Below are 72,089 nucleotides of genomic sequence, written 5' to 3'. Positions count from 1 at the left end.
ATAAATAAACAAAATACAAGTAGTGACGAAATCAAGGGGAAGGAGCAGGAAATTAATATTACCTCTGTGGTCCTAAGGGACAAGGAGAGACGCGATGATGAAAGAAAGGACCAGGCACAGGTTAGAGCACCTCTCGATAAAGAGAGAGATGGAAAGAAGTGGAAAGGAAGTGAAGATAGAACTGATGAGATAGCATTTGTAAAAGATGAATGGATGGGAGGACATATATTATTGAAACTAGATGGAAAAGGAAGTGATGATGTGAGACCGAAAGAGAAGTCTGATGAGATGCAAAGAAGGGAGAAAGAAAACAAGAAGGAAATAAGGGATGAAAGGATCAAAAGGGAAGATCTGCTGAGGCAAGAACAGCTATATCACAAAGAGCAAGAAAAACAGGTTGTTCGCAAGCAGAAGGCAGCCTATGACCAGTACAGACAGAATCAGCAAAGTTTGGAAGAAGAGCAAAGGGTACGTGAAAAGAGGATAAAGAGGCGAAAGGATGAGGAAGTTAGAAGGGTAAATGAACATAGGAACGAAAGAAAAAAGGAAGAAGAAAGAACTAGAGAAGACGCGAGGAGGCGCAAGGAAGTCAATGATGATATAGAACACAAACGTAGACAGAGGGCACGGGATCTTGAATATTTGGAGCGGGAAGTTAAAAAACCCAATCCTGTTGTAGATTGGGAAGACATTGAAGAATTCTTTCCTGCATATGACTCAGTACCAGGCACGAGTGGGGTGAATATTGATGATGACTTCGACACCGGAAGCATCTGGGAAACGATTGATAAAATATACAATGAAATGGGGCTGGAACAAACATCCCTAGGGGGAAGGGAAGACGAGCGCTTGGAAAGCACTCAACTATATGACACTGAGGACGTCACCCGAGGTAGTGGGAGCCGGGGACTGTCCCTGGACAGGTTAGAGATCAGTAAGAATGAAGAAGATGCAAGGAGTTGCGTGAATTGGGAACAATCAGCGTCCGACTCCGGTGGGGAGACGGAGGACGAGGCATACAAAGAAGGGAGACGGCGCAAAAAGCGGCTCCCAAGGGACCAAGGCGTACAATGGTCAGAAGCTAGCGAGTCCACACCTAGGGGATCGGAGTCCGCCGCGCAGCCTGGCTGACATGAGGGAACACCCCACGGTCAGAGGGGGGTGTCAGCACCTGCTTATGTAGACCGATTGAGGACATTGGCAGGTAGACAGCGATGCGGGAATGCTACCCCAGAAATAGACAGGAGAGCTATGGGAAAAGAGAAGGAAGACTGCGCATTCCAATTCCCGCTGCTAGAAAAGGGGGGAGCAAGACCACAATATATTCCATGGCCACACATGGATCGAGAGAACCTGAAAAACAAGCTTCCAATGCTGACATCGGGAGCCGGGAAGTGGATACATGAGTTAGAAAAAATGACAGGGGGTGTCACCTTAGCTATAGGGGACATTAAGGGCCTCCTGATCACCATACTTGGTGAAAGGGCAGACGATGTATGGAAATGAGCTGGGTACCCTGGGGTAACCATAATTGACACTACCCATGACGGAGCACCATTTAATAATTGTAGAGCAGCAGTGTGGAAAGTGCTGCGAGTACTGTACCCAGACACTTCCGATATGAGAGCTATAATGGCTCGAAAAATGAAAGAGTCAGAGGATCTGTTGATTTATATCCAGAATTTTCAAGACACATGGGTACTCGAAACACATGAACCTTGGAAGAAATCTATCCCTGTATTCTACCATATATTGTGCCAAGGGTTGGCAGAACCGGTGCAAAAACAGCTCAAGAAATTGGTAGGAGTAGAAGCTAAACCATTGGCCGAAAAATACAGTTGACAATTGCACATTACTGTAGATTGTTGCAAGAAAAGAATCGAAAAAAGTATGCTCTTGAAGGAGCAATGTTGACAAGCCCGGCTGAACCGAGTGCTCAACAAGCGTCTAACCCATCGCAGAATAACCAGGGTAACGCAGGATTTTACCAGAAGGGAAGGGGATTTAGAGGAAGAGGATGGCAGAGTAATCAGTGAGGGTTTTAAAGTAATCAGGGAGGTTTTCAGAATAACCAAGGTGGCTTTCAAAACGTGCAGATGGGCAGTCCAGATATGCCAAATGGACTGATGGCCCGACCACCGCCGGTGTGTTTTGGGTGTGTGGAATGACAGGACATGTGGCGCGCGCTTGCAGAAGCCAAGGCATGTGGCAAAATGGCCAAGGAATGGGAACAGGCATGCTGAATCCGCCTGCCATCCCGCAACAGGGCGGTGCACAGAATCACACAGTGCAACTGCAAGCACCGGGCTTGCAGCAAGGTGCGCAGCAAGGGGTTCAACCCTCGAACCTGGGGAACACGCCAAACGGGCAAACCCAACAGGCACCACCGCAAATGCCTCAGGGAACAAGCTCCGGAGGGGGAGTCAACCCTGGAAATGGTGGAAATCCACAAGTATACAGTGGACCGAACTTATACATGAAATAGGACAGCTCACTGGGAACCCTGATGTGTTCTATCCTATCAGTGACACCAGACCCTAACAGGGAATCTAGGGTAAATGTCATCAGAGGGGGGAAAGAATATTCCTTCTTAGTTGACATGGGTGCAACACGCTCGTGCATACGAGAAAGCAAGTTTTCCTTGTCGGCCAGGCCATAGATAACCATAGTTTTACAGGAGCTCAAAGCAGAGATCCCTTTACGGAAAACCTCCCAGTCTCTGTAGGAGATTGCGAGATGAATGTACCTTTACTATATTCACGTCAGACCCCAGTAAACATTTAGGGTTGAGACTTAATGACAAAGTTGACTATGACTATCTCATTCACAGAGGAGGGCATAGTATGCTCCACTCCATGTATGCATTATTCAAACATGTGCGAAATGATCAGAGCATACTCCGGACGCATAGCCATGAGAGCTATACCATTAGAGCCAGAAGTCTTAGCATATGGCATGCCTCTGCTTATGGCAGGATTGCCAGGCCTCGCAGATAAAACTATGAGAACCCCTGATGAGTTCCTATTCAGACCAAGAATACCTATGTATGAAGAAGAGGGACAAGTATTTCCCTTAATGATACATACTGCAGCAGTGCGAGGGAAAGTAGCGCTGGTCGAAATACGATGATTAAGGCAGACAATGGTGCACGATCATCGCCATTGAAGAAGGGTATCGAGTGACTGACGTCACTGATGACGATCTGTTCAAAGAACACCCTGACTTAGAAGAGACGAGGGTGGAAGTAAGTCTCATATTCTGGGTCAAAATGATCAAACGAGAGGTGCCACAGAGAATGATGTTGGCGCTGGTACGTTCAGAATACTTTGAAGATGACATGGCACAAGTGCCTGTCTCCGTGTGGACTGCAGGACCTTATGACGTAGGCCTCCTGAAGGGGGCAGGAGAAGTAAAAACCAAACTGAAACCAGGAGCAATTTTGCCAAGAGCGCGACATTATCCCATGTCCAGAGAGGCAGATGAAGGGATCGCGAAGACAATTTCCGCCATGATGGATCAGGGCATCCTAGTGACGTCAGAATCACCCTGTAATAATGTGATTTACCCCGTCAAGAAACCAAAGGGAGGGTCTTGGCATTTAATCCAAGATTCAAGAGCATTAAACGATATTGTTGAAGCCGAGTCCCTAATCCATCTACAATCCTATGCAACATACCCACTGAGGCAAGATATTTCACGGTGATTGACTTGAACATTGCTTTTTTCTCAATCCTGTTGCACCGTGACTCACAAGATCTGACATCATTTACCTTCAGACAAATGCGTCTGAAGAGCACGAGATTGCCACAGGAGTATTGTGAATCCGCGTCCATTTTCAACAGAGTCCTGTAAATGGACCTAAGCAACATTGCAGCAGACAGTGTTGTTTTGTAGTATGTGGATGACATTCTGATCTGCAGCACCACTGAAGAGCAATGCAGGCGCGACTCTGTCCAGCTACTGACTATATTCGCTGAGAAAGGATATAAAGTTGACAAGGAAAAGTTACAATACTGTCAACAAGACGTGCTATACATAGGCCAGCTAATCTCACATGAGGGGAGAAAGGTCACCCCAGAAAGGGCTGAAGCTATCATGAACACGGCTAAGCCACTCACGATAAAACAAATGCAGAGCTTCCTAGGCCTGTGCAATTATGTCAGAGCATGAGTCTTTGATTACAGCTCTTATTCCAAGCCTTTGCTCCAGGCCCTAAAGAAGGCCCAAGCGACAAAGGAGAAAATTGAATGGACTGAGACAATGGAGAAGGGGTTTGCAGAACTCAAGCGGGCGATTTGTAAGGCCCCAGTTCTTGGGATTCCTAATTATGCGGAGGAATTCTACCTGTTCTCGCATACAGATGGCAGCGTTATGATGGCCGTACTTGCTCAGAGAACCTCTCTGGTGTATAAGCCCCTGGCGTACTACAGTGGGAGTCTGGATCCGGTTATGAGAGGCCACTTCCCATGCAAACAAAGTTTAACTGCCGCAGCGTTCGCCATAGAGAAGGCGTCATCCATCGTAATGGGATGCTCCATGATGTTATACGTCGAGCACTCATTATTTGCCATTCTAGAGAAACCAAAGGACACACTGACATCTCAGAAAGCAACTGCCTATGAGGTGATTCTCTCGAACCCATCGATCAAAGTAGTTCGATATAAAACTGTAAACCCAGCTACGTTCATAGCTGAGCCAGTCACTGAGGGAGAACCTATACACGACTGTGCAAACTATGAGAAATTCTATGATGAAATTCCGAGGGTAAAGGAAAATTCCCTGGCAAGTGGTGAGATCGTGTTCATTGATAGTTCTTCAAGAATCGACCAAGAAGACGGACAGAGATGCAAAGGCATGGCTGTGGTAAAACACATAGTGAATGGAGAATTTCAAGTACTCATCAGTCATGAAGACAACAATGAACTGAATGACTACCTAGATAGCACAGCACATCTAGGAAACATTTGGTACCAGCACATGAAGGAAGTTGGAAGAAGACAATCAGAAGGAGAATGCTTTGTCTGTGCACTTCTATCATATAGTATGGGAAAATCCAAAATCTTCGTGGCAGTAGAAATTGATGTCCCTACAGCACACTGTATGTCACACGTAGCAATGTGCAATACCAGAGGACAGTTTATGCGGAGAGATGCCTCATTGATATGGGCAACTAAAAAGGATTACCCCAATGAAGACGGTTACGTCCAGGATATCAAGACAAGAAACAGAACGCATACCAAGAATCACGTGATCAGGTACAAGAAACCAGAAACCAAAGGATCAGGAACGAGATGGGAAATAAACCCGAGACTGAACCTCCAAGGAAAGACTGTAGAAGAGGCTCAAATTTGGAAGAACAGAGGCCAAATCCAGATCTGGGGAACAGTGGTTTCCCCAAATGGATGGGAAGAAGGAGTGGTAATCTGCCTGGATGGATGGTCCTTGGAGCCTGTCAGGAAGCGATAGAGAACTCACAGAGGTTATGCAAACCTCTATGGCCAAAGCTGGTAAAGCTGCTGACATGGGTCGAAGACAGAGGAGGACCCTTGCAAATAGTGCCACTGGAAAACCCAAAACTGTGCTTCAGAAGCAATGGCACAAGGAAGATGGGAGAGAATCAAAACTGCGGACGAATCTTTGAAGCTCCAGGAATGACTCAAGGAACCGCAGTAATCATGGACCATTACTGGACATGTGGGTCCAAGGCATATATAAGACTACCGAAAAATTGGGGAGGCATATGCACACTAGTGAACATCCACGTTCCTGCACTGATGATCCCAAAAAGTGACCTGAGTATTGAAAGTTTCCCGAAAGGATATGCTCATCTAAGGAAGAAGAGATCTGTGGAACTGGTATCCCAGATGAAGAGAGAGAATTTCTTTTCTGCCAAATCAGAAGAAGCATTCCATGCAATCCAATACGCACACAGGCTGTTTATCCTCACCTCAACAGTATTCACAACACTACTCTTGCCACACATCCAAGTCGGAGTGAATGCTAAATGGTTGCAGATAACCAGATGGGAGTTATTGCAGACCATTAATACCACCATAAAAGGATATGATCAAAGAAGAACTAAGAGCAATCCGATTGAGGACCCTCCAGAACAGATATGTACTTGACATGATCACAGCGATGGATGGAGGTGTTTGCGCAAAAATTGGAGAATCATGTTGCACATTTATTCCTTCGCATGACGAAGAAAATTGAACCTTAACAAAAGCCATAAGTATGTTGACAAACCTAACGAACCAGATGATCGATGAAGCTGACAAAGTGGATGACAACAGCTGGTTTGGAGCACTATTCTCATGGGTGCCGCAATGGATGGCAGATATATTCAAGTTACTGGAGCCTTACTAGTAATGATACTGCTAGGATTCTGTGTTATCAAGATAATCATCACATAGTGCCAGAAGACTGCTAAAAAAGCCATTGGGATGAAAATCATGGTCGATGTCGAATCAGGTTGGAAGCCCAGAGATCTGACTGATGAAGAAATAAAAGACTTTGTGAAAGCCAGCAAATTTGTGCCAGAAGGAACAAAGTTTATGTATCCCAGGAAACGAAGGAAGTATGAAGGAAAATGGATCTATTGTAGCCCAAATTGACAATGCCAGCTAATGACCTGGAACAAAGACGGACATGTAAAAACAGCAGGAAGCTTGAAAGGAGTGATAAAAATATTTACTCCAAAGATACACACGTTCACACCATCGTGTACAAGCCCTGAGGACGATGAACAGGACACAGAAGAACCAAGGAAGATGAATCCAAAGGAGGAAGCAGAAATGGTTGTTGATCTGACCAGCGGGGGGAGTGTAGAGGAGGTCCCAGACATGGCCTGCACCTCTGCCCCCCATTTCGAGATACCAGGAACGTACTCGCCAAGGTAGGTGACGTATGAGGAGCAGATGAACCAACAGAGAGCTGCACGTGGACTCTGCCCAGTGCACATCAGAAGAGCAATACCTGTTGAAGCACCCATAACCAGGCAACCATAGGCTGCACGGTACCCTCTTAGACAACCGTACCAGCAGCTGACATGAAATGAAGAGTACCTACAGAATGTCCACGAAGAGACCCAAAGAGTCCTAATGGAAGGTAAATGTTGAGGACATAAGAACCTAGACAGCTGTACAGATGCACTTAAACGACAAGCGAAAAGGATGACATGAACACAAACAACAATCGAAGGATTATGTGCAAGAAAGAAATGGAAAGAATAATAATATAATGGATTTATAAGAAGAAACAATGTTGATACATAAAGAGACGTAAGGAAACATGGCGGTGGAATAAAATGCTAGTACCCAACCAGTTAACGTGTGTTAATAGACTTGGCACGCAAGAAGCTAAGAAAACGATACTGCTTGCAATGCTTAGTAGGAGTATAGGGCGGCAAGCGCCAATTATATATCTATCTCAATGAAACACATTATACAAGTGCGACTCCATTTTGTAAAAGCAGAATTAAGCCCATGCTGAAGGGGCCAACAAGGCCAAGATTCATATTCCAGCCAAAGCCAGGGGAACGAACGGAATCAAAACTCAGTATCAAGCAGCTCATGCCTGGGAATTCAAGGTCAACCTAAGGAAGGGAGGAGAGCAGCAACCTCGGAGAATCAAAACTCCAGAGCATACCAGCCAGCCAGTGAAGGTTGAGATAAAGAGGCCCCAGGCAAGTGGCGAGGCTATGGAAGAATAAAATGCAAGAATAACAGGAAAATGAAGCAGATTCACAGTGAACAGACACGTGACCAGCCAGACGCAAAGAGATACCAACGTCTGATGTCACCCAGAACCCAGGATGCCATAACTTTTCCAGATAAGAGGCTACAGTTTCGAGGCCATCCTCAGCCAACTAATTGACACATAGCCCTAAAATTACTGATTGATGGAAAGGAGGCTGGGTGAATCTTGGGGCAAAAGGCAACTGGGTGTCCATTCTGCATGCTGCTAATTAAAGTGGAGATTTATTTTCTAGGGGTGTAACCCGCCCAATCACAATGGACTAAGTAAGCTAGGGTCCTATAGCTTGTAGAACCAATAAGACGTCGTAGTTGTAGTGACGTCTATCACGAGTGATGTAGAAGGATGGGCGTAGACGCCCACCCAATAAGAGTTATCCAATCCTCACGCTCTGTACCATATACAGGTATAGTACCTATACTTAAGTTACCTTTTCCAACCAATAGAATTGCATGACAAAACTTTGAGTGTTACACGTCAGTAATGATGAATTTTGGGTATGGAGAATGGAGAAGTTGGGAGTTGAAGCGAGACAGACGATCGCGACACTGTTGATTACCATTTGTTTCCCCGTTTTTTGTACTTGTCATTAAACAGACTTCCCTTTGCCAAACTATTGAGTTGTCCCTATTGAATTGTGTCGGAGTAAGTGAATCCTGCACCCCAACCTCCTCAAGGTGCAGTTATCTTGTCTTACAGGTACTAGAGGGTGAGCTCTGACCTATGGGCCCGTCAGAGGACGCGCTGCCCTCCCGTACACCAGGCTACTATGCAAGTCTATGCAAAAAGGACGAGCATACTCGTCCTTGACACTTAAGGGGAGAGTGCAAGGAGAGAGGGAGGGCGTTCCAATGCTTTGGAGAAAGCAAAGTAAATTAGTGAAAGCGTGAGGAGTCGTGGGGGGGCGGGGAATGGTTAGAAGAATTAGAGATTGTGAAACATGGGGGGTGTTGGGGAAACAAAGATCAGAGAAGATAGATAAGAGTGAGCTAGACATGAAGAAGTTAAAGAGAAGACGAGATTCAAAAGTAAGCCTTTGTAGAGAGCGTAAAGCAGAAAAGATTGAATCACAAGGAGATAGCGAGCAGAAGACACAAACAAAAGAGTGGTAGACACAGTGAAGAGGAGCAAGAAGAGTTGAAGGAAGACCAAAAATTAGAGAAGAACAGTAGAAAGTCAAGAGAAAACAAGAGAAGAGATACGAAGGCTAGAAGCAGAAAAGGGATGGAACCGATGGGCCTTCCGGATGTTGTACAGTTGGTAGTGGCAGGAATGTGATATAATACAAAAATGAGGAGAGAAGGAAAGTGAGGAATCAAAGACAACATCCAAGTTATGTGAAGTGAAAGAGATGGGCAGAGTGAAAGGGGGAAGGAGATTGAGAGAGGGGAGAGAGGAGGTGGAATTGCAGTAGTGGGAATAATGAACCGATGGTTAACGAGCAAGGAAGGGTCAAGGGACGCTTTTTCTTAACTAAGCAGGGTAGAAGCATGTTTAAAAGAAGATGGGATGGCAGCAGATGAAAGAAAAGTATTGAAAAGGGCAGTGAAATAAGGAAGAAGTGAGAAGTAGACAGTCAGAGTTAGAGAAGAGGGAAGAGGATCATCTGACGAGGAAGTAGGTGTGCCTTAGCAAGAGCACAGGAGATATCCAGTTCAGTGAGTAAAGAAAAATAAGACATCACCAAAGTAGTCTCGGGAGGATAGCTCAGGGGCAACGTGCTCGCCTTTGAAGCAAGATGAAGTGGAGCAACATTGGTTCGATCGGTGCTGGCGTAGAAGACGGGTAAATAGATGAGCGAAGAAGGGATATTTTAGAAGAGAAATGGCAAAGTCAGAAGCCGAAAGTGAGGAAGAGGAAGGTTTGTAACACGGTGCCTGCTTACTTTCTGTTCCTTACATTCCTGGGGTGACCTCTGATCAGAAGATGCAAGCACAGTGCTAAGGTTAGAAAAGGGGAAGCTAAGGGCACTATATAGCACACCTGATGAACCCCACATGACATCACTGCCCACATTGATTTTAATCTTACAGTACTTGTCATCGACATTTGTAATTTTGGCCGCCATGCGATGCACCCTTTGCCGCAATAAGAAACCCTTTTTCTTGGCACGACGCTGGTCACAGATTATTTTTTCTCCCCCCATGGCCAATGGGCCTAAAGGTGGATGTAAGTGCACTGCTAGACACAAACTACACTGTCCAGAAACAAGGCAATAGCCACACCCACCATGTTACAGTAGTCACTTTCCTGAATAGCAGGCTCTGAATGCTGTTCCCAGGAGGGTTCCATCCTCCGGGCGTGTGTAGTACAGAGACACCTAAATTGGCAAAGAGAGTAGCCTGCACAAATTTAGCTAGTAATACCATCTGTCAACAAATGCTTATTGTTTAAATCCCATTGGCCCTAATGCTATTGTAATATTGACACAGGAGACCTGCTGATATGGAGTCATGTGTTAACCTCCTGCAGAGTGGCTGGTACTGCCCTTGGCCTCGTCTAAGCTGTAATCCTTTTTCAGATGGGTGATCCTTATTACTTGGGATCAAAAGGCCAATTTGCTCCGTTTTTCAAAGTATGTAACGATAGCTGTTCGCAACCCCGTTTCTATGAAAAAATGAAACTCCATACTTCTTTGTACATTGAAACCCACGGGCTACTTGACGTGGTGTCTTCTCCACTTTTTGGTACTGAACAATTACTAAATGCATTGCCCAAAAAATGAACACCTTGCTGAGGGAGCTTTTCACTGCTAGCTTTACCACCAGAGCAATTCCAAAACTCTATGAACTCCCATTATATGGTCTGTCATCTACTACCACACTGGTGAGAAGCACACCCAAGAAGGGTAAAATTAGGCACTAGTGGGTGCTGTGACATATTGCACAGTATACTGTAGGTGGTAGTGGTGCTATACTGTACTGTGTATGGGAAGGCCCATATTTTGCATGTTTTTTGCATGATTCTGAAAAAGAACATTGAAGTAGCATTCCCTTTCCTTTGCTCTACATGTAGGCACCTGTTTTGGGTCAATGACTAGCAGCCGAAAGAGGATGATTGAATGACAGTTTCTCGAATTAAATAGGTCCTCAATTCATAGTGTTCAAGTTCCAGAGTCATTTTGCATGCTTAGCAATCTCTTGGTTGCAAGTAGCAGATTGGGACATGTGTCAGCCTTTCTAGATCTAAGGTGGGATGGGGAAATAATGGTTTATGTCTTTTTCTGTACTGTGTTAATCTAACGTGTTGACCTGCAGTGCAGTAAGGTTGTCTATCTTGGGAAGGGATAAGGTCCTGATGCACTGACTCAGGTGGGGCTGTTACGGGGATGTAACATGAGGGGTAAAAAAGCAAGCCTACTTTTTGTGCAGTGATGGTTTGCCTTGTTTTTGTACAGTACAATAATGGCGTGCTTATGGTAGGTTCTACTCTGTCTCCTACGTTCCATGATTTGAACAAGGAGAATCAGGACTTTCATGCAAAGATGTGATTTATGACAGGAAATGACTTGGCAGGTTACCGCCGGACTCGTATTACCATTCCGCCTGCGTGATTCCTGGAATTATCGGGGCATTTACGACCCCGGTGACCCGGGAATTCCGGAGGCAGAATTCAGTAAATCCCCATTCCCATTGAGTACAATAGGACTCAATGGGAATGGGGAGTGGAAACACCGGCACCATCTCGTGATGGTGCCGGTGTTTCCACGTCCGCCTGCAGGCGGGTGGTGTTAAACCCGCCAGGTCAGTCCTGGCGTGAATGACACCTGCGCCTGCAGGACTCAAGATCACCCGGTATGGAAACAATGGTGGCGGCGGGTTTACCGCCACCGTTATTTCCATACTGGGTGACTCGTAATGGGGCCCATTGTGTTCATGGATGAAACTTCCATTGCACTTGACAGGTTCAACAGGATGATGTCTTGGGAGAAAGAGACCACCTTTCTAGTAAACCACTGCCAAAACAATTGTTGAAATTCCATGCCTGTTGGGGGTTTATCCAAGCATAGAGCAACCCCGGTAGTCATCTTTGACTGGATTATAGACACAGCGTTCCTCAAGGAGAACACATCAGGCGATGGTCCCACATGTGAAAAACTATTATGCCCAGGACGCTCAACAATTAAGAATCATTTTGGACAATGTTCCAAAACATTCCCTAGCTGTGGCATTCATAGGGTGACTCGACCTTCATTGGGCAAGGCTCCTCCTGGGTCTTAGTTAAAATGGTTTGACACAGCTCAAGGGCTTGAAGCCTATGCCTGAAAGAATCCCAAAGTTTTGGTCCTTTCATAAGTCATTTGCTTCATGGCAATTCACTATGCTTAAAAGTTCTCATCATTAATCATTGTACAAAATAGGAGAGTGACCAGTATGAGATGATGCATCTGAAAATGTCATTCTCACCCATGTTTGTCCTATTAAATGCTAAATAAAACTCTATGTTGAGTTGCGTTTACAGTCATTCATTGAACTGCCTCCACCTCCTATGGACAGAAAAAAAGGGAGATAACTGGGTGGGGGATAGATGGGCAGAATTCATCATCTGTGCTCACATCTAACCTCTCCCCTGCACCCAGTTCATTTTGGATGCACAAATATCTATTTTGGGGGGAGGTGGATAGTGCTGTGGGTGGGCTTTCAGCAAGGCAATGTTTTGCTTGATCGAAGGATGCGAGAGCTGTAATGGGTGGCTCTGCCAAGAGGACCGGTGTCATAGCAGTATCAACGGTTAATTAAGGTGGGCAGGGTGTCAAGAGGACAAGGGTGATAGGAGAAAGATTACAGTATAGCACCCAATAAAACATGGCATGAACTATAAACGAGAAATGATCATTATTATTTACTATGGTGAAAGTGGCATAGCCATACAAAGGAAAAAGGGAAGCGCCATTGATCATCTTGAAGGGGACCCTTTTGATATCTGGAAGGAAGTTCCAATTTTATATCCTGCAGAGTTGCAGGGGTTGAATGCACCAAGAAATACGTCTGTGTGGAAAAAACATCTGGCATAGAAAAAGGATAATAACAATTAGATACTATACATTTGAGTCTTTCATTCAGTCTTTAAATGGGCCCTGCCTGCACCCGGAGCAAGAGGCCGATGGTACCAGCCGGATCCAGTAAATCTGTCCAATTGCCCATGAGGCACAGCACCGTGCGAAGAGTGGGCATGCAGCAGAAGATATGGCTTGGGGGAGATGGACAGTAAGAGGACTGGGGGAGCATATACAGTGGCCACTCTATCCACAGAATTAATTGTGTGGGATGTCTTTGATACTTTACAACGGTGCTCGCTTTGGCAGCGCAAAGAGTTATTTTTGGGGGGATTTGGTGGAAGGGCAGGGTTATGGCTGTACCACATCTATTCAAGTGTAGACAGCCCCATTGTCATCATAAGGGAGCAAGTAGGGCTGGTCTCTTACAACATTCATGTTCCCCATTTCAACGTACATCAGGCCGGATTATGTTTAGTTGTGAACTTTTTAAGACCCCCTACACAGACAGACAGAGAAGACCCATACAGATCAACAGTTTGTTTTATGTTTGTGTACATATATTGACAAGAATTACATAAACAAATAAGTATATTTTTATCAGAGAGGTGCTTTGAAATGAGGGTGTGGAGGTGAAGGCAGTCTCAGGTGTGCTGGCATGTTTGAATGTGCTGGGTTTTAAGGTATGCAAGACAGTGAAAGCTGGGGTAGAGTGTTGTAACATGATGTCGGAATGCTGACTCGCGCTATGCGGTCAGCATTCCACATTCCTGGCAGTTGGAAGGGGCCTGAGTGGCGGCGCGGCCACGGGGTTTGTGCATTAATAAAGACTTACTTTTACCTCACCTCGCCGCCACCATTACTTCACTGGCAACAAGGGTTGCGGCGGGGAGGTGCAGACCCCGGTTCATCGACGTGTGTGAAGCGTTATCACACCGCTGGGCCATTTTTGCTGTTCTCCTGCCTCTTGGGTGACGGTGGCGGCAGGAATGTTAATGTTAATGTTAAAGGACAATTGTACTGCAAACTATCACCACCGGAGTGGTCCCCTGGCGCTCTGGCGGCTCTGAAAGAGGAGGGGAGGTTGAGTTAGTGGGAGGAGGCAGGAAAAGTGCAAGAGAGCAGTGATGTGCTGTTGGCGGCCTCAGCCCGGTGGGTCCGTTGGCTGGGCCTGGGGTGTTTGCGGCCGGTAGTCGTTGTGTAATGTTGTGCAAGAGTATGCGTGTTTTTGTTTTGTTGTTGCAATGTAGTGAAGTTTGTGGGGTTTGTTGTGCTGTAGATTTTGGTTGTGTTCGGTTTGGAGTTTGAGAGGTGTATGCAGAAAGGGAAATTGTTAGTAGGGTTGGTTAGTTTGCGTCTCTATGCTGAATTCAGGCGCTCGGCTTGCGCAGTCTCCCCTGGTGCAGCTCTGTCCTGATCTGGGTCCGACAGGCATACAAGGTTCCTTACTCCTCTGGCCCCCATCTCTAACATGCGCTCTCATAGCTCCCCTTATCCTCCCTTCATACTCCTGTGGCCAGTGCACCTGCCAATGTCAACCTCTCAGGTAGAGTGGTGATTTCCAATATCTCAACAATTCCACACCACTGTGGTACCTGGCGGTAACTAAGGGACGGGCAAAAGTGTTGGTGGGATTGTCTGAGGGAGTTGGCTCAGTCTTCGTGCGTGCCGCCTGTGTTCCAGTCTATCCGGTGTCACCCGTCCAGGTGCCGTGGGAGCTACCCTCTCGGGTCGGGGTTGTCCGTGTCCTTTCCGGATTAGTCATCTTTTTTCCAGTTTCGGTTTCCAGATTTAGTCTGTGGTGTTGAAGAGCCAGGTTTTTAGTGATTTCCTGAATTTTAGGTGATCTTAAGTGTGATCTTAAGTGTAAAAGGCTGATTAGGTGATTATAGCCTGAATGGTGTTGTCTTTTCCAAGACACAAGTAAATTGGGTGTTGCATGAATCGAGAGTCTATGGGTCACTTTGTAGGAAAGATGGGCATTTCAGGAAGCACTGCGGCCCACGGATGGCGGCCACCCAAAATCCAGGCAGCACCAAGCCCAAAGTGTCAGAGCTGAGGGACTCCGGTGCCGACGACACTGCGCTAGAGGAAATTACCTAGTGACATCGGCACACCCGGCGACCATCTTTAGTTGCCTAGCAACCACAAGGACAGTGTTGCTACAAGGTTTATACAGCAGCAAACAGCAAGGTGAAGCTGGCAGGGCATCAGAGGAACTCGGCAGAAGGAAATAAAGTATAAGGTGGGTGCTACCAGCATTCATAAGCAACCAGTGCTGGGTTTGCCAGCCCTAGCAAACAGCAAAAAACAGAAACTAAAGGTGGCAAATGAAGTTACTGGGCCAAGGTAATCCACAGTAAGGTGCTGTGTCACTCAAGGTGGATATGCCACCACATCATTCTTCTAGCCAGTAGGCTGTACTGCAAGGGGGCACAAGTAGTGAAGCGGTATAAAAGACAGCTATCCAGGAAGGCATGCAGTGCACTTCAAGTTGCACACGCATCGTGACCGGAGCAACCCCACCCAATCATGCAGCACAGCAATGCTAGGCCTCCTCCTGCATTTTTAATATCCCCGGGCGAACCCCCAGTTGTGTGGGACCTATGTGTAGACGCTTACAAAGTGTACATGAGGGCGGCTGAAGGAGCGAGGTACAGTGATGATGAAAAGGAGGCAGCATTATTTAATTGTCTTGGTACTGAAGGACTCAGTGTTCAGGCATCTTCCGGGTGAAGAAGTGTACATCCCAGGTGGCGGAGAAGGGGAGAAGTGCTTATGAAACAACTCTTAAGAAATTAGAAGGACGATTTGGGAGGAGACCCAATGTAGTACTTGAACTATACCATTTTTTCTCCAGGGCACAAGGAGTTGGGGAAGGTATCGATGCCTACATTATGGCTTTGCGTACTCTCATGGCCACATGCAAGTATACAGGTGTATAGGAGGAATACATCAGAGACCAGATCATGATGAAAATGAACAATTCTAAAGTCAGAGAAAGGTTATGGATAGACATAGACCCGCCTTTGGCTAAAGTAATAGAAATTGCGAGAGCCATTGAGGAGTCATGTGCCAGTGTTCAGGTCGTCACTGAGAGGTCGGACAGAAATGGTCAGGATAGTCAGTCCAGGCGGTGTTTCCAACCATCTGTCATGATGCCTACCCCCGGAGCACCAGGCCAGGCCCAGCACCCCCGGGAGCAGGCATCACGCCCCCGGGTAAAAGCCCAGCGGCCCTTTATAGGGGCTCTTTGGACTCTGTCCTGGCGCCGTTGGCGCCAGGCTCATGTTGGACATCAGTCCTGGCGCCATAGGCACCAGGCTCATAAGGGGAAGTGTTTGGTGCACTTACCTGAAGCAGACCATGCTGCACACTCACCTGATGCAGACCATGCTGCATGAAGAACCAAGCCAAATGAGGCTTAGGAGGGACTATTTTTCTGAAGGAACTATTTTGTTACTTGGGTGGGGCTGTGGAAGAATACTCACCTGGAACTTCTTCCAAGGCTATTTAAGCCACGCCTGGACAGCCACACGTGCTTTGCGTTGTTCTGCAACCCAGCAGCTGAACGCTTACCGTGTCTGCTCCTGCACCTGGACTCCAGCCACGCCCACCTCGAACCTGGAACACCTGTAAGGGAATAAGAGAAGAGAAAGGTGAAAACCAAGAACTTATTCAACCTTCTTACCTGCATCCGGAATCTTCACGCCAGCATTCCTGAAGGAAGCACCGCGTTGCTTGCTGCAGCACCGCGCTTCACTCACCTGTTCCCGAGACGCTGCCCGGCTCCATCGCGGATCTCAGCACCGGTCGCCACATCTCTGCACCTAGGGGAGAGAAGAAGAGACAAAAGGGGAGCAAGGGAACACAAGAGGAAAGCCGAATTTTCAGCCATATTACTTACCGGCTTTTCTTGGTGAACCCTTCCACATCTCGGGTCGGCGCCGCATCTTTGGCAGGTACCGCACCCCGGCCCCTATGGGGAAAGGACAAAAGACATTACTGGGGAATTATGAAGACATTTAGAGGGGTCGCCCTCATCACTAACTCACCTGATTTTACCACCGGCAATTTAATCCCTCAACGCATCGCCTTTGTTCTGCACCTGAAATAAAGGACAGAAAAGACAACATAAAAGGAGGCTCACACTTGAACTTTTGCATCTTTATACCTACGGCGTATCGCTCAGAAAATTCAAGTGGATTTGCCAGCGCCATTCTGAAAACCAGTGAAGTAACTGGACGAACGCGCGCCCCTGCACCAGAAGCAGGATGGAGAGTTCATCCTTCCAAACCATAAGAAGGATATTCCTACGGGCCAGACAAGCAAGATTTGGGGGTCCTGTTCAATCGGTGGTCTGAATTCTGTGCATCACGCTAGAAGAGGCCACAGCAACCCAGACCAGACCAGCGCCTCCGAGGGGGCCAGGTGAGCGTTACAGAACGCGAAGCCTTCCTACAAATTCCCACCCAGGCGCTATGGAAACTTCCGAGACTGACCAGTTGGCCCAACTACTGGGGGAATTACAGGCCGAAGTACACGCCGCTCGTCAAGAGACTAATGCTCTCAGAAGGGAAGTTATTGTAACAAAGGAAAGAGCTGATGACCTGGCTAGACAGCTTTTGCAAGGTCAAGCTGGACAAACTCCTTTACCCGGTTCCGGAGGGAACCCCGCTCCTGTGCTTTCCAGTAGCCCGGTGCAGATTAATCTACCTGGAAACATGCCGCTGGCCCCACCCGAACGCTTTGCTGGGGACCCCAAACGATTCGCCGTATTCATGAATCAGTGTTGTTTGCATTTCCTGTGCAGACCTGGGGCCTTCCCTAATGACCAGACCAAGGTAGCCTTTGTATTGTCATATCTCAGCGACAGTGCTGCTGATTGGTCAGTTCCACTGGTAACTCAAGATGACCTGATTCTTCGTGATTTTCAAGGATTTCAAGCAAGCATGGAAAGGTTATTTGCTCGTCACTCCCAGGGGCAGGCTCTAGATGACGAACTTCTATCTCTGCGACAGGGCAATCAAGACCTCCTTTCCTACATTGCAACCTTTAATAGACTAATTGTGGAAACTGGGTGGCCAGAGGATAAAAGAATCACATTATTCTATGGAGGTCTACGCGGAGAACTTAAAGATGTCCTGGCCCAAGTTGTAAATCCGCCCCAAGAATGCTCTGAATATATAGACTTGGTGGTCCAATTGGATCACAGACTGCAAAACAGAAAAGCAGATCAGTCCAAGTTTGAGACCCGGGTGTTAGTCAAGACCCACGCTAACCTCAAGGGGGCTGAAGCCTCTGAGCCAATGCAAATCGGAGGACTTAAAGGACCTTTAACGCAAAAGGAACGTGAAAGAAGACGGCAGATGCACTTATGTCTTTATTGTGGATCCTCTGGACACTTTCTACGAGATTGCCCGGCAAGGCCGCCCATGAAGGTGGTAGGAGCCGCTGATAAAATCCATGAAACCTCTGTATCGGGAAACGACCGTGCCCGACAAGCGTAGGGGTCCACTTGCCGAGCTTGAAAACGAACTCTCAGACCTTGCATTTCACTGTGCCAATGGTCCTCGTAGATCCGGAACAGCCTAAGTGGTTGCATGCAATAAAGGCATACATCGATAGTGGGGCTACAGGAAACTATGTGGATCGTGAATTGGTCTCCAGGATTAACCTACCCGTGCGTCCTAAAACCAGCAAAGATGTCATCACCACAGTTGATGGAACCGAAATTGCCTCGGGACCGGTAACACATTCCACAGCTGAGGTGACACTTGTAGGTCCGGACGGCCATCGGGAGGCAGTTGTGTTTGATGTAATCAAGGCTCCACAGTTTCAGGTTATTCTCGGAATCCCTTGGTTAGCGACACATAATCCTCGAATTGATTGGCGAGCGAAGAGAATAACCTTTCCGGAGTGTGCACGAACCTGCTACCCAGAAAATTTGAAGATCAGTCTAGCATCAGTAACCTCTGTCTCCATGCAACTACCTCCGGAATACCAAGACTTTCAGGACGTCTTCCAAAAGGAACAGGCCAACACGTTACCTCCTCACAGATCGTACGATTGCCAAATCGATCTGGTGCCTGGTGCACAACCCCTTTGTAGCAGGATTTATGCCCTTACTGAGCTGGAGAATCTGCATTTGAGACAATATTTAGATCAATACCTAGCCAATGGTTTCATTCGCCCGTCAAAGTCTCCGGCATCCTCGGCTTTGTTCTTCGTGCCAAAAAAAGAAGGCGACCTTAGAACTTGTATTGATTACCGCGCATTGAACCAGATAACTGTTAAAAATCGTTACCCTCTGCCTTTGATCCCTGAACTCCTTGACCAGGTGAAGGACGCTTGCATATACACCAAGTTAGATCTCCGGGGGGCTTATCATCTGGTACGAGTAAAAGAAGGCGACGAATGGAAAACGGCCTTCCGTACAAAATATGGACTATTCGAATACCAGGTGATGCCTTTCGGGTTGTGCAACGCGCCTGCTGCCTTCCAATTCTTCATGAACGATGTCCTTCGGGAACTCATCGATGTCTGTGTTGTCGTGTATATCGATGACATTCTGGTGTACTCCTCTTCGGAATCTGATCACAGAAAACATGTCAGGGCCGTCCTTGAGAAATTGCGCCAGCACAAACTGTTTGCAAAGCTGGAAAAATGCATTCTCCATACCACCGAGGTTGAGTTTCTTGGATTCATCCTGACACCTAAAGGGGTCCGAATGGACTCACGGAAAGTGGATGCCATCCTCAAATGGCCATCACCTAGTTTGGTGAAAGGTGTCCAAAGCATGCTTGGTTTTGCCAATTTTTATCGCAGGTTTATCCCGGAATTTTCACGGGTGGTGCAACCCATCACTGCACTCTTGCGGAAGAATAAACGTTTTGAATGGACCGAGGAAGCTGAACAGGCCTTTCAGGAATTAAAAGCTAAATTTACGTCCGCACCTATTTTGAAACACCCGCGTCCTGATCTCCCATATATAGTCAAAACCGACGCATCCAGCTTAGCCATGGGAGCTGTCCTATCTCAGAGAGACCCCGAAACCAACCAACTGCACCCCGTAGCATTTTGGTCCAGAAAGTTCTCGCCGCCGGAGATAAATTATGCAATCACTGATAAGGAATTATTAGCCATTAAGTCCGCCTTTAAGGCTTGGCGGCATTATCTTCTTGGCGCCAGGCATACCATCAACGTGATCACTGATCACCGAAATTTACAATATTTAAAAACTGCCAAGGCTCAGTCTTCACGACAGCTCCGATGGGCTTTATTCTTTGCTGAGTTCGATTTTGTAATCACCTACCGTCCCGGCTGTAAAAATGGCAAAGCGGACCCGCTATCTCGAATTGGAATGGGAGAAATGGACACAAACTCAGAACCTGTGCCGATAATTCCTGAACAAAGAATCTTGGGGATAACCACTTTACAAACCCTTGAAGACATTCAAGCACGGGTAAAACTATTCCTGGACTCTTCAGCCTTGCAGGATTGGATCAAAAGGGGGTCTGCCTTTTCAATCAACGATGGCTTACCTTACTTCCAAGGACATTTATTTTTGCCAGAAAAGGAATTGCAAGAACTGGTTATTTCCCGTCATCACGATACTCTGATGGAAGGACATCCTGGCATTGCCAAAACAGAGGAAAAAATTAAACGACAATTCTGGTGGCCGTCCTGGCGAAAGGATATTAAATCTTTTGTGATGTCCTGTGGAGTTTGCGCCCAAAACAAAGGTCAAAAAACAAAACCCGCCGGTCTTCTTCAACCCTTAGGCATTCCACCAGCACCTTGGCACACCTTGTCACTAGATTTTATCACGGAACTGCCCTCTTGTAATGGATACAATACTATTCTGGTTGTGGTGGATTTATTTTCCAAGAGGGCCCATTTTATTCCGTTGAAAGGATTACCTTCAGCTTTTGTTCTTGCCAAGGAATTCCTCGAAAATATCATCCATCTGCATGGATTCCCGTCCATACTAATCTCCGATCGGGGAAGCCAGTTTATTTCTCATTTTTGGAAAAAGTGTTGTCAACTGGCACAAATCGACGTAAGACTCTCAACCAGCCACCACCCACAGACCGATGGTCAGACGGAGAGAACGAACCAGACCCTTGAACAATATCTACGATGTATGTTGCACCAATCGGAGGGTAATTGGAAGGATATTTTATGGGTGGCTGAATATGCATACAATAACTCGATACACTCTAGAACTGGTCAGAGCCCCTTTTATACCCTATATGGACATCACCCTCGTACTTTAGACTTGGACTCACCTTTGAGCCTCGAAATGCCCGCAGTGGACCATTTGCATTCTACGATTACTCAAGCCTTCAAGGATGCTACTGCACACTTACAACATGCGAAAGGGAAATACAAAAAGAATGCGGATCTGCATCGAAAGGAGGCGCCTCCATACCAAATAGGGGATCAAGTATGGTTGGCTACCAAACACTTATCGCTCAAGGGACCTCAGACTTTTAATCCAAGGTATTTAGGCCCTTACTCGATCAAAGCTATAATTAACCCAGTGGCAGTCAAGCTAGATCTACCAGCTAACATGCGGATTCACCCCGTTTTTCATGTGTCGCTTTTGAAACCAGTGCAACCAGGAACCAGATTAATAAAGCCACCAGAACCAATCCAGATAGATGGGGAGCCTGAATTCGAGGTGAAGAACATTTTGGACTCTAAGATCTCAAAATCAAAACTTTTCTATCTAATTGATTGGAAGGGGTACGGGCCTCAGGAAAGATCTTGGGAAACCAGCGACCACATACATGCACCTCCGCTAGTAAAAAGGTTCCATTGAAATTTCCCCAACAAACCAAAACCTCCTGGGGAAAAGACCTTGGGAGGGGCCTTGGGGGGGAGTGCTGTCATGATGCCTACCCCCGGAGCACCAGGCCAGGCCCAGCACCCCCGGGAGCAGGCATCACGCCCCCGGGTAAAAGCCCAGCGGCCCTTTATAGGGGCTCTTTGGACACTGTCCTGGCGCCGTTGGCGCCAGGTTCATGTTGGACATCAGTCCTGGCGCCATAGGCGCCAGGCTCATAAGGGGAAGTGTTTGGTGCACTTACCTGAAGCAGACCATGCTGCACACTCACCTGATGCAGACCATGCTGCATGAAGAACCAAGCCAAATGAGGCTTAGGAGGGACTATTTTTCTGAAGGAACTATTTTGTTACTTGGGTGGGGCTGTGGAAGAATACTCACCTGGAACTTCTTCCAAGGCTATTTAAGCCACGCCTGGACAGCCACACGTGCTTCGCGTTGTTCTGCATCCCAGCAGCTGAACGCTCACCGTGTCTGCTCCTGCACCTGGACTCCAGCCACGCCCGCCTCGAACCTAGAACATCTGTAAGGGAATAAGAGAAGAGAAAGGTGAAAACCAAGAACTTATTCAACCTTCTTACCTGCATCCGGAATCTTCACGCCAGCATTCCTGAAGGAAGACTTCCATTTAAAAGCACCGCGTTGCTCGCTGCAGCGCCGCGCTTCACTCACCTGTTCCAGAGACGCCGCCAGGCTCCATCGCGGGTCTCAGCACTGGTCGCCACATCTCTGCACCTAGGGGAGAGAAGAAGAGACAAAAGGTGAGCAAGGGAACACAAGAGGAAAGCCGAATTTTCAGCCATATTACTTACCGGCTTTTCTTGGTGAACCCTTCCACATCTCGGGTCGGCGCCGCATCTTTGGCAGGTACCGCACCCTGGCCCCTATGGGGAAAGGACAAAAGACATTACTGGGGAATTATAAAGACATTTAGAGGGGTCGCCCTCATCACTAACTCACCTGATTTTACCACCGGCAATTTAATCCCTCAACGCATCGCCTTTGTTCTGCACCTGAAATAAAGGACAGAAAAGACAACATAAAAGGAGGCTCACACTTGAACTTTTGCATCTTCATATTTACGGCATATTGCTCAGAAAAGTCAAGTGGATTTGCCAGCGCCATTCTGAAAACCAGTGAAGTAACTGGACGAACGCGTGCCCCTGCACCAGAAGCAGGATGGAGAGTTCATCCTTCCAAACCATAAGAAGGATATTCCTACGGGCCAGACAAGCAAGATTTGGGGGTCCTGTTCAATCGGTGGTCCGAATTCTGCGCATCATGCTTGAAGAGGCCACAGCAACCCAGACCAGACCAGCGCCTCCGTGGGAGCCAGGTGAGCGTTACACCATCCAAGAAGGGCAGCAGCGATGTCAGGATAAATTCTCAGAAGTTTGAGGGGCAATCTAACAGACTGAGTAGAGTGAACCAAGGGGGTGGAATGAGAGAGTTTTTCAAGAAGTGCAGTTGGTCGAGTCATCCCACTGGGGCAAAGGAGTGCCCGGGATGAGCTGTGGACTGTAGGTGTTGTAAAACTAAAGGGCACTATTCGAGGATGTGCAGGTTCAATGGCGAGGATGGCGGCGCTCAAGGGAGACAAAGTATCAGGATGATTGAGGCTGATAGAGTTATGGGGAGCACTGGGACCCTTGACAGCAGTGTGATGAGGGAAGGGGTGATACTGTACGTCAAAGGGGGGGTCAAGAGGTGGCCATGGGACTGTGACTGTGAATGGTGTGCAGTTGGAAATGTTGGTGGATTATGATCTCCCCAGAACTATACAGAGAGAACTTTGGGATGGAGATGTCTACCCACAAAGCTCAGACATTAATCCCAATGCATATGGCCAAGTGCCCATAAATGTATTGGGGTATGAATGGGCCCGAATAGATTTCAAGGGACGCAGTATGGAAGGAAAATTGTATGTGGCACATAAGGGTGCGAGCGTTTGCCACTCTGCTGTAACTATTAGAAAGTAGCAAGAATGGATTGGTGACTAGAAGCCTGCCAGCTGTTGCTACTTCCTGTCTAAAGCACATGGCCACATTGCATACAGGGGACCACTACGGTGGTGATAGTGTGCGATACAAATATCCATTAACATTAACATTAACTTAACTCCACTGCACAGGAGACAGTATAACTGAAAAATAACTGAAAATTAAATATCTATCGCCTTCTCTCTGCAGCGTTATGTTGTCTGCTGTGTAGTGCAGTGATACACAGACAGAAAATAGCCTTAGCGGGACACTTTTAGACTTTCAGTTATCAAACTGTTCTTGATACTTTGTAATAGTTGATGAGTCCTAAACATTCATTCTAAAATGTCTGCCCCAGCTCTGTAGAGGCAGTGGTCGAAGTGTATGAAAAGGAAGTAGTGGAACTATGTTCCCTGCTGGCCTGCCCCCGCCCCCCACAAGCCCCATTGCCACGCCCCCTCCCACACGCACCCCAAACCCCCAAACAAGTTTCAACTTCTTCCTACAGTTTTATTTTAAAACTAAACCATTCCAGAATGGTTTCTTTTTAAAATAAAAGTACAGGAACAGTTGTTTTTAAAAGTCGAGGAGCACCGCTCACAACCGCTCCCGCCCACTTAGACCACTGTCTACAGGAGTACATTTGAGGGCTCATGCAGTTCACCAAGTTGCCACCGCTGTTTCATTCAATGGTTTGTAAAGAAAATGATTCATGAAACCAGATCTTTAAGACAGGGGAGACCTGTCAACTTGGCAGAAATGTGGACTATCTCAGGCAGTATGATGACCATACTTAGTAATTAAGTTTTGAGATTAGAAATGCCATGGGCAAACAAAGAAAAGACACGCAAACCAAACTTTTCCCATTATGTACCAGTGCTCTGGAATTATTTTGCAACTTTTCTAAATGTGTGACCCTCTCTATTAAGGTTTTCCAAAGAACTGAAGAGACTGTTATTTAGAAAAAATGTGGTGACGTAACACCTCCAGTTGCTGATATCGTAGGGATGTTACTCTGCCGGTCTCCAATATTAACATTGGGCAGCAGCTATTTCTTATTCTTATTGGATATATTTGTAATGGATGTGTATTTTATATTTTTTATTTTCTTTTGCTGATTTATTTAATGTTTATGGTTATGTTTTTATAAATAGTAAATATTTTAACTTGTCTTTCGGCTCGCCATTGTTCCATTTGGAGCTAGGATCAGACATTATTAAACTATTTAATAAATAAACAAATACATAATATTATTGGCCGGGTAGTGGCGTCTGGTAGGCACTGGGATGACAGCTAATGATGTTAAACTTAAGGTGCTGTGAGGAGTGCTGATATAGAAAGTTGAAGGTGTTGGGGTGAAAGGCATAGAAGGCAGAGAAGGCTGGGGTAGAAAGCCATGGGTGGGGTGGTGAAAAAAATCACAGGGTCCTTCGGCGAACCAAACAGTGCAAGCTCAAAGGTATAATTAATAAATACATTTGTGGCATTTTATAGCAGTGATCACACAGATGCAGGAAGTCTGGCTCATCGGGCAGATCTGCATGCATGTGGAAGCGGATGGAGGAGGTGGTGCAGAAGAATGGGTGCCCTTTGGACTTTCCATCCCCCAACAGGCATTGCCCATAGCTTAGATGTTCAGCCCCAGTAGGAATGGTGGCACTTGGCATCTTCCTCTAGCCCCCTCGGTTTCAGGCACTGAAAGGACTATTGCCATTCTAAGGGGGCTACTTTAGGACATCCTTTCACACTGTACTGGGACTGAATTGCAGTGTACTTGGGCTGCAACGCAATGCAACATACCTTGTTGGCCTGAATGCTTTACCTCTGGGCACCATCAGTGGTGTGAACAAGTGGGGGAAGGGAGTTAAGTTGAGCCGCAATGTCATCCATCTAGGGACAGCTGTAGGGGAGTAGGAAGGTTTCAATGAGAATGGCTGTCCCCGAGGAGGGGCATTCCTCTCCACGGCCCAGTAAAAATGCCACACTTCATATAATTTATTGTGGGTGGAGAGGCAGAATTGCACAAAGCAAATGAAGATTTCAATAGCTGGACATATATTGGCTGACATCTCCAGTTCCACTGTCAGCATTGGTCACCTAAGAGGGATTGAACTAGGTAGTGACCGGGTATTGGGTAACTGAAGGAGTTAGGCCAGCCATAACCCATTGACTACTGACAGTTACTGTAATTTCTACTGACTTTAGAATAACAAATTGACCGATCAGCTGTTCAGGTGTTCTACTTGTGTAGTGAGACCCCTCAACGATCACACCAGAAAAAATGCAACGCACTAGGAATAAAGGCCCAGCACACCTCTTATTTCCACAAAAGGTAAGGACGCGCAGGCAAAGAACTCTGCTGCCACAGAATGTTCTTGCAAAATCAGCAAAAGCAAGATGTTAAAAGGGCACACAGCGTCATCAGTGGCATAGGTAAAATAGGTTACAAATCTGAATGGCTGGTTGATGCACCCTATAAACAGGCTACCTGCTCCATAAGGGATGCCAGGCCATTGGTCCCAGCCCCAGCCCCTCCTGTCCATCTTATTCCACGCGGGTTTCTTCTTGAATGTCATCAGGTGCACAGCTTCATTTAATTGTCTAATAGAATCATAAAAACAATACATTCTCTATCTCTAACCTAATGTGCATCTGGTACTGCCGATATGGGTGCAGAGGATACTCTTGAGGTCACCGTAACTTACAAACCACAGATCAATTCCCGACACGTCAGCGCCTTTCCAAATCAGTAATTTTAGGTTTGTTACTCTTCTCCTTAGCACCTCGAAGCACAAATCACATGACCTGATGGTGGGGGCAATCTGCCTCTATTCTTTGTTCTATTTCATCGATTGGTGGTCTGACAGCTTTATGGTCAGTTGTCTGGGGCTGGTTGGTTCCTTGGAATGCTGGGGTCTTCGGACAGAGGTATCTAAGCACTATAACTTAAAGTTAGGGCTGGGGAAGGTCGAAAGCTTGTTCGCTCCTTCTTGTGCAATAACTTCTCGCCGGGAGCTCTCAACCCCCACATGGCCTTGCAGGGCGCATTCCCTCTGGTATACGAAGGCTGGCAGTATGAGACAATGAAAGGTTTATGAATCTCTGTTACTCTGGCCTTTCTCGCCACTGCCCATGTGCCAACCCATTCCCGCATGCACATGCTTATTTCCACGTTTATGGCCTGGGTCTACTGCCCAGGCAGCAGCGCAGCGTTGGGCTTTGATTTCGATATAGCTTCTTATTTCTAAAATTGTGTTTTCCTCCTAATACAAACTATACTCGCACAAGCACTAACCCACCCATAATACAGCTTCTAGCAACATCCACTGCCCCTGATAGCCTCCACAAGCATATACAACACACTTCGAGGCTTCTGCCTTACCCTAAACCTCTTGGGAGCCTGGGACGATCGCCCCTGCTTCCCAACACTCCCCCCTTTCGTTAATCCCACATTAACAAATTGCCACACAAGCCTTTCTTTCTCCTCCTTCCCTATTTTTCTCCCTTTCAAACCTTTCTGCTTCCAAATATGGCAGTGTTTCCTCTTTGGGTACTCATGCCCTACACACAGAACGTAAACCTTCCCTAAACCTTCCCCACCTTGGGCATATTGCTCCAGGGTACATGTCATATATGTACACCCTCCATCCCCTTCTAGCTCTACCTAGTGTTCTGTGTAATTCTTGGGTTCCGGTCGGGGAGTCTATTGATACCATGTTGGGCCTACTCGGGTCATCTGTTTGTACCTGACTATCTTTTGTACCGCGAGGTGCACCGTGTGCGCCACTTGTAACCATCATCATTGCACTGCTAGGCACTACTTTAACACAGCATCTAAGTCCCTATTGGCAGGTGCAGAAAATCACCAACACGAATATCACCACTGGAACCAGAATGTTCACTATCGCCCCCATCCATGATGTTGCCCAGGAAAGAAGATTGTTGAACCAGTCACTTACCTGTTTGCCAGTTTCTGTGTGCATGTGGGTGCTTAGAGTGTGCAGGGCCCCTATTGTTTGCGTGAGGGATCCATTCTCAGCATCGCTTGGAGGTGTAAATGTGCAGCAAGTATCACGAATTTTGCGGCAAATGCCACCTTCCATCGCAAATCCAGGACACAACGATTGGGCAGCGTCATCAACCGGATTGCTTGCATTTCAGCCTTGATGGCATTCAGGCCCTGCCCAGTGTCATTTGCAAACTGTATCACCTTGGAGCGGACAATTTGATGCCATTTGGCATTTGCAGCTGCTTGTATCCTGGGCACTAAAAGTGATGCAAAACATTTCTCTACCTTGCTGTACAGTCTATATTGATCTGGTATTTCTTTGAGCAATTGTGATGTGATGAATCTTGAGACATGTGAAAAACCAGGGGTGGTTCACAACATAGTTCCCAGGGATCCTGTACTTAGGTGGCCAGGGAATGGCCATCGCTTTTGGATCCCTAACCTGGTGATAGACAAGCAAGGGAGGATCACCTGGCTAGGGGGTCCTCAGGGAGTGGGGGAGAATAACCTGATGGTGAGACAATATAAAGGCCTATCCCCCTTTTTCCACAACCCATCTAACCCCTATCCCTGCTTATTTTATGGGAAACTACAGCTCGCATAATTCCTCCCCACTGTACATTGACAACACTATTGAGCAGAGGAAGATGAGGAATGTAGCCAGAAAGATTACCTCTACTGACTTGCAATGGCTGTGTCCCTTTAATGAGGCCAGGCAGAGTCTGGCATGTAATTATAACTATACACACCTGTCACTTGTTAACACTCCATGTCAGGATAAAAGGTGGCATGCACAGGCAAACTCTGAGCGAGGCTGGGTACGAGAAGGAACAGCTTTTTGAAATTGAGTGAGCAGAAGAAAGAAACCTTCAAGTTGCTTGAAAGCGGCCCGCGACCCTCCCGGGTGAATAGCAGAGTTGGGGAGGAGCACAGGAGGCATTGGTAATGGCCTTGACTGATGCATGAAGAGCGTTGATGAAAGAAGATCAATTAACGCAACCAGTGAGTTATCGAAGGCAACAAAAGCCAGTTTGTGTTAAAAGCAAAAGTAACTGTCCCCCAAAAGTTGAATATTGTGCCTGTTCCGATAAAAAGCATAATGGAAAAGACAATCACTGAATTTTTATGTTATGTTACTGTTATTTCTTAAGCGCACGGCCACCAGAGGTATCTTGGTGCTGGAGAGGCAGGCAGCGTCCAAGGCAGAAGCTGCTAGAAGGAGAGAGAAACCTTGCTAAAAGAGAAAGGTTTTAACAGCTTTCCTGAACGCCAAATGGTTTGAGAGATTTTTTATTGAGGGGGTAAATTCGTTCCACAGTCTAGCACGGGCTATAGAGAAAGCCCTGCCTCCGATCCGCATGTGATGGAAATGAGGGACGGTGAGTAAGTTAGCAGAGCCTGAGCGCAGCTGATGACTGGGAACATATCGTGAGAATTTAGTTTGCAGGAACTCTGCACCCTGTTCATGTATGGCGCGATGGACTATGCATAGTGCCTTGAACCTAATCCGCTGACTTAGAGGGAGCCAGTGTAATGAACGCAGCACCAGCGATATGTGTGCTCCATAAGGGGTGCCAGTAACTGCCCGGGCCGCCATGTTCTGCAGGCGTTGTAGACGCTGAATGAGACCTTTGGGTTGGGCCAGATAGAGTGAATTACAGTAGTACAGCCGCGATAAAATCAGGGCTGCAATAACTGGAGGGCGAAGAGATGCATGAATCAGAGGAAGAACTCTCTTTAAAACTTTTACCTGAAAGTGTCCTGCCTGACAGACCGTGGCAACTTGATTTGCCATAGACAGGGAAGCCGAGAGAATAAGTAGGTTCTTCACCTTGCTCACAGGGGAGGGAAGGACACCAAGGGAGGAAGGCCAGAACGAGGAAATCCAGAGTGAGGCTTCAGAGGGGCACCCAACCACCAACACCTCCGTCTTGTCTACTTTCAATTTGAGCCAGATGAGGTTCATCCAGGCTCCAACGGCAGATAGGCATCCTCGCAGGGATGGTGACATCTCAGCTGGATCCAGATCAAGTCGGATCAGAATCTGAGTGTCGTCGGCGTACGAGTAACACCTAACGCCGAAGGAGCGGATGAGACACAGAAGGGCCCAAATATAAATATTGACTAGAATCAGAGACAAAGATGACCCCTGCTGAACTCCACAGGTCAGATGACAGGGGGAATGGATACAAAGTAACAGAGTGGTCCTGCAAGGCAAAATCACACATTTGAAAGTCTCTGTGAAATGAAGTTTATTACAACGGGAACCGAAGGAAAGAAAGTAACCGCAATCCCGAAAGAAAGTTGAATAATTGAGAAGCAAAGTATGTGAACTCTGAATATGCCAAGAGGGCAAAGTATATGAACTTTTTAAAAGGCCAAGAGGGCAAACTATAAAGAATAAGAACTACAAGTACCAAGAGGCATTGGTGTTGCAAGATGAGAAAGATTGTGGATTGTAGAATTGTTTAAAGAGAGATTGAAGTGGTCATGCAGAGGTCTACGTAAAATCCTTGAAGTTTCGAAAGTCTTTGTCAGTAAAAAGACACCTAAGACAAAATGTGGGGAAGGGAACCTCCATGAATAAAAAGACAAGCTCGAGCCCGGCAGACGGAAGCTTGTGCAGAAGTGTGTGATAAAATGAAAGGTGAAAGACAGGCTTGAGTCCGGCAGAGGGAAGCCTTTGCAGTACTGTGTGATAAAGTGAAAAGGTGAATAGACAGGCTCGAGCCCGGCAGCGGGAAGCCTGTGCAGAACTGTGAGAAAATGAGAAAGTGAATGTGAACAGAGAGACAGGCTCAAGCCCGGCGGAGGGAAGCCTGTGTTGAATTGCGGGAAAGTGAAGGACACAACTAGAACTATGTATTTATGACAAGGCGGCCAAAGCCAAAGAAAGTGATTGAACGGCTAGAAGCTTGAAGTCCTAGCCTGAACTGTTGACTTTTACTAGTAAACCAAAGTGTGCAAGACTGATAGAACTGTGCCATCCACCTATCCTTTTTAAGAAACTCTCTAGACCCTGTTGTGCTGAATATGGGGTCCCCAAGCAACTACAACACGCTTTGAGGTCTCTGCCGTACCTTAAACCTCTTGGGAGACTGTGACGATCGCCCCTGCTTCCCAACAACTGCACAAATTCACTGGAATGGAGCCCATGCGTACATCTTGTGTGAAAAAACAATTGCCATACAAGAACTGAAGGGACCACGGTGAACATCCTTTGCCATGACTTCATATGGGAACTTTAAAACAAGTAAGAATTCTATCAACATTGGCAGGGAGAATCGAGCCTACAGCTCCCAGCCCCAGTTGACCTAGGGGTCCCCATGCATGCATTGTAACCTTCAGCCCACTAATGCAATGGGAATAATGAATGCTGGAATGCTTATGTGTCTGAGAAGAGGGCACATGTGAGTACTGTGGGTCTGAGATTCAGCACAGGAAGCTTTAGACCCAGCTGAATAAGAAGCAGTCACCTAGTTGTGAAATAATCGAAAGCGTCTTTCATGGCTGTGTCAACAATGTATCGAAGATAAACTGAGGACAAAATAGAGGCGAGGTGTGTTAATGTGATGATCAAAAAGCAAGATCTATGAATGTCACTCTCAAGTACACTACGTCGATCGACAAATGACATAGGTTTCATGGCCTATGACTGGGAAGTGATCCTATCATAGGCTGATTGACCCCTCTGTGCTCTTCCTGCATTTATGTGTGCTGAATAATTTCCCACATTTGGACTTCACTGAACTGTGTTATTTGTTAAGAATGAGCAAGTGAGGCAGTAGGCTACCAGGCTCTTAATTTAGCGTGACAGCCAAGAAATGAATGGCATCACTGCAGTTCCTATCTCACAGACAGAAGAAAAGGCATCTGTGAGCATTTCTGTGAGCAGGAAGCAATTATTGTAACAGGCTATTGTGAAGGAATATTAGAACAGGCAAAGAGAAGAGCATGTGGCAACAATTCCAAAGACTGTCACCAGTGCATGGCAGATGAAGGAGCAGAATAAGGAGCAGATAATGCAGAATTGAAGATGGGTAACTATCATCAACGGGACTATATCACACCCATAGTTCCTGAGTGATATCTGGCAGATAATCAGAGCCAAGCTTGTGGTGAAATAAGCAGCATTGTTTAAGGGCCCATCTCGGGAGGATAGCTCAGGGGCAATGCACTTGAGTTGGAAATAAGACAACGTGGAGCAAGACAGGTCCGATCCCCGGTCCGCGCTTAGAAACCTCTGGGTATTAAGCGCATTATAAATAACCAATTACAATCTACAAAGGAATATTGGACATGGTCTCCTTATCATCACTTTACCATCCTCTGTGCGGTCCCCATGAGCCAGCAGTACCGGGGTGGATAATGGAGGAAGGAAAGACACATAAAAAACCTTGGGTCCTACCACCCTGCATCACCACCCTCTAACTCAACCCTTCTTCCATTCAGCGGAGAGCTGGGGAAGGATAGAGAATGCTTTTTGACATCACTTTGCGTCCGTGCCAGTGGAATATGACTTAGAGATTCCACTAGTTTGATGTCATAGTTGGAGGATGCTGCATGCAGAAAAAGTCAGACACCCTAATGGATTCCTATTTAATCCATACACAACAGGAATTCCCTAAAGCCCGCCACCAAGGTTTTACATTGGCCCCATTCTCTAAGTCTCAGCTGAATGGCAATGGATACTATATGGTATCCCAAAGCCTCCCAGAGGAACATCTAGCTGCATTGCTGATACTAATGTAGATACACTGATGTTGGTGGCCCCCAAGGCTACTGCCTTCAACTCCTTCAAAATAAAGCCCTGAGTGCTACCCTTGGACTTAAATGTTCCGGTCACATTTCAGATACAAGACGTGACGTCCACTGGCTCCCAATTAAAGCCTGCATTGATTTTAAAACGTTGGTCATCACTCTCCGCTGCGTCTACAAAGAGGATCCCCTATACCTCATCAATAGTATCACCCCTAAACCAGTTGTGCGCCCTCTAAGATCTTCCGGCAGCCTAATCCTGTTCATTCCCCGATACAAAAGCAAAGAGCTGCTGGCTCGAACTTTGGCATCACAGCGCCCTCCCTCTGGAACTCTCTCACACCCAACATCAGAAATGAGCATGACAACCAAACATTCAGAACATTGGTGAAACCTTGGTTGTTTAACGAATATGATTAATGCCACTCCCACATATTTTGTCTGATTTTCTGTGAGTAACTTACCCTGCCTTCTGTACAAACGCCATGATCCCCCCAGGATTGGGCGTTACATAAATGCAATAAATAAATAAAAAAATGAAGAAACTAAATAAAGTAGTTGAGTACACTTTCTCACCATTTGGCATTCATCTGGCCAACTGGAAAGGTGTACTTTTCCCAGTCTGAAATAGAGGACATTATTTTGGCTAGGACTGCCCCTCAGAAAGCATATGCTTTACCACGTGCTGAAATATTCCGCTGTGTGCATCTGTCTCGATCCATAGAATTTGACTTTGTCTGAAATGCCAATAGATTTTTTGAGCAGTATCACTTACCTTCTTAGATATCGCTCTTCCTAAAAAATGTATTTGACCTTTTTCCCCTGCACACCTCTTATTAGCAAAATATGTTTCAAAACGTGGCCTTGATGTGGGGTACCCAACTGTCACACCCCAGATCTTCTCGCCTACAACTGTCGTAATCTCCCAGCATGGACTTGGCTGGCGCTGATGGACGTTGTTGGCCAAACCATCTGGAGGGTGTTGGGTCTGCTATCCCCTCCCACATAAACTCAGCACTTTATATGTTTGGTAAGAAGAGACTTAACATACATTACACAATAGAAGCATCAAGTTCAACTTGACCAGGGGGTCTTCAATTCCTGGACTGAGGAGCGGGAAATCGTGCATTAAATGAAAAGGATGACGCTCAAAATAGGATGTTTATCTGAAGGTGAGGGAGGGATTTGGAACAACTTCTTGAAACTATAATTCTGAAACTGTAAGATCTCTTTTTTATTCCTACCTGCTCCTTTTTCACTTTCTTTTAAAAAATTGCCTAGCCAGGCGCTTACGTCTTATCTACCGGAATAGGGTAAGAACGCATTTTCTTCCTCGTACACGCTGGCTCTGCTGTTTACCTGCCAACATCGAATGCACTTTTAAAGTTGACGATTATGGATTCAAATTGACATTTGATATCTTGAAATCCACCTGAGACTGTGCAGATGATTCTTTGAATTTGTTTCACTTGTTTCTTACGGAAAACACACATGTTGACATGTTGAATTTGCCGAATTATGTTTAATTTATTTATATGTGTTAATGCATTGAATAAATCATACATTATGGAAAACAAAGTAGGGATAGAGAAATCAGATTGGTTAAGGCTTGTTGAGTGTAAGCCGGGTCTGGGTTAATCAGACGGTGTCTTTTCATTCCCTGAAGAATTAAATTAGTGTTGAGTATTTTGAAATTGTAGAATATACATTGCTTTCGACTATTTTCTCCGAGCTGAATCTAAGGAGTGTTGTGAAAAAATGTCAGAGGCACATCAATTATGTGATGTGATTGTTGCATACGTAAACATATTAGTGAACATGTATAATACTTTTCCATGTGTTAAAAACAGATACGATGCAAGGCGTAAAAGACATTTCGAATAGAAAAGAGATTCCATGCTGATGAAAAAGAAGATGTTTGGCTTTACATAAGTGGATCCTTCCCCCTCATGCCTTCCAATGGCTCTTGGTGTTTTTCTGAGTCACCATAAAACCTTAATACGCTTACATGCAACGTCTCTAAGAAGTCAAACTATCAACTGCACCTCCTCAGAGGTATTCTTCCTTTCCTCTTCTTCACCCAGAAGTTCATTGTTTCTAGAGCTCTGGTTCTCTCTAAGCTTGATTACTGTAACAGCTTCTTTTTAAATCTTCCTGCCTCCACTCTCTGTCGTCTGCAACTCATCCAGAACAGGACTGCAAGACTTGTCCTTGGCCTCAAGCCCAGGGATCGTATCTCTCCAGCACTGATATCTCTCCATTGGCTCCCAGTGGCTGCAAAGATCAAGTTCCAGACCCTTTGCATTGTCCACAAGGCCTTCTGGGGCCTGGGACCAAAATATCTCCAGCTTTCTCTTCTGAAGTATCTTCCTACTCAAGCTCTTCGCTCCTCCACCTCCAACTTCTTGAGTGTCAGTCGTTTTTCCAAGCAACAAGCTGGGGGCAGATCTCTCTCTTCGGCTGGCATCTCCCTTTGGAACAGCCTCCCTGCCTCTCCAAAACTTGAGCAGAACCATCTCCGGTTCTGGAAGCAGCTCAAGACTCCTCTTTGCTTCTGCCTTCTCGCTTCCTCTTCCCTGCTGATCTCCTGTCTGATACTGCACTGGTTACCTGGCTACCCTCTGAACCACAGGCCCAGATCCCTGCCCTCCCAGTTGCACACCTACACTACCTCCTGGCAACCCTGCACTTGGGGCTGTATCTGCAACCCTACAGTCCCACTACTTGCGCTATCTATCACTTGCTGTCTGCACTTAACCTTGCACTGCCACCTGCTGGCCGCACTTCTTGTTTTTCGAGGTTTAGATCCTATGTCCTGCACTCCTGTGCTCCTGTGCTCCTACTCCCCTTACCCCAGCACTTTCCCCCTTTCCTTTCCCCTGCACTTGCACAATCTCAATGCCATTGGGCCTAGTAAGATCGTTGGCTTGTACCCCCTAGTTTCCCTCCCCTGCCTCGCCGCGCCATGAAATAGGCGCGCTATAAATAAAATATCATATTATATTGGACACCAGATAAAAAACAGACATGAGATTGCACTCTGAGATGAACTCTCAGGCTGCATCTGGACATTTATAACATCTAAGGTGAAGCGCTTTAGAAGTAGGTGAACATTTTTTAATGGCAGAATCATTTGCAGTTGCCGGGTGATTGGTAACACGTGTTCCAAGTACCAGTATTGTTATCCACACTTGTGGTGCTCAATGTCGGAACTTGGAAGGATAAAGGCAGGAGTCGGCCCAGTGGAGTTTTGAAATTTTGCCCATCTGACACTCCTCCTCATCAAAGGTGTGTGCACTGTGAGAACTATCCATTTGTACATTGTGAAGGCATCATGAAGCAAGACACAGATAACAGATTCAAACTTAAAACAGAATTGGTTTATTAACTAAAATGTCGGATGGATGAAGGCCTATCTTGCCCTATACTAAGGTGAGACTTCCCTACCTTAAAGAAACTAAGGAAATTCTGCATCAGAAAGTTCAACTTAAATATCTGTCTGTGTCCAAAACCTATCCTTGCCCTCACAACTAAAGCTAAACAATTTGTAGGGATGTCAGCAATACAATAAATAGTGATCAACATAAAGTTGTCAGCATCTTCCAGCTCCTAGCTTACTTTTCAACTCCCCTTCCCCAAGTTCAAGAAAGTTCCACAAATCCTCGGGATTCCATTCCCCAACATCAAAACAGTTCCACGAATCCTCAAGGTTCCCTTCACCAAGTTCAAGGCAGCGCCGTTCCAAAAAGGGTCTTGAGGGTCCCGTCCTCAAGACAGCACCAAAGCTCATTAAGTTTCAGCTTTCCCGCCCCCAAGACTTCAACTTGCCAATTAGTCTCTTAATGTTCGAAAATAACTCCAGATCAACTTAACACTCCTTCTGGATTTGATTAACAGTTCAATCAAATTACTTCTTCTTATTCACTTCAGCAATGTCTTGTTCTTTCACAATTGGAATTTCCTGGTCTAGCCAAGATGTCACGGACCACCCATTACAGGTCGAGCAACCAGAAACCCTAGGCTCTCTAGCCCACACAGGTTCTCTGTATCTGCCCCTGTGTGAATGTTCACACTCACTTGGCGTCTCCTTATCAGCCTCTTGGCTTTGCCAGTGTTTCACATATCATTTGCCAGTTTTTGGCCTTGCCACACTGTATTTAAGCATACAGTTCACTTTGTGGTGATTTTATTTCTTCACCACCTTGATGGCATGCTCTCTTGCAATCTTCCACACTTGCTTTCTTGTCTCATACTTTCCTTTCAAATAGGCAATTTCTAAATTTCACATTAATTTGTCATCAGGTTGTAGCTTTGCCCAATACGTTTTCATTCAATTTGGTATTCAATATTGGTGATCATTTACTTTACACATTGCATATTATATTGTCCTTAACTTTCTTCCAACCCATAGTTTCGGGTTTGTTTCATTCTGTGCATTCTATTTCATCCGTTCGGCATTCATCATACTTCCCCACAGCCCCACAGGAGCGCCCCGGGTTCGAGTGACTTTCGCTCTGCACTCACCGGTCCCTGGTGTTCTCTCCGGGCAGCTGCAATGTTCAGTTTCAGCTGCGCCTGCTTGCTTTCCTTCAACTACAAACTCCTGTTCGCTCTTCGGCTTCTCTTTGGTACCAGCTGGCAGCTCCGATTCCTCTCCACAGACGGTGTCAGTCACTTTGCTTCCTTTTCCTTGACCAGGGAGGCCACCACACCGGTGGTCTCTTCACGGCCCACCTGGCCCCGGGCTCCACAGTTCCTTGGGGTCATGTGCCAGGTCCTGGCTCGCCTGTAGGGCCCACTATGGCTGCCTCCTTGCATACAGGTTTCCCTGCTGGTCTCTTTACTGCTGGCCTCCTTCCTTCTTGTACACCTGCAACCAATTGACAGGTTGCAGGTGTGAGTTCCAAATTGTAATTGCCTGGTTGCAATTAGAGGAGAACATGGGACATGCCTGACCTTTAAAAAACTCTGCAGGCCTCTTCTTCATTTTAGTACTAGAGTGGTGAAATGACTTACTACTGTTTACTACTCCTAGTTGCCTCTTCCTCGTCCCAGTACTAGAGTAGGTTAAATGAGGGCAAATGAGGGGATATATTTGGCAATATCCCATAAAGGCCAGGGGATGATTAGTGTGTTCTCATAAGAGAAAGGGGGATACCATGTCACGCCTGTGGATAACCTCTTCTCAATCCTCAAGGACCATCCACCGAGGTGATCCTCCCTCTCTTCTCCATTCACAGGGTCAGGATTCAAAAGCAATGGCCTTTCCCTGGCCACCTGAGAAGAGGATCCAGGGGTAGTAGGTTTGAGGATACCTTCAGGTTTCTCACAACATCCATTCCAGAAAAGTAATGAATGTGTCTTATTACTTGATAGGTGCTCAGGATTTATCCAAGGTAAGGCACCCTTCCGTGGGTGATTGAAAGCAACAGTGAATGCAAGAAAGCTGCAGCTTCGATACCAAAGCTTGGCTAGAGGGCTTGAGCACACTAGCTGCGATGTAGAGGTTATTTTATATAGCTAGAGATGAGCGGTGAAAGTCTGAGGACGTGCGATCCTTGTGCTTATCTGTGTAGGTTTGGAAGGCTAGTAACTGGCTTTGTTTAATTCTGACTGTGGGAGAGAGATGCTGGTCATCATGTCACAGGTACAGGAGTTATACTAAAAAGCTCTTTTTTGAACTTCGTTTTAATTTTATTTGGCAGTTTTATAGAGTGTCAACTCCTGGGAATACTGCTTCAAAGTGCTATAATTGGTGATGAGACATACAATACAGACAGAAGTGACAATGGTGGGGGACATGTTACATGCCTGAGGTGTCCTGCATGATGGGGTGGTTGTAACAGGTGGCGTGGATACAAAACAAAGAGAAGCAGAAGATAGGAGAAACATTGCTGAACAAGGATTAAACAATTGGTACACAGCAAGAATTGCATACTTTAACATGGCTGAGAGAAAGGTACAGATCAGAAAAGCTTTCTCTGGTCCAAGAGAGCTGGTTTCCAGATTAACAAGTGGACGTATGCCAATAGCCAGCGAGCCAGAATTGCTTGTTGCTACTTGAAAGGTTCTGGCATAGATGAAGCAGTGTTAACAGGGCAATAATCCCATGAGAGTGGTGGCAGTTCAGTTGTCGTCTGCAGAGAGATCCGGAGTTATGAGCTGAAATTCTCTTTGATATGTTCAACAAAATGATTAAGGAAGGCAAAGTTTCGGATTCATGGAGGATAGCTATACTGATACGAGTCTATAAAAAGACTGCTCGCTGAGATCTGACGAATTACAGACTAATGTCTTTATTAGACCTATTTAGTAAGGAATTTGTGTCCTTCCTACTAAAAGAACTCCAATGTTGGGTGGATAAAGAAAACGTATGGAGTAGATTCTAGACTGGCTTTCGAGACAGGTTGTCTACCACCACAACATATTAACTCTGAATGCTTTCACGACGCCTATACATTGAATACACTGCTTTTATTTGAGCTGTATATAGACTTCAAGGCATCTTTTGATACCATTGACCTCAAGCTATTATGGATGAAATAAAAGAGGTGGAGTATTCCTCAGGGCCTTCTGACACTTTTGACCCAACTACATGAGGGTACGAGGGTACGGGGGTATAGGTCAGGATAAATAGCATGGGCACCTTCACAAAAGAAATAGCGATGCACAAAGAACTGACACAGGGGTGTGTGTTGGTGTATAGTCTACTCAACCTCTACCTGTCTCATTTACCTGCTAAACTCAAGAAGTTTAGCAGTTTTCCCCCTAAAATTGGTCAGGTCCATGTACCATGGCTCGCGTATGCGGACGGTATCATCATCCTAGACCATACCTACATAGGACTTAAGAGAAGTGCAAGGGAAATTTGCGCATATGGTTTGCAGTTAAATTTAAACAAAATGAAATATATGTACTTTCGTTTGAAGAAAAGAAAGTCTCAAGCCTTAGACCTGCCCCATTGGCAGGTCTAAGGGTCTAAGAGCAGGTTACCTCCTATACTTACCTGGCACAACACATTTTTATTGGAAAAAAGAATAGATATTTGGTTAAAATAAAACAATGGAGGGCAACATCGCTAATGACAATGTCAAACACATTTACAGTGAAAATGCAGGTTATATATAGTTTAAAGGGTATTATAGCAGCCTATAAATAGAGTTTCATGGCAACCATACTATATGGCTTGGAGTCCACTTATGGGAACCCTCAGAGGTGGCAGGAACACACTTGAGGGTTCTGTATGGAGGAAGTTGTTGGTACTCTTCCGGGGTATACCAATGGAAGCTATTCGCTTAGAACTTGGCTTGACCTCGCTTTCTGGATATTTGTCATTAAAACAAGGGCATTTATTTATAAAATATGTTTCTATATAGCTGGATGTAATTCCGATGTAGCGTGGTTGGCTTTTAAGATAATGAATTTACTCATGATGTGACTATTGTGAAGTTATAATTGACTTTGTTAATTATATAGTGAGTTTGGCGTGATATGTATATGTAATCTGTATTTATTGATGTGTAAGAATTGACATTTTATTTATGTGGATTTATATGTTGTGTGAAAAGTTCCATTTTTAACTACTGCACACTTATAAAATAAATAAGTGAAGTGTCTAGAGGGATGCGCATCTGCGCTAGTAGCTGCCAATGTAAATGTGTTTTAGCCTCCTGTAGCTGGGTTCCTTTTCCAGGATGATGTGTTTGGCTCCTTATGTTGCAAGTCACCTTCCCCCATGTCTCATTTTGTTGAGCGGTGGTGTTGGTATATTGTGATACCATCTAAGGGTTAACACCAGAGTACATCTGACGATGAAGGTCTTCATGTATAATGGGGCAGCTCCATTAATAGATTTTGTAGGTCCCGGACATTGCTGTGTTTGTAATCCGTTTCCCAATTGGTAGACAGTGGAGGGATTCCACTCCTGGTGAGATGTGGTGCCATGGTTTGCGGCTCAGGATATGCCTGGCTGCTTTATTTTGGATTAAATGAAGTTGTTGTACGTTAATTTGTTTAGAATAAGATATAGGTCATTGCTATAGGCTAAATGTGATAGTAACACGGCCCTGGCCAATCGGCATAATCTAAGCGTGCATGCTCTTCATGCATGTAACAGCTACACGTTCTGGACAGAAAGCATCCTTGCTGAGAGTCAAAATAGAGATACAGTTAGGCAAATAACCTAGGCATTCAGCAGATGGCAAATCGACTTCTTTCACCAGCTAACCATTCACCATCCACGTGGCTGACAGGGATGTCATTTCACCAAAATGCCAGGGGTAGCGCAAGTGACATCACACGACCCTTGACCTCTTATTAGAACACAGGAAGTGATGTCATTTGACTCTGCCCCAAGCACCATCACTGGAAGTGGTGGCACACGACCTTCAGACAGGGACGTCATTTGGGGGTCGCCAGAGGTCGCAACTGCGACCTCTGGTGATTCCCTTGCGACCTCTGTGATCTTTTTGCGACCTCTGATTAAGCCTTGCTGCATAATTCTTTTTAAAATAATCAGGGGTCGCGAAAAGATTGCAGAGGTCATGGAGCTTGCCTTGCGGGCTACCGTGCGTGCGAGTCAGCCTGCCAGTGCCTTCAACCTCTGATTATTTTAAAAAGAATTACAAGACAAGTCAGTGGCGGGCTGAATCGCGTGCACAGCGACTTGCAGGGCAGGCTCCATGATGCCTGCTTGGGGGCGGGCGCGGCTCCACTAGGTCTGGAGGCTGGCACGCGAGGTCATGGTTGCCTGGCAACCATAAACTTTGTCCGACCTCGCCTCCGCTATGTTTCCTGCATCGCAGAGGTCATGGAGTTTGCCATGCGGGTTGCCGTGCGCGCGAGTCAACCTGCCAGTGCCTTTCGAACTCTGATTATTTTAAAAAGGATTATGAGGCAAGTCACTGGCGGGCTGAATCGCGCGCGCAGCGACTTGCAGGGCAGGCTCCATGATGCCTGCCTGGGGGCGTGCGCGGCTCCACTAGGTCTGGAGGCTGGCACTCGAGGTCATGGTTGCCTGGCAACCATGAACTTTGTCGGGTCTGACCTCGCCTCCGCTATGTTTGTTTCCTGCATTGCCCGGCTTTGATGTCATAGCTAGACACACAGACAGAATACCGGCTGCCACGCGCACGCAGACCCCCAGCACACCTATTCTCCCTCTCAAACACCCCCCAAAGTATGTGTCCCCACTGCTGGCTGCTGATGGTGCTGCTGCTGGAGTCCAGGGCGTGGGGGCGCGGGGATGCCCCGGCTGCACCGGCGGAGATCTGGATGCGCGGAGGAGCAGACCACGCGCCCCGAGGAAGACCACTCGAGCGACCCCTGCAGAAACCCCTCCTGCCACAGAGCCCGGAGGAGCACTGCGACCAATCCTGCTACAGAGTGGCTCCTGGGGAGCCCTGCAACCCAGCCTGCTACAGAGCCCTGGGGGAGCCGTGTGGGGTCTACACTCCCAGCTGCGTGTGGGGCTGCGCTGCATCGGCCGGGCCAAGGAGTTACCGCTGCAAGCACTGATGCACGGCAAGGGGGTCTGCCGGAACCACACTGCATCCGAGCAAGGTGAGGGCTGCATGCAGTGCGCACTGTTGGTACCACGGTTACTGTAGCACAGCGTGCAAGAGAGTGCGTGTTTTGTCTCCGAGTATCAGCCACTGTTGAGAACAGCCCACCAGAGAATCTGCATAGTGCCACAATAACGGGAGAGACAGCATTACAGCGCGACCAGGAAAGCAATATCAGCAGACGAAGGATCACACTGCGGTACCGGAGTGGGTCTTTCTGCATTGTAATGAAGTACTCCAAAAGACCTACAACTGTGGTGAGTAGCAACATTTGGTTTAGGGAGTCTCGTGCTCTTGTACTATGATCCCGCCTAAGTGAACATTATTCTTTGCCTTGTGCTTTACCCTTCGTTTAGGAAGCAAGGCAGCAGGGGGGACTGTGTAGGAATTCTAAAAGTGCTGGGCAGCTTCGAAGTATTTCCTCAGGCACCTTCTCTCCCCAATCCTGTAATTTGTCACTCCTGACAGGCACAAATATCGCTTTCACATCTGCAGGCTTGAGTGTATAGCAAAGACGTCCCTCTGCTCCTGTCCAGGTGGCAATAGGATTTTAGTGGTTTCCATTTAGCAAGAGTCAAAGGCGCTGTTTTTGTCCCTGGATCTTCGATATGCACATGTTTCAAAGTTACTGCAAAGTTACTGCAAGTGCAAGTGCTTTTCACTTCCACGCGCCTTTTGTCTTGTCTTCTGTGGAGCCAGGAAACGGTGTCCTGCAGGCATGAGGCACAAGCAGTGCTTAAGTGCTATATATTAAAGCATCATTATCGTTTGGCCTTGGACATCTGCTTGCAATCACAGTGATTTGGTAATATGGGCCAATACGCACTGATATTAACGATACATATGGTGATCCATTCTTGTATGAAATGTACATCAATTTACAGGGTTATCGTGACCATATTGTTCGTAGTGTACTTAGAAACAATGCTATGTGAGGCCACTTCCTGTGATGGCACGTGGGGGCGTGGTCAAATGGCATCACTTCATGTGATGTCACGTGGGGCGTGGTCAAATGACATCACTTCCTGTGATGTCACTCTTGGGGGCGTGACATTGTGATGTCACTTCCGCGACCCCTGGCATTTTGGTGAAATGACGTCCCTGCCTTCAGATGCCTCTAACACCCATGTTTCCACCCAGAACAGTCAAACACACCCTATCACATTCCGACTCACATTCTTACTCATTCACCCACGAGTCACTCACTTGTGCACCTTCCCTTATATCCACTCTAACTGCATTATCCACATAGGTACACACCCAACCAGAATATTCAAACACACACACTGGGCCTCATTACGAACCCGGCGCTAAACCATGGTGCTATTAGCACCATGGTCCATGCCGGGGTCCGCCATGGTGAATGGCGGAATTACCGCCCCATTCCAAGGTTGGCGGCGCAGTAATTCCCCATTCACCATGCCCCCTTCCCCATTCCCATTTTTGGCCCATAGGGCTCAATGGGAATGGGGAAGGCGCTAATTACGGCACCGTAAATTACGGTGCCGTAATTAGCTCCTAGGTCCCTTTGCGGGTTGGTTTTTAAACGCCTGCTAAAAGCAGGCATTAAAGTGCAACCCGTAAAGGGACCTCGTAATCAGGCGTTAAGGGTCTAACGGCGCCGACACCTTTTACAGCGCCGTTAACCCCTTAACTCCTGGGTTGTAATCAGGCCCACTATCACATTTCTTCTCATTCACCTACCACTCACGGACACATACCAGTGGTCGAGGTGGGCGGGAGCGGTGCTCCTCTACTTTTTTAAAATTAAGTTTTACCATTCCTATACTTTTATTTTGAAAAGAAACCGTTCCGAATGGCTTAGTTTTAAAATAAAAGTATAGGAAGAAGTTGATACGTGACCTCACTGCACTGCACTGAATGTTCCCTTAAACAGCAGGTGTGTTTGTTTGGGGGTTTGGATTGCGCTGGGGAAGGGTGAGGTGATGGGGTTTGTGGGGTTTGGGGGCACGCCAACAGGGAACATAGTTCCACTAATTCTTTTGGTACACTTCGACCACTGTACATACATACATCTGACACGCACTTCACACATGCAAAATACACATCACTTTTTTTTAAAAGCACCTTCTAACCTGTTTTACGAGCTTCGGTCTGTCACTCCAGGCCACCCTCGGCTCCTCCATGCAGCTCACAAACAGGAACCAGGAATCTGGAAGAGCTTCCTGGTTCCTGTATATGAGCCGCGAAGAAGCCGGAGGAGAAGGGATTGGAGCTGAACGTGGCAGGTGACACGTGCCACATGTCATGGTCAGCTCACCCTACTGAGCGCTTCCTTCTCGCGCTGCAAGCCCTAGCCTAGCCTTCACCCTGAAGGGTGAGGTCTGGGCAGGGGCCCCCCAGACCTGGTGTGGCAGAGCCCCAGCAACCCGAGTGCCCACCAGCTTTCATTTAAAATAAAGACAACATAAAAAAATGTTTTTAATACAGGGGTAGCAAGAGGGAGTGCAGAGATAGTAAGGGAGACAATATGGGTTGCAGGCCGCGATCCCAGGCACTCCCAAATGACGTACCTGCTGTCTGAGTGCCTGCTCTATGCGAGTATCATACCACCAGCATCCCGGCATGCAACAGTTACTGAGCACTCCTATGACCATTTCGACCCATGCTGGGTGCGAAAGGCTCGATCGTAAGCAGTGTGAAGAGGAAGAGCAGGATTTGGAGAAATTATGATTACCAATAAGTAATCCCCACATTACCTCCACGTCTCTCATCATTTTCCAGCATGTACGTGTGAGAAATACCAACTTCAAAATGGATGGACCAACAAAAAAAGCAATACGCAGAACAGGCAGATGCCACGAACCCCAACGAACACCATTGTATTGTGACCGACATCCAGTGTTCAACGCAGTCCTGCACTGAAAACCCCTACATCAAAGCCACCAAAGATATGCAGGTTTAAATTCAATCTATAGATTCTAATAAACGTGGCTGCCCTGCAAATGTCCTGTATGGAGACCCATGCACCCCAGCCCAGGAAGCAGCCATTGTCCCATTTGATCGACCCTGAATCCCTGGAGGGGATAGTGTCTCAGCCAGGGAATAGGCCATGGAAAGGGTGTCCCTGATTTATCTGCTAATAGATCCGCAGCCCAGGCTAGTGGGTCCCTGCTCCTTAAGCGAAAGGTATTGCTATCTTGAAAGGTTATGGTGCCGTTATGCTTGCGATCTGTCTTTACCTGACCCACTGCACAACCCCGCCCTCCCGTCTCCACGCACCCCTCAACAAACAGTGTGCTCTACTGTTCTGACCAGATGAATTGCCTTTGTTTCACCACAAGACTCTTATTTGCCTACAGGTGGTGACTCATGTTATTCTTGAGCAATATAGAGTCTTTCATTATTTCCTTTACTGGGTTTGCTGCCAAGGTCTCAGCACCGTGGAGAAACTATTCTTTGCAAGGACAATACAGTTCGACTTTCATGCTTTCCATTTGTGGTTTGAAGGTGTTAAACTACAGTGCATGGCACAAAACAGAAAGTTGGAATCCTAGGTACGATTTCAGGGCTGGTATAAGGTTGCACCGCAGGAGCATTTGAAAGGAGTATATGGATCACGAAAAAACAAGAGAAACCTAACCGAAATGCTGGAATAAAACAAGCCAATCAATAGTGCCAAAACAGACATAATGCACAAACAGGCATCTACTCTGCTGAAGAAAACTGAGGGGATGCTGTCTGCTCACAAGAATCTCACTTCAGTGTCACTTAGTCTGACAGAAAGCACGACCAACCAAATAACCCCATGAAAACATCAACAAAAGGGCCACCTCAACACAGAACCTTACACAGGCATTAATACACCATCATGACACCAAACACTCTGTGTAGAACGATTTCATGTCCTGCAAAGACATGGAGAAAAACTATGTGCACTCATGCCCAAGAGATCTCAGTACCACAGAGCACAATCCAGACAATCAATGCAGCTGGAGAATGTTCACCCCGACATATTTACGAGTGTCATAATAACAGCATCCTCCCCAGCCCCACCCACCATGGCCAGAGCACAATAAAAGGCATTGGCATAGTTGACCTTATGCCAACTTGACCTACTCCGATTTGAGAGCATCTTTGTGGTCGAATCCAGTAGGTGAAATGGTATATTTTAATTAGAAAATAGTTGTGGGATGGGGTAAGGGTATAGGTTGAGGTGGAGGGAAGTCAGGGAGGGGGGGACAGAGGTTCTCCCCCCACATTAGGGGGTGCTGTAGAGGGTCTCCCTCCGCAGTAGGTCAAAAACAATTTGAACCAAAATATTTGGTGAAATCGGCAGTAGGTCAGGTTTTTTAGGTCAAACAGCCCATATCCCAATAGAAGCAATGCATATATGGTACAAGTCAAAAAGACACAATGTCAGTCTGCAGCCCACCTCTTCCTTGGTAGCAAAAGCTTAGAAGAGTCAGTACGAGTTTGGCAGTGTGGACACAAATTGTGGTAATGCAGTGTAACAGAGTTGCCACTGCATAACCTGTGCATTACCAAACCAAGTAAGGTGGAGGAAAAACCTCATATGGACTCCAATAAACGGGGATTAGCAACACCGCTCGTAATCCGATGGTAATTCTGCTGGACCAAGTGGTGGTAATGGTACATCCGTTTGGTGGTATCTCAGTGTATTACCACCAAACTTGTAATGAGTCCCAATGTAGTCACACCATATCAGAAGGATTGCACAATTCAAAATGGATTCGCATTATGTTCATTAAACCACACTTCTTATGTGTGGCAGCAACATCCGTGTTTGTATATTGATGCTTAGATTTTCTGTGCCCTTTTTCTTTGTGGCTACGAGACAGTTGGTTAGACAGGAGAGAGAGTCCCCCCACAGCCTACCTTTCTCTACTGCATTTTTGATCATCCTACCCATTTTATCTATGTGCTACTTTGTTGTTCCTATGTCTGGCTATAGAAAGCTTTAGCTCTCTGCCCGAGATCTGTACTAGAGGCGGGCCCCAGTGCTAGTGTGTCGCTCCATGAAGGGGAACGGGCCTCTCATTGGATTTTGTGAATTACGTCATCAGCTGTTTAATAATGCATAAATCCCATGTAGTGGAACAAGGTTTTTATTAGAGGGAGACCCATTTATAACGATGCGTCATGCCATCCACCCCACAACACCAAATCCTAACCCTCTCCACTCGTTGCCAGTGTAATAATAGGAAGTCCTTGACTTATGTAGTTACAAGCAAGTTCCTTTATTACGGTCCTGGTCACATAGGTTACTGATGAAGTGGAAGGAGAAGACCCACTGGTCCCCACCAGCCTGGTAGCTCTTCCAACAGGAACTCCTGGAAGCTCTTGGAGGGAACCTTACATGCTATGCATGCATTCCATCACTCACTCTGACATCACAGCTACCAGCTCACCAACGCAGACGGAAGGGAATACAAGACACTATACAGACAAAGCCAACCAGTGCAAATGAGGGCAGTCACTTATGCTGTGCACCTGCATATGCACTCCCACAAAAAGAATAGTTTACTTTTGACATGATGAAGTGGTTTTTAGGTCTGGGAGCAGTTGCGGCGTTACAGGACAGCATATCATCCAGGCATGCGCTAACATCAGCTGCAAGGGTAGTGGTCCATGGGTCAAGGACGAGGACAGCATGCACTAGAAAGCCTGCAGGGCAGTGATGATGCATTTCAGATTCCAATTCGGGTAATTTAGCCATCCCGCGAATAGCACCACACTCCAACCTGATGCGCGGGCTGGTCTTTTACTCTTCTCTGGACCAATCCTAGAACGGTTTGCCACATGTAGGGACACAAGGCATTCAGTTGCTAGCAGACTATTATTGTGACCATGTAAGTAGAAAGCCTTGACAACAGTCCATTGCACAGAGAAAAATATAAAGCTCTCTGCCTCATTACAATGGTTGTCAGGACCCTCCAACCCAGTGGTGCTAGAAGTGGGGGTGGTGGTGGAGGTGCTGCAGCATCCCCATACATCTTCAAAGAGGTTGACTGCTGCCAGAAGGGTCTGAAAAAGGTACATTGACTATAATGTCTTTAAATGTGCAAAAATGCAGGCAGATGCTCAAGGCCACTGTCAATTGCAGGTGGGAGATAAGGTCCAGAGCCTGTGTTTTGTTAACCCCCACTTCACCGGTGACGGGCACTGCATTCATCTGCTAGGTGTTCATGGACTACTGATAGATCATTAAAAAGGCTAATAGATTCTATGCTGGACTTGGTCGTTTTAACAGCTGCCTGATTTTGCCAATCGCTATCATTCTGCTCATTTATAGCACTTGGTGGTGCATAATGTTATTTAAAAGAAATCTACTACTTCTGGGAATATATAAAAGCCTTTGTGTTCTTATTTTATCTAGTTTGAGACTTCAGTGTTATTTCGTAAAGGTAGCGGAGGTCACATTTTGAGCAGAGCTCCGGTCGAGCCGGTGAATGCAAGGCATCTCTGTGGATTTATTCATTATTCCAGGTTCTTCTGCACAAGCGAATGTCATGTATAATCTATGTGATTACATGAGGAGGAAGTAGCAGAGAATTGGAGAAGTCTGCTATGTGCATGTGTGCAAGGTGGAGATCACACGGGATTCACAGCATGCACACAATGAACCACAAACCTGTCTCCACTATGCCTGGAGACGGATCAGAATGTCCAGTCAGTAGAGCGGTCGGGCTCTTCCCAGAGCTGTTCCTCAGCCACCACAAAGAGCTCTTAAGGGGCACTTTCACTGGTGAACAGGGTTAAAAAAAGGACAGGTCGATAGCACACATTATCCTAAAATTCAGGAAACTGTTACAAACATGGCTCGTTAACTCACCAAGCCAAATAGGGAACACCAGCGAAGGAAAACCGCCAAACCAACACAACTAGAATCTTTGAAACTGGATCATCCAGAGAAATAAAAACACCCAACCCCAAACACCATAGAATAATATTACCAATTGGATCAATCAGACCCACAGAAAAAAGACTCAGATGACTGTTGACTAACCCTACTAAAAACGCTCTAATAATCTGCATACCCAACATCCAACACTGAAGAAACCAGACACATACCTCTGCCACAAAAACACTGCAAACTACAAACACCCCACTGACACTCCACAACACCCAAGATGCGCATAAACCACCCATATACAACCACGCATCTAGCACCACACAATGTCGATCAACTAAAAACAAACCAGCACACAGTGACTGTTTTTTTCCAATCTGAAGCTACCAACAGCACATCAAAGCTCTGTTGCACTCTCCCTCTCAATCCCACCAATGAACCCATCCCAACCCCCTTCCTTCTCAGATCTGCCTGCGCACCTGGAGACCTTGCAAATGGCAGCAGTGCGCCGTAGAAATCACAATAACCTAGCATAACATTTCCCGAACCTCACAGAAGAGTTGCGTATTTGCTTTAGTCACTGGTCCAGTAGCACTAGGACTCCCCCCCTAATAACTTGTGTGGCATTCTGTCACCAGCCAGCACCTCCACTCTGAAATTGGTTCCAGCACCACAGCTCCACCCCACAACCCGATTGTGAACAAAGACATTCAGGGGACTGTGCAAGCCCAGTGAGGTCTTCACGCACAGGCCTCAAAATAAAACTAATGGAAAGTGCTCCAGATAAGATTTTGGAGTAGGAGTATTTTACTACCATATTTTAAAAGTTGAGAGCAAAATGATTTTTTAGAGCGTAAAAAAGTAAGTCCCTTTCCCAATGCGAGTATTTTATAAGCAAGTACAAATATATCTTTTTTTGTAAACAAACATGTTTCTGCAAGCGAAATGCAACTAATATTCCCTATCTTCTAGCCCTATGGCTGAACCCCAACCTCGGTATAATACCTGTAATATCTGTAAATGTCCGTATATCTTATGTTTTAAGTATTGTATTTTACTTCATGACCCTCTGCAACGAAGACTCGCTTATCTTTGTAAGTAATGTAATTCACCTTATGACATACTGTGACTAAGTTTCTCATATTCTTGTAACTGTTGCGCCCTGATACCCTTGGGTCTGGTGCGCATTACAAAAAATAAAACAAACAAACAAAATGTGTTTGTAATATTTCTTTGCACCTAGATATTCATGCAGATTAAAAAGTACATGTTTACCTCTTTGGCTCAGGCAGTAATAATAATAGTTGCTTCCCATGGTACGACATGCACTACTGGTCCAAACATTTCCATGGAACTGTGTGCGGGAGCAGGGACACAAGCTCCGATGTCTGTTTCCAGATTTTTTGGGGAGCATTTTTACTCCCTATTTGTATTTTCTGGCAGCATTTGCTAATTTTTAGTGTATAAAGGTTGCTGGGACGCCCCTTTTCTGTAGCGCTGGTAATGGGGTATGGAAATGTACCCACGGCGAGTGCAGGGCTTTGTATGGTAACTCGGGGTATTTTAAAAGAACACAAGGAGTAGGAAAATGTACTTGTTTGAGTTTGGGCGTTAAGTTATGGGGCTTAGAAAGGTACTTATTGGTCTCGGTGAAATTCACACAGGAGTTGGCAAGATGGTCATTTGGGAGTAGTGCCACCTGCTTTGGAAAGGTAAGCGCGGGGTCTCAAAAAGGTGCTTGTGCACTTTGTAAAGGCAGCCATCGGAATAAACCAGCCAATGAAAATGGACACATCACCTGCCATGCCCAAGTTTCACCTAATGTGGGAACAGTGCCACAGGCGCCTTGGGGACTCTCTACCCACTAATAGTCACACAAGGGGTGTGGTGACAGCCAGAGACTGGATGCTGCTCTCATTGGGTATTGACATGGTTCAGCATCCTCTGCCACTCGCATAGCCTCAGCTAGAGGTGCGCCTGTCCAAGAGCCATCCAGTGGGACCAGTAAATGAGGATGCTATGTGGGGCAGCCGCATTGCGATCAAGCCTTTAAAAAGTAATCTTGAGGTCTTAGCACTCACCCTACCAACACTTTGTATTGTTTCTTGCAATGACACCCGAGAAAGAACGTTCTTCAGATATAGATATTGTGAATCTTGCACTATAACTCCACCCATTGGTGCAACACCATTGAGCTGACCGGGCTTCAGCTCCCCCACCCCTCTGAAATTTCTGGGCTATGTTGAGTCGACCTGGCTGACCTACAGAGCCGTGGCCAGACAGAACAGGACACAGAGGTTAAACAGCGCCTGGGCTTCACTGTTAACAAAGGACCTTCAATTACTATCGTAAAGCATTGTTAGCACCTGCATGCATATGCATACATTTTTGGGCAATTGAAATCATGATGCAGGGTTAGAACTTGCATTCCAAGGGAGTGATTGGAAGGGTAGAGCAAGTGGTTGCTGTCTGACTTAAAGTAGAGATTTTACTGCTTGTAACATTGAAGCTGCTTTTAGGGCCATAATAACTTTTGACTTGGTCGAATCGCTTATGGATATGCACCCTACTTCCTGCCCTCGGACATCCTACCCTCCAAACTCATTTTGTATAACAAAGCACTCTTTGCACCCTTCCTTACAGGCTTTGTCAACACCTCTTTTCAACATAACACTGATTGCCAATTCTTTCTTCCTTCTGAGGATTGTGTAAAAAGTAGCCACAAAACAATTTGTGAGCTTCATGTGCCAAAACTCTACCCTGTAATCCAGACAGTCAGGTTTCAGGGCCCACCACAGTGCCAAGAGTACACTATTAGATCTTCAGACTGACATGCTCGGCATGATGGATAAAATAAAATGCATTTAACTGGTCATGATATTCTCCTTTTCACCTTGGATAAGATCGTTAGATGTTCTCGCAAAGCTATCACATGGAGTCACTCTTTCCAATCCTGTAGGGTTTCAGCAGTGCACTGGGGTGGCTCCTGCTCTGATCATGCCCCCATTATCTGTGGAGTATGTAAGGAACTCATGGTGGCAACAGTAAAGACAGACACAGGTGATCACAGTTCAAAGGTGTTTATTAAACTGTATGCAGGGTGAGGAAAACACCTAATCTAGACCTAAAGCTAAAATGGGAGCAAGCTATGACCATCAAATAATAATAAGGCAGGCCTAGTAGCGTCTTTTCAAATAAAAAGGGCCGATACAAACAAAAACATATTGCCAATCCTTACCACTAAATTACAAAAAGAGTGTGGTATAATGTTCACCAGAAAAGAAAGAAGCATTCTCAAAATGATAAGTCAGTATGGTATGGCTGGGTCTCCCTTCCCCACGTTTCAAGCATGGGATAAGGTGGAACTCCTGAGCACAGCACACTCCTGGGCCTTTCCAGCACGAGGCTCACAATTCCAGTTCAATGATACCAGAACCGTCAGGGACCAAGTCTCTTTCCTCAAAGTATCTTGCCTTAGAAGGCCGGATAATTCAAAACAACAAGCAAACCAACAAATGTTCCTTCTGTGGTCTTGCATCTGGCTGATTGCTCTTCGCCCCTAGGATCTCCCTCCGCCGGGCTCAGATCCTCCTTGCAAAGTGGGTCTCCCTCTGCCAGGTTCACTATGGCCTTTCTTGAACACAGTTCATGATTTGCTCAATTTCGTCAGAAAGTGGGGTTCCCTTCCCCTAGCTTTTTCACGGCCATGGGTCAGAGACTTTCGATTGTACAAAGGATTTGGTGTGACCTTTGTAGGACCACTCTGACATCTCAGTTCGCCCTTTCCTAGGGCCTTCTGGTACTTGCAGTTTTCAACACAAAAGGGGCCAGCGAGAGTCCTTCGAATGAGCACTGCTGTGTTGCCTGACCACTCTGCCGCTGGCCCTTCTCTGGGCTTTCACAAAAGTTAAAATATGCAGGAGGCTCCCATGCACCGTTGACATCTGCTCCTCCATACGCCAGCTGCAACGCCCGGTCTTCTGATTTCCCTCTTGGAGGCTTTGCGGGTCTGAGTTGAAAAGGGCAAGGGCAGTTCCCCCTTCGTCATCCTTCCAGGTCTCGCTGCTTTTCATCTCCGTTTGAACTGCCGGTCCGGTACAGCTGTGTCCTCGTGCATTCGGCCTTGCTCGTAGCCTGCTCTTGTGCTCTGCCTTTTATCCCTCTGGCGAAGGCAAAGGGCCATCAGATGTGCATGGTCATTGTCAATTGACTCTGCCTGACCTGTGTGTTGGGACACGTCAGGTTAATGGCTCTGGTGTTTGTCCATTGTCTGTTACGGTGTAAGAAAGGGTTTGTGTCAGAAAAGGGGGAGTAGAGCTTCTAAATGTCCTACATGGTAGGATGGGGAAAAGGTGTTACAAGGAAGGGGGTACTGCATCTCGCCCATGAGTGTCCCACTTGCACTCCCCGAAGACCTCCATCCAGGTGATCCTCCCCCACTGGTCCACCCCCAGGAACTGGATGCGATAGCGATGGCCATGTCCTGGCCATCTGGATGACAGACCTCCGGGACCAACGGTGAGAGACCTTCAGGTTTCTCTCAAGTACCCCAGGGAGCCTGTCTGTCCCCAGCTCTCTTTAATCTCTATTAGGCCTCTCTGTGACTTGCTTTCAGAATCTGGTGTCCATTTTCTTCTAACTCTGCAGATGACACACAACTCTTACTCAGTCTAGAAGGGAGTCATGACTCTGACTCTACTAAACTTAACTCCATTTTCAAAACTGTAAACAGTGGATGACCATGCACCAGATGTGCCTAAACAACTCCAAAACTGAGCTACTGCTCTTTGGTCTACCTCGGACCAGACACAAGTTAGACCTCCACGAAGGACACTTCCTCATTGAGAAGTGTCAAATTCCAACTCTGGACAAGGTCATAACCTTACGTACCTACCTGCAATCCTCTTTGAGTTCCGACACACAGGTTATTAACCTAGTAAACTCTATACAATACCACCTGAAGCTCCTCAGACAGGTCAAACCATTTGTTTCTGAGAAGAATTGTGAAACCCTGGCCAGAGCAAAGATTATTTCCAGAATCGACCATTGAAGCACTCTTTTAGGGAGCGTGACCAAGGGAAACCTCTGTAAACTCCTAAAAATAAAGATAAATGATGCCATCCACATAATCAGAAATGTAACTGGCAGAAAGCACATTACTGACCACAGAAAATACTCCATTGGCTCCCAGTGAACTTCAGAGTTCAATTTAAGATCCTAACCATGGCACACAAGTGCATGCACGAGAAAGCTCCTTTAGACCTGAAAGACAAGCTAACAAATTACCAACCACAAAGAGTCCTGCAATCAAGCAACAGTCATCTGCTCAACCGTGTCAGAGGAAGTGGAAGACCTTTCCCTGCCCTAGCAGCTCCTGCCTGGAATGCGTTAGCCTTGGCACTATGACTGGAAAAGAATGTGTTGCCTTTCTGAAAAAAAATAAAAAAACATGCTGTTCGAATAAATTACCTTCACCTGCCCCCGTTGGTTGTCCTGTGCTTTATGTTTTGTCTTGTGTGTCTTTGTCATTCCCTGATGCCTACCGGGTTTTCAGCATTTAATAAACAAATAAATAAATAAACTTCCCTCTGCGTGGCCACATTCCACCCTCCTCAGTCTGCCCTCTGTGGCAGTAACTTTTACCTTTGTGTGTTCAGAGATGACCAGGAGAGTGCTGATTAACAACACCTCAGTCTTGTCCAGCAACAACTGATAGCAATTCCTATCCAATGAAATATAGTACTTATCTTCATTCCACAGCCTGACAAAATGGTGAACCCTGCAATGGTTGAGCTTCACCCCACTGTGGTCTTCTTACTTCTTTTGATCTATCTCTTCATCTTGAAGTGTCCGTTCAAATTGGTCTGTGCTTCTTGTCTATTATCCCCTTGTTGAAGATACACAAGGCTGAAACCTAGCTCTTCTTTCTCTCTGTCTTTTAGGGTAGAAAATCTCTGGAACACAGTGCCAATTCCCAACAGGTGAGTATATTGCTAGGCGGGGGTACTTGATCACTTTTCATGACAGTAGCACTAACCTCTTTTCCTTCTGTTCCTTGCAGAATCTTGGCAGTTATAGAGTATGGTGGGGAAAAAGGCTTCAGCAACTGGAATGCAGCAAACAAAGAAGGTCACTTCTTTATCTCCACAGGTTGTAGTCCTGCTGCATGTGATTAGTTTCTTCTTCTCGCAGGATGAGCGGGAGCGTGGCAGGGACCATCCAGGTAGAAATCCTGGAACCAGGTACAAATCCAGGGCCTTTCATAGTCTCTTCAAGGAAATCTCGTGAGATTTCTTAATCTCACGAGATTTTGTTTGAAATCTCATTGACCAACAGGATTACCTCTCCTTGCCTCTGTAGTGATGGATTTTGGGTGGGGTTTGCTAGAAGGCCCCTTGTTCGCCACTTATGGATTTAGGGCCAGATTATCAGAACATTTTTTGGCACAAGTGAGGAAGTTAGGAGATGCGCTTAACATTCTCCTCACTTGAGCCAAAAAAAGGAGCAGCCCAATTCTCAAAGGGGATCGGAATGAGCACTTCTTAGATGCACTCATTCACATTCCCTTTTTCCCCCCATTTGTGCATTTGCATTTAAAAGCACATCCAAAATTCACAAACGGAGGCTCTCTTAAATGCCCATAAGGGAGGGTCACCCCCTGTATCTTTTGAAACAGGCGCAGGGCGACGTGCAAATCATAACAAGGTAATTTCTGACCCTGGCATGATTTTGTTTTAAGTGTAACAGCCGCGGTTTAAACCATCGCTGTCACCCTTAGGGGGTGGAAATTATTTATTTTCTTCATACATGACACCGAGGCACGCCCTGTACCCGCCCTTCTTGCTGAAATGTACTCCCAGCAACCACATGGTTCTGGTAGTCTGTAACACATTTGAGATGCAAGGAGGCTAGACAGTACATCTTTGCGCTACCGTCCAGCCCCTCCTGAAATGCACCTGCCTCCATTGAGAATAAGGTGACCTGCACATTTCAGCATTGAGCGCAAATGAAAGACGTGCATACTCTGCGCTTTTTTCATTTGTGCTCATTTTTGAGAATCTGTCCCTGGATATCTATGTGCCCTGCACTGGCCCTGTGTATTTGGTGACCCCAGTTCGAATGAGGGTCCCTCTGACACAGTGGTCAAAGTAAGTGGGAACGGTCGGGGGCGGTGTTCCACTACTTTTATTTTTCACTGTTAACAGCTCACTACTTTTTACAACCACTTTCACCATTCCAGAACTGTTCTTTATGAAGTTAAAGCACACTTCTCCACTTTACCACCGGATATCAGTTACAGCTAAAGTGAAATCTGTTTCAAATCAATTGGCTGTCAACCAGCATGACTGCACCCCTTGAAAATGTGTTGCACGTTGCTCCCTTCCTTCCTACTCGGTCCACTGTCGGAGTCACAGGTCCACTACATTTTTGGTACCCCTCTACCACTGCCATGACACAATGTGGATTTAGAATCCTGGTTCTGACAGAGGTGATGTTCAGTCACTGTGCCTCTCTGCACAGCTGTCTCCAAATGTAGATCCCTTGAAACGCAGAAAGTAGCTTAGCACAAGGAAGCAGACTTTTATCATGTACTCAGAATCAGGACTGCAAGCTACATAACAGGGATTTCGAGCTTCACAGATCTAGCTCTTGCCCTGCATGGCTGCAGGCTATTTTCAATACCCAGGAGTACCCAGCACATATGCCCTGATAACATATTGCAATGTTGGTTAATAAACAAATAGGAAATTCCCCTTAGCAATGTTCATCTCATGAGCATATCGATACAGGCAAATTGTCTCTCATGTCATGGGTTACTATCTATGTGGGATTTTAGATGAACTTTGACGTCATAATGGTTGCGTATTGTTAAGTAGGGACAGTCTTCTCCCCCTTTCCATTTTGATAGCTGAAACATCACTGTCTCCCTAGTGATAGCATCCCCTGATAGGGTCAGGGTGTGCTTCTGCTTAGGCATAGCGTTAGTGGCTTGATGAGTAACTCTGGCTCGAGCTGTTGTGTACTAGAGAGTGCTCCATAACCCGATTGTATGTGTTATAAGATGATGGGATGTAACGGAGGAATGAATTTGGCACCCCAATTATAGATTCCCAATCTAGTCCCTCTTTGTTGTTTTTGCCATTAGAGCCCCACCACCTAAGCATGCCCTTTTGTGGAGTGCAGGCGATTCAGACGTCTGTAGTAGGCAGAATGAAAAATTACCAGGAGGAGCAAATCTTCCTTGACAAAACACCAGGAGGAGCACATCTTGGTTGGCAAAGAGAAAATATGAGCCATGAGCCGCTGAACGTGGGACAAGGAATAAGTAATGTTGTTTCTCCAGGGTTCCACGAAGAAGCGATGTGATTGCGGATGGCGGAATAGTGCTACTGGAGTAAGTGTGGGAGTCCTGATAAGGACCCCTCTGTTTGGCAGAGTTCCGGGATTTTGGGAGCTATTTCAGCACATCTTGGCATGTTGTGTGTATCTGATTAGGGGTGCATAGTGTTGTGGATGGGCTGCATGGGCATCTTGGCACACTCTGGTAGGCCTTAGGATGAGCAAGATTTTCAGATCCTGCCTGACACTGGAGTCCTTCTCTTGGAAGATAAAGTTCAGAGTCAGTTCATTCATGCATTGCGTCCGGCCACACCGAGTCTGATCTCTGTGTTTCCCCAGGTAACTGGGGACAGAAAGAAGACCAGAATTGGTAGACCTCGGATTTCCCAAAGGTGTATAACTCTTCAGTTCCTCTGCAAGGTATTTGGGTCCCCTGCACCAGATTTCTCGGTGGACTGTACACAGGAGTTTTAACTCCACTCTTTGTTGAAGAGACATTCAATGGAGGCTTTGTTGTAATCCTTCAGATGTGCTGTCTCTTCCTTCTATTGAGGGAGCAACCAAGCAGGTTATTCTGTTCCGGGCAACTACAAATGTCATATCGTGGATTTTGGAGCACCCGCATAGGGCATTGTAGAACACCCACTTTGAAGAAGAACTTCAGGAATGGGAGGATGTCCTACAGCCTGCAAAGGCGGTAGTGTGTACGCTTCAACACTGCATGCACCTGCGGCCAGAAGGTGAACTCAGAATCAAAGTTGGTGCACGGTTTCTGACTGAGGAGTAGAGGCAGCACCGACAGCGGCGGGCAAGACACAAGGCAGGTTTCTGATTTTGGATCGCTCGCAGAGTAGGATTTCAGTTTTGCTCCCGTTTAGCTATAGAAAGGTGTCCCTCATCAAACCCTGCTTTTGAAGCAAGTATCCTGAGGTATTGTGTTAATCGCATTTAGTCAATCAGGGTCTGCAAGAAGGAACTGCGGCCTCACATATGTGTGGAACAGCAGCAGTAAAAGGGAGGACAGATGGACTCAATGGTGGGGCTTAGACATACGTTGCCCCTTTGATACCCGGGACCTCTGGCCTTCAAGGAATGAAGTTAGCGAGGGCAGAGCAGACCTTTTAATAGTCAAGTCTATAAGTGGCTTGTCATCCACAGTATCATGTGCACCAGATAGCACTGGAAGGATCAGGGCTGCTTGATACTTGCTTTCCCAGGCTTTTAGGCTATTTCCTTAATGTTGAGTATGGTGGTTTCTGTACTCTTACTTTTCTGAATGCTTCTTGTCACTTGTGGAGGATTGCATGGGCTTTGCTAGATTTCCAAATTTGGTACATGACCACTTTTTCCATGAATTCAACTTCAAAGGCCAGGTTGGAGTTTGGGCAGGGCATGTGGATTACTGTTAGGTTTTTTGAAGAGGTTGGGCAGGGCCTTCTTGAGTGGAGCAGGGATCATCATTTCTGAGAGGGATGTATTTCACAGATTGGTGAGTGGGAACAAGGGTTTTTGCCCCTCTCCCCAACTTTTGTGGCACACCATTTTGTCCCACTCATTTGGCTGGGGACTCTTTGATTTAGATGTCATGTCCCCATCAACATTTTTAGCAAAGTTACTCCACTGATGTGTCCACCTGTTTCTTCATGAAGGCGGCAGGGCATGCTCGTGCATCCATGGATGAGACTTTAAGTTCACCTGTTCACTTGACCAAACCTTCTTTGGAGATTGGTATGAAAGAGAGTGGTGTTGTCTATTTGGAATGCTATAGGCCTTGGCACATTATAGGGCAAGTACTGTATTTTGATGTTTTTCACTTTGTCCACAAAGGATAATGCAGTGGCAAAACAGGAGAGTAACTCTGGGTAAGTTTCGATTTTAGGGGGAGAGCATCTCAAGTGGGACACTCATGCCACCCTTTGCTTCTCAACACTTTGCTTTCAATAAAGCTATGTCCTTTGCAATCTAAGGGGGGGAATGGGCCTGTGCAAGCCGCTGCGTGTCTTTGGAAGCTTCTTGGGGATTGTGCACACCTCTGTGGTCATATCTTTGGCTTCGGGAGCTCCGCCCTGTTTGTGCTCTTTCTTCTTCTTCTGCCAGATTGTTTTCTGGTATCTCTCCACTTGAATCTTGCAGTCTTTCTCATTCACCCATGAATGCCTGCATCTTTCCTGTTTTCCTCTGTGCCTTCTCAGGTCGGCCAGCCCGCTCTCATAGCACTGGATGGTTCACTTGATTCCTGTCTTGATTTTTCTTGACGATGGAGGTGTCAGGATATTCAGGGATCTTTTCATTTCCCGGTGAATAGCCATCAGACATTGTTATGGGTCAGCTGGGATGGTTCGATCGTTTTGCCATAGGGCAAATGTTTCTCTGAAGTCTTGATTTGTGATTTATGTAGATACAAGGCAACCTGTTATCTAATGATTCTAATTAACATTCTTTTTTTTGTGCCCTTTTCTTTTCCCTTGTCCTCTTCCGTGATCCTTTGCATTTATTGACTTGACTTTTTTTTTATATGCTATTGGAATGGTGTCATGGATTATTAACATCCTTGAAAAATACCCAGCTGTATTGAAACACGTGTTGGCTGTGGCTGTATTTACTTTAGTTGAGTATCCAGTTGTGCATATGAATATTAACTCATTGCTATCTATGCCATATGACTGGTCTGCTTTTTTTTTAATAGACTGCTGATGAATTTCACTTCATTGGTATTCATGGTAATACACAGAGTTTATATATACTGTGACCATGGCGCCCTGGTATATGGGCTGCTTGTGTTTGATTTGTGATCATGTTGGATGGTCTGAGGGCTTTTTATTCCTTATTGTGCCGCATGCCCGCATTGTTTGGATAACAGTTTATTTTGAGGTGGTGGTCTGATTTACAGATGGCTGTTGGATTTTGATCCAGTTAGTTAGTGATGGGTCCATGAAGCATGAAAATGGTGTAACTTACTATTAGAACTGCAAGCGTGGGCACTCCAAGGGTTGGCACAGGGGGTGGCAAAGGGAAGATAATGCAGACGATGGTGAACGTCCACCAATGTGCAGCTGAACCAGGTTTGCAGCAACATTTGCACATTCATTTCACAAGCATAGTTACCTGAACAAACCATTACAAAATGTACACAACCAAGGACGTTACAGAAAGAAATAGGTTCAACAATGTATTCAAAATAAATTAATTGGTTTATTGAATTGCAGTTTTTATTTGCTTCATGTTATATCTTGTGGAACTGGTGATAACACATTTTGTGACCTGTTATTTTGTAACATATAGGTTAGTTAATGTAAGGCAGGATCACTGGTCAAAAGTCCAATGCTCTTGGAGGGGTGCTGTTGCGCTGGTTGAAGATGGCTGCCTGAAGAGCGAGCTCCATCTAGGTGGCCACATCCTCGGACATATCTGCGGAATGAGAGTGCTGTAGACGACCCTATATCAGGAGGTTTACACCTATATCCTCCTTCACCACTCGTCCAACTTTGGGGTCATAACTCGGCTCCCCTCCAGAGTTATTGGTGTGTGTTTTGGACCTCTGGCAAATTGTACCCGGGCCCGCTCCCTGTCTCCAGTGTGAGAGCCCCGCCTCACATGCGGTGCTGCTGCTGCTGGGCCTGCAGTGGCGGAGGGTCGAGCCGAGCTTCTGTGCCCTGCTCATCCGGTTTGCCTGTGACGAGCCCTCGCGGGCCCCTGCCCGGAACGCCTACTCATCACCCATCTCTGCGACTCCCCTGTGAGCCCTCCTTAGCCCACCGGATGCAGATTCCCTGGACGCCCTGTGAGCTGCCGGGGCACCCTTGAAGTGGGTCCGGACCTCTTCGCTCTTCCCGCGTGGACTGCCTTGGGCTCCGGCTGCCTTGCTTCATTGGGCCGCCTCCCCAATCTCACCTGATGCACTGTGAGGACGGGGTCATGCAGTGCCTGGGTCCCGCACAGTGTTTGTGGCGCCGGCGGTGAGTCTGCTTTACACGTTGCCATTGTGGCCCTGGACATTGTAGGTGAACGGCTCCACTTACCCGTCCCCGCTACCCTTATAAGCAAACTGTTTGCAACCTGGGGGTCCTGCCGCTGGTCCGCGGTGCCTGCCTACACAGCCCCCACATTTCACGTACAGCCCGGGACCCTGGTGCTAGTTCCTGTCAGATGGCCTGGGGCTCCTCCTTGAGGCAGCTCCTCGGAGCTGCTCGCTTCCCAAGCCCAGCTCCTCGCAATATAATTGTGCCCAGCCGCCCCCCTTTACTATCCTGCTGCGGCCCTCCACCAAGGCTGACCTTGCCACATCACTCCAATACAGTAGGGCACAACACATGCTACGGATCCGACTGCTACATTCTTGAGCACAATTACCAACCACATCTCTCCTGAGGCCTTTCCCCACTTGTGCACTTCTGTCTGTGACCGCCTAAGTGCTCTCCACGCAATTGGAAATTGGTTTGTCTTAACACTGGAGTTGTTACCTACTGCAATTGAGCTACACACTGATACCCCTTTGTTGTACACCATTGAATTGGTTCAATCGTGCATTCTTCTGCTGCACCTGTTGGTTTACGATCCATCTCGGGCGTCCCATCACATCCCTGATGTTGACTTGCTCACCCACTCTGCTGTCTTCCACTGCTCGCTTGGCAATCCGCCCTTGGTGCCCCGGCTGCAGCATATGCAAGCATTTATCGCCTTGATTCAATTGTGCTATTCTCTGCAGCTTACCCTGCCTGGTGTCGACCTCAAGCACATCCGTTGGCCCTAGGGACTACCACCTGTGTATCCTCTGGGGATCTCTGCTACAGGGTCCTTACCGATCAGTGCTTATTACACTACCTTGCTCCTCTACTTGGGCAACTGGTCGTATCAGTTGTTTCCTCCGCTTTTGGTCTCATATAGATCTACCACATCGAGACCTCCTGCTATGCGCACGGTCTGCAGACTGCACAGTGGCTCCCCTCGACCGCCCACTCATACACTACCCATGAGCAGATTCGCTTTGGTGCTCTGTGTACTGCTCCACTTTACCCTTGTTGTCCGGTTCTGTAGAGCCGCTCCCACCTCGTACCATTACCAAAGGAGCAGGGAAAAAAACAGAGCTCCATCAATATGTTTACCAAAACACTGTCTAAATTACCTGATGATGTAACTGACCCCGAACCCACCACTTCAATGCCCCCTGACTCTGTGGAGTCACAGAAGATGATGGAATTTATGTGTGAGAGGTTCACCACTCTACATTCCAAATTAGATGATATGAATGGCACTATATTGTCAATTAAGGCACACATTGAGAGGGCAGATAGTCGGGTTGCTGAGGTCAAGACTAGGGTGGGCTCTGTGGAGGACAACTTGGGCTTGCTCCGGGCAGAGGTCTCCTCGCTCTCTAGACAGGTTCATGAGATTGCCAAAAAGAACAAGGACCTGGAATTGCGCTCAAGCCACAATGACCTTTGCATAATTGGGATCCCTGAGGATGGCATCAAGGAGCCTATGGAGGACTATGTGGAGTGAACCCTGCTGTCGCTACTGGACTATCCCAAACTCTCCCCACAGTTCGAAATTGAGAGGGCACACCGTGGCCTGTTGACAAAACCCGGGCCCGTTGCACCACCACGCCCTATTATTGCGAGGGTCCTTAACTTGCGAGATCGGGATGCACTTCTCAGAGCGGCGAGAGCCAAGGGAGTAGTCCTCCTGGGATCCTCCAGGATCCATTTGTACCCTGATTTTTCTGTGGCTGTCCAGCAGGAACACAAGACCTTTCTTGCGGTTAAGAAGAAACTGCACGAGCTGGGGGTCAAATACTCTATGTTGTACCCCGCTAAACTGGGGGTCGAACATTCTAACCAAGTTTTCTTTTTTACAATTCCGGGAGAGGCCTCCAAGTTTATAGAGGAACATTTCCCGGGATGATGGAGCCTACCCATCCCGCTCTGTTAATGTTACGTAATTGTGGTTAAGCGTATGCTGGTCCAGCTTCTCCATGGACCCCGCCGAGGGAAGACCCACCGTTTCAAGTATTCATAGATTATACTACTTGTTCAAGGTCGTTGTATGTCTCCCTGTTATTATGGCTTACTGGCCTCTCATAATGATTGCTCTATGCACCATGCTTATCCTTAACCAGCCACCTCTTCGGAGCATTGCCGCCAGGCCAGCACACCGGCCCCCAGGCGATGATGCCACTGTTTTGGGTTTGGTTTGTTGAATATGGGATTATCATTCCTCTGGTTGGGGGAGGGATGTGAGTGGGGGTGTAACGGGCTGGGAGTTATGTTAAAAAATGCTTGGCGCTCAGTGAGGAAGTAGGGTATACGGCTATGCAAAGTCAGTGCCGCACTAGGCAGAGTCATGATTGCGGGCCCCGTGGCCCGGTCCTCCGTTTGCTTGGATGTCAACTTTTAATGTTCATTCCACACCTTTATCCCAATGGTTGATAACAGTCGAATATATATGAGTTGGAATGTACGAGGGCTTGGTAACCACAAATAAATGCGGCATCTGCAGCTTTATGCTGAAAGACATGGTACTAACATCTTTTTTTTACAGGAAGCGCATGCACGCGCTGAGCGTTGCCAGCAATTCGCCAAAGTATGGGGACCCCAAAGGTACTATACTGATTATTCTTCCGAACACTGGGGAGTTATGACTCTGATTCATAAGTGTCCATTTTCATTGTAGGGCCTCTCATGTGGACACCCAGGGCAGATACATATTGCTTTATGGTACCCTGCAAAACAGTGAAGTTGTGTTGCTCAATATTTATGGGCCCAATGTAGATGACCCAGAGTTTTACTTACATCTAGCCTCTCTCTTAGCAGGATTCCCTCTGGTCCCGATCATTTGGGGCGGTGATTTTAACACGATACTTGATGTGAGCCTTGACAGATCGGGATCCAGGCCCGCCAACTTTCCAGAGCAGCCCAAACTATCCTTCAATTACTGCCCCAGTTGGCGATGTCTGATGTATGGAGACTCATGTACCCCGACTCTCGTGCATACTCTTTCTATTCCTCAGTGCACGATTTGCATTCCCGGATTGAAAAATGGCTGATTTCAGACACAGTGGTTAGAAATGTCTCACACTTGTCAATTCTCCCCAGAACACTGTCTGATCACTCCCCAGTGACCATTTCCCTAAACTGGGGGCCAGATTTTAACAAAACCCAGCAGTGGAGAATGAAACCCCAGACTTTATTTGACACAGCCTTTAGTTCAGAGTTGGAATCGACCATAGATGATTATTTTGATTTAAACACGGGATCAGTCCCCTCACAGGACATCTTATGGGAGTCTTTTAAGGCCTGCATCAGAGGCACTGCTATCTCTAAAGAGTGTGGGATCCTTAGGGTGATTCAGAGAGATCTCCTCAGAAGTGAATCAGCATTGTCCACCCTTGAATCTCAATATGCGTTACAACAATCCCCTGAAACCTTGGCGACCATAGGTGCAGAACTGGACACATTCCGCACACATGCAGAGCGGGAGCAGAAATTCCTTGATTACCCCTGCCTGGCTCGTTAAAATGGGAGGGGGAGCGACCCGGCCAGGTTCTGGCCCACCTTGTCCGCTAGGAGATGGGCTCCCCTGGTATCCCGACTATCGAGAGACCTGATGGCACCCTGGCTATGCTGCTGCAGGACGTCAACTCCGAATTCCAGTCTTTTTACAAGTCCCTCTATTCGAACGCTGACAGCACCACTATGGCTGAAGTCGATACGTATCTGGACAGCCTTCCCCTCTTGGTCCTCTCCGCTGACATCAGCAGCTGTCTGGAGGCACCAGTCTCGGCCGAGGAGATCTCTGAGGCCATTGACTCCTTGTCCCCGGGTAAAGCACCAGGATCAGACGGTCTTCCGATAGAATTTTATAAACAATATAAATCTCGTTTAATCCCCCATCTGCTGGCGCTTCGGGATGAGTCCTGTGAAACTGGAAGACTGCCCCCCTCTCTCTGTGAGGCTATAATAACCGTACTTCTTAAACCCGGCAAACCCCCTACTCAATATGGATCGTACCATTCCTTTTCTCGCATCAATTGTGATGTTAAGATTTATGCCAAATTGCTAGCCATACGATTGACACAGTATATGTCACATATTATCCATCCGGACCAGGTACGATTCATAGCTGGACGCTCTACCTCCCTGAATCTTAGACGCCTGTTCAATACCATTAGTAGAGTTGACCCAAAGGTTCAGGCAGTTGCAGCCACGTTGGATATGCAAAAGGCATTTGATTCTGTGTCATGGAATTACCTCTGGCGAGTTCTCACAAAATTTAATTTTGGTCCCCGGTTTCGCTCTTAGGTAAGACTACTCTACTCTGACCCGGTAGCCAGGGTCCGTATGGAAGACAGATGCTCACCCCTCTTCTGGATTGTCAGGGGTACCAGGCAGGGCTGCCCCTTCTCCCCTCTGATCTTCACCATAGCCATGGAGCCGTTCGCAGATATGATCCATCAGTCCCATGCACATAGGGGTTTCCGAACGACAGGCCATCCGGATATCATCTCTTTATATGCCAACGACATCTTACTCTATATCCGATCCACTACCACCAACCACGATCCAATTCTTACTGATGTTCTACACTTTGGATATATTTCGGGCCTCAAGGTAAATTATTCTAAATCTACCCTGTTCCCTTTAACTGGGATTACACTGCCCCCCTGACCTGAGGGAATTAACTTGGTCTCAATCGAAGTTCACTTACCTGCGTATTGAAGTGGCACACCACTTTGAGGCACTGTATGAGGAGAACTATCAGAAATACCTGACAGCGCTGACGCGGAAGGCTTCGGGCTGGGCGAGACTCCCAATCTCCCTGTGGGCCGGCAGGATCGGAGTTCTGAAGATGATCATACTTCCTCGACTATTGTATCGGTTCATTAATCTACCCTTGTGGCCCGGAGAGGGCTTCTTTCAGACACTAACGCGCACTGTTAACTCATTCCTGTGGCACTCCGGTGCTGTCCGGCTTAAGCTTGGGACATTGAATGGTCCCATGGAGAGTGGCGGATTTGCTGCTCCCGACTTCTCCAAATATTGGATTGTTGCCCAGGCTCAATTTGCCTCAAACGGGTTCAACACCTCAGACCACCCCACACGTTAGACTCTAGACTCGAACAACTGGCGGTTGGGGGTCGAGATATCCGTTCCCTAATCCTTGCCCCTTTACACCCCGGGCAGAACTCTCACAACGCTGTCACCAGCACATCCCTTGCTCTCTCCAAGGTCTGGAAACTGACCAGCATGCCCTATCCCTCCCACAGCCATCTCCCTCTCTGGAATTTCCTACCAGGGGTCCAACATGTCCCCTTGCCTATCGTGCAACAGTGTGCCGAAGTGTGGTATGAATCAATCCGGATCTCTTCGACTGGGATAATTTCCTTGAATGGCCAGACCTCCCGCTGACTATACGACGAAAATCATCTGCGTAGCTTCAATATTCTGACCTTCGCTGACTGCTTAAGCTCAGATATCCCGACTTCCCTACGATACCCCCCCGATGATCCCATTATAGGCAAGATCTGCAACGATAACTCCTTCAGAGGGAAGATCTCCAGATTATATACATTGCTACATACTAAGTCTATCCCTCTGTTTGATAAACTAAAATGCTCTTGGGCAGACGACCTAGGGGTGGAGATAACTGACCAACGATGGAGTCATATGTGAGCGCGCACCCGTAATGTGTCCTTCAACTCCTGATTCAAATGAATCCAATTTAAAGTCTTACACAGGTACCATTACACTCTGATTAGGTTACACTGTATGTCCCCGGAATACTCCCCCAGATGCCCGAGATGTGGCTCTGACGATGCCACATATATACATATGATCTGGTCCTGCCCTCACCTGGTTCAGTTTTGGGAAACAGTTCCTCTATAACCACAATTCTAGACCATTCTATTACCACATCCCCTCTGCAATGCTTGTTTCACGATTTCCCTGGTCTAGGTCGTGCCTCTAAGAAACTCTCAGGTCACTGCATGCACATTGCTACACAATGTATTCTACTATGCTGGCTACGCCCTGGAGCACCTTCACACTTACAATGGCTCAGATCTGTAACGTGGGCCTCGGACACTGAGGAAACCTGGTCCAACCAGCAGCCTCCGCCTTCCAGGCCTAGGAACATTTGGTCGCTGTTTCGCTCCTATATGGTCTCTATATCTGTTGACTCGGAGGATGCATCATCCGCACCCCCCTCCCTCTGCGGCTGTCTCTTGATTTGGTGTATTGGTTACGGACAGTGTTGGATCCTAAGTACTCCCTGTTGTTTCCAACGTGCATGTATACACTACCGAATGTCATTGCCTATCATGATATGTTGCTCGCTTCTTCTCTGTGTTAGAAAAAGTCAAATGCTTTTAAATAGGTAAGCCACTTACTGTGTATGCTTCTCTCATATGTATGAAGGTTTGGGGGCTGTGCTGCAGTGCACTGTGGAGAACAAACCATCAATAAAGGGAAAGCCATCTCCAGCTGTTAGGCATCGAATCCCCTTGTTTTCTGCGACAGAGGGATAGATACGTGTAGGATTTCTTTGCTGTGGATGAAGGTTTGTAAACTCCAGAGAATTGGAGGATGCTATAATACCGATCATGTTGTTGGTCACGTGCATGCTGGGATAGCATGCCCTCGCCACCCGATTTTCCTGTGGTTTCTGAGTACGGGGACACTGAAAAGACAGCTGGGATTAGTGAATGTGATACTGGTTGCCTGATCGATCGCTTGAAATATTTATTTTATGCCGCCTAGGACGTGTTTGTTCGAGGGGGAATTGTTGTGCACGCGTGATTCTCTAGGTTGTTTAGGTGCCTGCCCTCCTGGTGAGGATGAATTCACGCATTACATTTATTGAAATTCTGGAATGAGGAAACCACAATTGATTTATGATCTTAAGCTTTGGACTACAATATTTCACTCGCATTAGTCTACACATGCACATTCATGTTCTGCAAGCTACTTTGAAACAATTAGGTTGAGTAAAGTTCACAAATGAGCATTATGCATAGAAGATTAAGAAGTGGACTGGGATCTACCCAAAGTTTTAAGATTCACCATTGACAGACATAAATACATTTCAAAAGTTCAACTGGAAAAATGTGCAAATTGCTTTCATCAGTAAAAGTGCAATGCCCGCAGAATGTTGTAAGCACGTGCAAGGGTTATACCGAAGACATTAATGCCATTAATGCCAAAGCTTCTAACAAGTTGCTTTCTGGAAGGACCCTGGATGGACCCTTAGATGAATGGCCTGCAACCTCATCCACATCATGCGTGGCATACATTACCTATCCTTCCTCCCCCGGATCTCTTCAGCCCATGCTCCAAGTCATGCTACCTCTACGGGTTCATTACCTCTACCGCTGCCGCAGATCCTATCAACCTGTCAAATAACCACTCAAACCCTGAATTCCACTCTTGCCAACAGTATGCTAGACAATGCTCCATTTTCTTCATGGGGCACCCTTCTATTCCCCTCCACCCATTAATCATGTTCTGAGCATTGCAACCTATATTGGACCTCTTCGCTCTTAGATCGACTATATGTGCGGCAGCTCTCCCTACCGCGCGCTTCCTTTTCAAATTCCTCTCCTCATTTTCAGAGCTGCTCATTGGCTGCATCCCTATCTCACAACTCTATATTCCGCTATGCTCCAGCTCCCACTCTACAATCCTAATCCCTCTTCGATCCCTCTGTTGTTTACTCACACTAAGCTCCCTCCTGTGTCCACTCCTTTACCAACCTTGCTCCTACCTCTTTTACGTCTTACCTTCTGAGATCAAGAACATAACTAAGGTTCTGCCATTAAAGACTCCTGGAAAAGGGATCTTCTCTAATTCAGAGGAGGAGAAACCTGAGATGTATTGTTGCATCAAACATTTGCCTTAATCCTCATTCCCCCACTTGTGCATAACTGCATATTATCCTATCACTGTGACATCATTTGTCCTGTCCCACATTACACCTCCTACCAACACTTCTTGGTTTACTCGTCCATTTATTACTTTGCTTCATTGTAAAAGCACCCTCTGTTGCAAAAAAATGTTTTAATGTATTTATATACAGGAAGGAACAATGCTCGTTTGATCACAAAAGATCGTGCAATACATAAGAAATCAGATTTGACGAGAAGCAGTGAAGCTCTTACAGTGGGATGAGTTTGAGTGACATTCTGACCAGGTTGTGGAGGGAGCAAATGGAACAGTCACCGGGGACAATACATGGGTGGATTTACAAAGATTAAGTACAATCAACATTAAAAATGTTTAGGTGCAGTTAAGTTGTACAGCCAGCGGTGTTAGGGATCTGACCATGGTGCATGAAGTGCTAGAGTGGAGATGGAGAAAGGCAGAGGCAAGGGAATAATGTTAGCTAGCATGTAGATGAGAGATAGGTTAAGAGGGTAGCTCAGAGGCTCAGAGGTAGGCTTTTAGTTTGGTTTTGAACAAATCATTGTGGACTGTTTCTTGGCTGTTCGAGGGAGAGAATTTCATGCAACTGGAGCAAGAAGAGAGAAAGAGTAGAGAGAGGAAGCACAGGAAAGGCGAGGTGCCACACGGGTAGTTGAGGAGGCACAGTGGAGATTACGAGAAGGCGTGTAGAGTTGGATAGAGGAGGATGGATGCAGTGGTGCCGTACAGTGGTTAGATTTGTGAACTGGGAGATGACATTTACATCTGGCACTGTTTTCCATTGTCAGCCATCCAGCCTGGTGACTGTACAAGGAAGTAGGTATGAAGTGAGAGAGCTCAAAGAGAGTTTCTGGTAGCAAAGTTAATGTTCTTGATGAGATGACACAAACCATAGTTGGGGAGACCAATGAGAATGATGACACAGTAGTTCAGTTTAGAAAAGGCAAGCGTGGTTAAGAGATGCTTGGTGGAGTTGAAACAAAGGAGGTGCCTGATTTTCTTAATATTGAGGAGGTTGAGGCGAGTCGCTGTTGGAGTTGCTCAGCTTATTGCTGTTTACCTGGCGTGCAGTGGTTCTGCTAGAAGCACTTTTTCGTTCCTCTCAGAACAAATGTATATAAATTCAAATTGGGCAAATTGGGTGTCAGAAATGATGAGCGTCAGGCAAATAAATTATGCGTGAATAAGATCACATTCTCTCCGGAAAAGGGTTAAAGAGAGGAACTGCACCACAACACAGAAGTCTGCCCTGCAATGCCCACTTGCTGGGAAATTTACCCCCTGAGCAGTGATTGTCAATTTCTGCACATGCTGCTCTCTGATAAGCCTTACAGCCACTAGTCCGTGGCCACTATCATGTGCCTGAAGGGAAAGTGTTGACTCCCAGGTTTATCTCTCTGGCCACGCCTCCCCAAGGGTTAGTGTTGTGGTGAATGATTTAAGGGCTGGCTGTATTAAGCCCTCTATCTGTTCCTAGTCATGACAGCCAACTTATGGATGTACTGTGCAAATTATGCAGGGGGAAATACTTGCACTTAGGAGTCATCACTTCACAAGCCACTTGTACCTCGGGAATAGGCTCTCCTAGCAATTGTCGCCATTTTCCAGTGCTATTATTTTACCTGTGCAAGTGCATGCATACCAGAGATGCAGCATGAATACTTGCATCCAAAGCAAATACAGACAGCCTTTTACCTCTTGTTTACCTGGAACATCACAAGTCGCTACTTAGGTTGCCTCAATGACCACGGATACCTCAGGTAATAAGGCGGCACTCGCCTGTGTCTAGCCCGCTCTGCATCCTCACAAGTGAGCGACACTTTTGATCCACTCCTAAAGGAACAGAAGGTCTTTTCTTTCTTCTTCTGCCTTTGCTGCCAAGTATTCAGTGCTAGGAGGAAACATAAGAGACAATAGATGCCATTAATACATTCCGGTTTTGTTGCCCACACAACACGCTTCAGTCAATTTTGCATTTATCCATTAAATCTGGTATCGATAACCTTGGGGTGAAATTACAAATGTCCCACCTTTCCATTCTATGCCCTGCTAAATGAGCCATAGAAATAAGGTGCTAATGGCAGACAATGTTATCATTATAACAGAGTAGGTCAGAATAACGAAGATCAGTATTTCAACTCCGTCCATATGTTTCTACCAACTTTATTGAATGAGATGTTTCTCCACTGTGGGGAAAAAAAGGATTCTGTTGGACCCTTGGCTAAGGTGATGTCAGGTGCTTAGAATTAGTCCCACAACCTGAAGTTACTTGCATGATTAGAATTTTTCTATTGTGAAATGTAGGCAACTCCCACACCATGCCGTAGGGTTCTCTGCTGCATGCACTGGCCTCCTGGTCCTTCTCCTGTCGTTCCCCTTCCGTTCCATTTATACACCTGCAGCCCTTTAACAGGATGCAGGTGTGGATGACCATGCCTGACATTCACTGTTCTTAGCAGCCTCTTCTTCGTCCCAGTACTGTCAAGTGTCAATTGTGGAGAAATGAGGGGAGCTGGCTTACAATAGCCCATAAAGGTTGGGAGAAGGGTTGGGTTGTTTGTCACTAGGGAAAGGGGGATACCATATCTCGCCCAAGGGCACCCCACTTTTTCTCCCCCTTCTTCTAGGATTTCAAGACTTGTCTTTTCTCCTGATATTATTTTGATCAAAGGGAATGGGATAACAATATGCCACAAAAGCTTTGGGCACTAGGGATTCCTCATGGAGTGGAAAGGGAATAAAATACTGCACCTCACCTGAGGACATTTCCTTCTCATTCCCCAAGAACCCTCCACCAAGGTGAACCTCCCTCACTTTGCCACCCCCAGGGTCAGGATCCAAAAGCGATGGCCTCTCCCTGGCCTCCTGCACAGAGGATCCAAGGGGGAAGATGTGAGGATGCCCTCAAGTTTCTCACAGCTAGTAATGTTTTTTTCCTGGCTTATTTTACTTGGCGCCCTCTTAGAGTCTGTTTGTGGTTTTCCCCTCCATGTCCCATTTGGTTTCCTATTGATAGATAGGTGTGGTCTGCTGTTTTATCTGGCTCCTGAGTGAATGCCTATGTTTCCCTTTCTATCCTGTAAGAACT

This window comes from Ambystoma mexicanum, chromosome 6p (genome assembly GCF_040938575.1).
Source record: "Ambystoma mexicanum isolate Mex_15411 chromosome 6p, UKY_AmexF1_1, whole genome shotgun sequence".
NCBI classification, from domain to species: domain Eukaryota; kingdom Metazoa; phylum Chordata; class Amphibia; order Caudata; family Ambystomatidae; genus Ambystoma; species Ambystoma mexicanum.
Note: the sequence above shows the minus strand (reverse complement) of the source record.